The 60,948-nt window shown below is 39.0% G+C and overlaps 2 protein-coding genes across 2 annotated transcripts; both read left to right on the top strand.

Moving 5' to 3' along the window:
* Positions 1–360: 360 nt before the first annotated feature.
* On the top strand, positions 361–10,835 carry ndp (norrin cystine knot growth factor NDP). Its single transcript, XM_056754527.1, has 3 exons — positions 361–514; positions 4,755–5,125; positions 9,730–10,835. The coding sequence occupies exons 2-3, from the start codon at positions 4,934–4,936 to the stop codon at positions 9,952–9,954; spliced, it is 417 nt and encodes a 138-aa protein (XP_056610505.1). The 5' UTR covers positions 361–514; positions 4,755–4,933; the 3' UTR covers positions 9,955–10,835.
* A 2,626-nt stretch (positions 10,836–13,461) lies between these two features.
* mao (monoamine oxidase) lies at positions 13,462–46,101 on the top strand. The gene is made up of 15 exons (XM_056754526.1): positions 13,462–13,617; positions 29,319–29,413; positions 30,320–30,457; positions 39,876–39,980; positions 40,197–40,288; positions 40,366–40,507; positions 42,327–42,476; positions 43,701–43,860; positions 43,936–44,032; positions 44,121–44,174; positions 44,268–44,325; positions 44,493–44,590; positions 44,693–44,804; positions 45,483–45,545; positions 45,663–46,101. The coding sequence occupies exons 1-15, from the start codon at positions 13,569–13,571 to the stop codon at positions 45,813–45,815; spliced, it is 1,566 nt and encodes a 521-aa protein (XP_056610504.1). The 5' UTR covers positions 13,462–13,568; the 3' UTR covers positions 45,816–46,101.
* Positions 46,102–60,948: the final 14,847 nt, after the last annotated feature.

The following is a 60,948-nucleotide window of genomic DNA, read 5'->3' as shown; positions in this document are numbered from 1 at the left end:
CAATTGTTTTTTTTTCTTCTTAAAACTAACTCCGCTAACAGTTTTATTACCTGAACCTCGTAAAAAAGAGAGCCAGACTTTTGGTCAGTCTCCTGATTTTGCTGGAATCCCCATTTGCTTGCGAGAGCGTGTCAGTGTGGCAGCTGGGGGTGAGTATGTGTGTGTCCTTAAGGTGATATATGACTGCTGTGTCACGTTCCACATCTGACATCCATCCGGGATGTACATCATCCATCCTTTCTCTTTTCCATGTGATTCCTCAGTAAAAAGGGGTGTGAATGTAAAACAGAGGGAGGAGGGGAGATGAGAGGGAGGGGGAAGAGTGAGCGCTCACACACGGTAGGCGATGCGTGAGAGAGAGTGCGTGAGTACAACAGAACCGGAGAGGAAGGAGAAAGCAAGTGAATGAGGGAGAAAGAGATCGAAAGGCAATTGTTGCTTAAGAAATCTCATTTATGTCCTGGAAGAGGCAGCTGGGATTGGATATTGCGGGTAAAACATCATCATACTAAAGGTAAGACCACCAGCGTTGTAAAGGTGACTCAGGTCATCGGAGTTACATGGCTGCGAGGTTAATTGCAGTACATTACTGTCTTAGTATTCACGGCATTGTCTCGTTCCAGCAGTGCATGCATGCATTAGAAATCATTTGCAGATTTTGTTACTAAATATAAAAGAGTGCTGTGAAATATTAATGATTAGTAAATGCGATAAATGGATTCATCTTTCTACTGATCCTTTTCCAATGCGATCTTTGCTTGCAAGAACTTACGAGCAATGATCTATGGCTCATGGCAAAACAAGTATTTTTCCTGATATTTTGAGAGAACAAACTTAATGATTTAGCACATTTTGTGCGAAAACCGTAACAGAAATGTTTTGAGCGCAAGAGCTAAAGATAGGTACGTTATATGTGTCACAGCTGACAATAGACGTGACGTGAAGTCAGTTGCTAAGGTGAGACATCATCTCCTTGTCTTGCATAGGCTACTCCATGCTCCATAGATGAGAAATCATGCATATTTCAAGAAACGATTATGGAGCTTGTGGGACAGATTTGCAAGTCTTGTAACACGCTTCAGACCAGGTGTGAGATGAAGAAGCAGACTACCAAATCATTGTTACGTGCAATGATTTTTTTAAATCAATATCATTCTTTTCATGCCAGAAACGTCTTGCATAGCATAAAAACCTGTGAGCAGTATACGGAGAAGATGACGACAGCCATCAATTTACATGTCACATTAAATTGGAAGGTTAACAGGACAACACAACACAGCCTCTAATTAATTTAACTCCAAACCCCTCTACAGGCTTTGCTATGCACGGACCCTTTCATCCGGTGGCATTCCGATGAGACCAGCGCTTTTCTAAGAAGTTAAATGTAAAGCTAACATTAGTTTAGCTTGGGCTCACATGATGCCCTGCTATTGGCGACAAGCTCCGGTTAAACCCACTGTGTTGTTCTCATCTTTATCACAGAGGGATATTTTTAGTGTGGGGTTTAGCACTGGCGTGAAGGAGACGCGGGTAACTGGTGTCTGCGGGGGGTGGCAGTGCCCCTGCTCGGCCCTGGTATGCCGCTTGGGTTGCAGATGGGCAGCGGAGGAGGGCTGCGGGGTGATCCCTGCAGGAATCTGCCCTTTGGTTTATTAAAAGCTGGTGAAACAATAGGGTGCTAAACAAGCAGAAAATAGTGACGTAACCCATTCACAGGAGGAGGGGGCTTGGGCATGTCAATGTTACTGCGAAGACAATTCAGCTTATTGGCACAGACAGTATAATGACAGATACTAGGCGACCATGGGTCCAAGGCACTCGACAACTGTGGACTAAGCTGCTGTCAGGCTCTGATCAAGAGCGCCCTTCTGTAGTTTTGATATCCTTGTTAGAGTACTCTGGCACTTTAGGAAATCCAAGCGATTTATGGAGAACGAAGCAGAAAACACCAGCGTGTGTTTTTATTCTAGTGTGTTACTGCCTGTTTGCACAGCACAGTGTTTATCATAAAAAAGGCTTGCAGATGTTAAACCGCCGTGGCTTCTTTGAAACCAAGACCTAGTTAAAAAGACGCTAAAACACAACATATGCTGGTCACCAGTTCTGACGGTCTTTTCAGCAGGGAACATGAACTGATTGGCCACACATAGAACTGTATGTAAATTGTTTCTCCAACAAGATTCGTTTTAAACACAGTTTGGTTTGAAGGCATTAGGCAAATTTAACGTGGATTACCTAAAAAATGTAGCTCTATATTTAAGTAAGCCTGTTTCTCTATACAACAATGTAGAGGAATAATAACTATAAAAAAATTGACTCGACTCACATAATCCAACCCATTCGATTGCCTAAGGTGCATTTCAGTCCAATATCCTCTTTTAAATGACTTCGCTTAAAGAGACAGAAGAATGATTGTTTTCATCATTTACTCATCCTCATGTCATTCCGAACCTGTATGACTTTCATATTTTGAAGAATGTTGGTAACCAAACAACATTGGCCCCCATTGACTTCCATTGCATGACACAAACTCATCAGATATTTCATAAAATATCTTCTTTTGTGTTCCACAGATGAAAGTCATACAGGTTTTTAGAGTGAATAAACGATGACAGGTGTAAGGAATAACCAATGGTGTTATATCACAGAGGCCCCGGTGAGGTAAGAAGCAGTGCTGATCTCAATAGTGTGCAATACTTCCTGCCATACGGCCCCTAACCTGTGACTGCCTTTGTATGTCAGGAATTTCACAGTCCTAATAACGCAGACGCTGAGGCCCCTCTCCCGCCCTGCCACAGGCAGAGAGGATCAGCCATGATCAAAAGATCCGCGCTCTATTTCCACAACCACCAGGGCCGTGCCTAGGGACAGTTAGTTCCAGGGGTCCGCTCCCAGAGCGGCATTAGCCTCGGACAGGACTCCCGGTTGAAGAACAGGCCTTGGGCGATAGTCTGGAAATGGGAGTTCTGTGCAACAGAGTTCTGGAATGTCTCACCCTGGCTCCTGCCCTCCTCTTAAATTTGTTTATTGTTTTATTTCTTCCCGTGGGATAAAATTTGGCGGTTCGTAAAAATGAAAAATACCTTTGTTTTGCATTTGTAATGTCCTTGGAAATAAAAAGACAATCATGTTGTTGTTCCACCTGATTGTAAGATGAAGAGACGCTTCGAACGCCTCCACAAAAGGCTAATTCCGAGAAAACATAATTATTCAGGGAGTTTTTGGCCCTGTCTCTTGTGCTATGAAGGCTAATTAAAGGAAGCTTTGCGTTCAGCATTGCATTAGATAAGCTCAGTCAGACTCCAAACCCCAAAAAACAATGCAAAACAAAGCAAATTTCCCCAGTCTACATACTAAAAATTTAAGTTTTTAACCAGCAAAAGGGTGTCCAACGCCACGGGACGGAAACAATTCTGCTGGTCAGGTCGAAGGGCAGAGGTGAACACATGAATCTAGATGGAGGGAAAGTAGACATGCAGGGCTTTAAAAATCTCTAGGGTGAAGCAGGTGTGGATGCCACGGTTTTAAACCTTACCTTACAGCCTTTCCACAGATACGTTCTAGGGAGCAGTACGCCCTCAATTTTTCTAACCGCAGCCTTGGAAGCCCTTGACAGATGAAGCTGCCGCGCATGGTTGCGCCATGAGGTCACACTCTCATTGTTTATGAACTAAATTGGATCTGTAGTTACCTATTGAGTGGCTGATTGTTAAGCCTCATTAGGAGGTCTACAAATCAGTGCAAGAGACGTTCTCTACCAGGTCTGAATGCCAGGGCACGACGGTGATAACAAGGGCATCTGGTATGCTTGAAATGTTGTCGTTAAATAAAGGATGAATCGAAGGCGCCCTGTATTCGAAGCATCAAGGTAAGAACAGACTGTGATGTCTACTTGTGTAAACCCCGCGACACATGCTCTCTAGATTAGTTAAACATTTCAGAGGGTATTTATTTAAACAGGCAAATTGATACTTAAATTTCTTACGCGAGGAATGCAAAAGTTCAATGATTTCCTTTGGTAAGAAAACACAAGGAGAAGGTTTTAGATTAGCATGATGTGTTTGAGAATTTGAAGCAATTAGAGTTAAAAGTAATATGCGGACAGAACTAGAGAAAAATAATGCAGAGCAGAGTTTTAGTCTATGATAATTTCCTCTCGGAGTCTGTTTGGGCTCTTTTTTTCCCCCTCATTACACCAAACCTTATAGCAGTTGTGGCTCATTGAATTTAACTACCATAGCACTGGTGTATATATATCCATATATTATATACGCCTTTGTTTGCAGTTGTCTCCCTGTCATGAGGGAACTTGCCCTGAGACCAATTTCTTATGAAAAATTCATTTCTGGGGAAATTTGCTCTGGGCTGTTCATTAATATATTAGGTTTCTCTGCAGTGTAATAAAAACACAGTGTTTTCGATGTGGGGATTGTTAGTATAACAGTACAGCAGCCTGCCAGAACTCCTCATACATCACAGCCCACTTGTTCCTGGCTGGAGACGGAGCAGCAATCACCTTAACCAACTGGCAAACACACAGCAGACGCCTGTCTCGGGGTCATCCGTCATCGAGAGGTTCTCACGCAGACAAACTCCAACTCTACCCTTCTTTGCACCTTGACTCACCTGACCACTTGCACTGTTAACATCTTAAACAGCCTTGGTCTTTTTTCCACTAACTGGGTTCTCGGGTGGCTGTCTATGGAAGAGCATTTCTTTGATATACTAACCTTTGCTCAATTCTCTACCCACAGATAGATCCGGAAAGACTGCTCACAAGGGGATGGCTGATTTTAAAGAGAAAGCTTACTGCACTTTTCGGTTCACGTATGCGGTATCAAAAGCGCAGTGGCGGCCTCTTCGTTGTCTTCAGTAGGAGACGTTTCGCCTTTCTTTTTTTCCTGTGGAAGTTTGTCCGTTAACACCAGCGGGTATGAGACACCCAGCCCAAATGAGCCAGCCTGGGATTCTCCTTCTTCTGGTCACATGTCCTCTACTCAGCATCCTGCACGGTGTCACTTGTAAGGCAGAGAGTGGACACTTGGGGGACAATGACCCTGACAGGTGTATGAGACACCATTTTGTGGAGACCATCACGCATCCCATCTACAAGTGCAATGCAAAGGTGAGAACTTTCAGATTGCTTTACATTCCCTATACCGCCTAATTTGTGACATTTTTGTTTTGTTGCTCATGTCAGTTTTTCAGGAGGTCTTGTGGTTGCTTTTCCAACACAGGCACACTGTGCACCAAAAACAAAGGGAAAATTGAGCTCCCACGTAGCTTATTAAATTACAGAAATGGTCTGGCAGGTCAGACGATGCATTCTCTCCACCCAGAGCTTTCTTGCTAACAAGAACGATAAAAAACCAGTCTCCTGATACATAGAAAGGTTTTAAATTTAAATACCGACCCCAGGGGTGTCCCTCATAATTAGACCCCATGTCTGAGACCAAACCTTGTTTTCATTTATTGAATCGGATAGCATGCCTGGCTTGTCTAGTGACCTCTACCTTCAGCTACTTTGACACCTTGGCAAAGCGCACAGCAAACAACCTGTCTGTGAGGCCTAGAGTCCTGCCAGAAATAAGCACTCATGGGGTACATAAAATGTCTGGGAGGTGGCGCGGTTCCAAGGTTCCACACAGTGCTGTGGCTGAGTCATTTTTGGTTATCGAAACAATAATGTGTCTCAGATTTATCTATTCAAATATAGCCATTGATCATAAACACTGTGGGACGCGTTCCAGGCTCTGATTCAGCTTTAACCTTGAAAGAACAGCTTCTCTGTATCTGTATATCAGATGTGAATTGAGTTTCCAGTTGGGTGATGTAAGCGATTATTTAAAATTGAAGATGAGTTAGGTGTCCATATATCTTTCTTGTATGTTACACAGATATGCAGCTTGTTCTATTTAAAGGGATGGTTCACCCAAAAATGAATGTCATCATTTACTCAACCCCCGATTGTTTTAAACCTTTATAAATGTATTTGTTCTGCTAAACACAAAGGAACATATTTGGAAGAATGTCAGTTCAAAACCGATCTCATCCTCTACTGACCCATAGTATTTATTTAACCTACTTTGGCAGTAAATGGGGAATGAGATCCGTTTGGTCACTGACATTCTTCCAGATATCTTCCTTTGTTTTGAAACAACCTGAGGGTGATTAAATGATGACAACATTTTCATTTTTGGGTGAACATTAACTGAAGGCAGTTTGTAAAAGATGGAAAACATCAAAGGGATAGTTCACAAAAAAAAGGAAAATCTTTCATGATTTACCTTCCCTCACATCATTCCAAGTCTGTATGACTTCCTTTCATCTGCAGAACACAGAAATTATATTTTGAAGAACGTTGGTATGTAACCAAACAAAATTGGTTCCATTGACTTTCATTGTAAGCCCCCGCAACATTTCTCAGATAATCTTCTTTTGTGCTCCCCAGAAGAGTCGCATACATTTTTTGAATGACATAAGGGTGATTAAATTATGAAAGCAGTTTTATTTTGGGGGGTGAATTCCCCTTTAAAGGTGATTTTATGAAGTCAGGTATCCAAATAAAACACCTCATGTATGGCCATGCTGAAAGTCCCAGCTGAAAGTAACAGTTTGTAACAGTTAGAAATATATTTAAGTACTGTACCCCTCATTTGGCAGATACATGATCAACTAGATGGCAGTTAACTGCCGCCAATGTCAGCCAAAATAGTGTCACGCATCTAACCCAAGAGTTAAGCATTATCTGTACCAAAAACAGTTCATGATGGACAGGTCTCTGCATACATAGATTCATTGTCTAAAAGCGGAGTGGACCATGGATTAAGCCTGACTTATTCAACCCTGTGAAGAAGCTTATTACACATTGCATTAGTTATGGGGATGTCATGTCCATGTAAGCACCACACAATAGGATCCACCTGCGCAATCACTCCGAGATAAATATAGATGGGAAGAGACGCTTACATCTGCTGCCTAGCTTTTGTCACCTTGCCATTGTTCTTTGGACTTTCTGCTGTGGGCCACCTCCACTGAACCTCCCTCTGTAATCCCCCACATCTATCTTTTGATTGGTATACGGATGTAGAAGCTTTAGTTTCAGGTGACATTAAATAATGACATCATCGCGAAAAAGCAAGCGAATGACATTATTAGTCATTGACGTCGGACCGATTCCCGTCATGCGTATCGGATGTTTTTTGGCCTCAGACAAGGCTATTGTCCCTTATAGTGCGGGTGACACTCCAGTAACACTAGGCAGCTGACAGACAACATGACATAGGAGTCCATTTACGGAGTGTGCAGGAATGTGACGGCCTGTGGTTTGGCCGGCACCTCATATTCCGAATCAGTAGACCATTGAACTGGGTCACGCTTGCGTCGATCATTAAAAACTAGCCTGCGCTCTGAACGCAGAATCACATCACTCATTAGCTTTTAATAAGATGGGAAACCGGTGGAGTTTTTGATGAGCGAATTTCTCTTTATCTGCCGGTGAACCTCGGAGTCCAATGATGTAGCCAGGTGGATCGCTGACTTCCATAAATTGGGCCAGCAAAGTGCAAAGCCTTTCATCTGTCACACGAACGATCCTCACAAAGCAGATGAGGCAAATTTGTGGGATTGAGGTATTTGGAGGAGTCAAGTAGCAGGAGCATCTAGGTCTGGGAGAGATCAACCACACTCCCATCTCAACGCAGGTGCAAGGTCAAAGTGGGAGAGTACAGAAGCTTTCTTTGTTCGGGACTCCAGGCCTTCTCAGGAAGCTTATCTTAGTCATGTCCTGACAGAGGGTTCAAATTAGGGATGGCACGAGACTTTAGTTAAAGATTTCTGTGCAGGCATTGAAGATGCACAATGGAATAAGTGAGAGGCGCTAGACGGGATGCCCACCGGCAAACGAACTTAAAGTTCGAAAAGCATGTCACACACATTCCACATGTTTGCCTACAGGACTATCACTGGATCTGCACCGGCATACTTTCACACCCTCAGTCATACACTCCTACGCCCCATCAAGAACCATGCATTCAGCAAAAGAGCGGCGTCTTGTATTGCCTTCTCAAAAGGGCAGTAAATCGCTTTCCCGCTCATTCTCCTTCACAACTCCTTCCTGGTGGAAAATTCTTACTAACTCAGACAGGTCAACCACATTTCTCAAAACATTCAAAAAACTACTTAAAACCCATATCTTCCGTCAATACTTGACAAATAAAAAAAAAATGAAAAAGGACCCTCTTTCTCTCAACAGGTATTGTTCTGGCTTTTGTGGAAACAACTAACTTTGGTTGTTTGGTTACTTGGTATTACCACCTATTGTATTAGTTCTCCTGTATGACATATCCCTGTATTGCTCCCTGAACTCTCTGTAAGTCACTTTGGATAAAGGCTAAATTACTAAATGTAAATATAAATATACATTTTGTATATTTTAAAAATATGCAACATTAAAGAAAGTTTAGTTTGTATGGGAACAAAGAAAATTTGGTCAAAAAGTTGTTAGGCTTAAATTATTTACATGTATTGGTGTATGTTGACAGTAGTGTATCTTGTAGGATCTTGCTTAAATCTATTTTATAATTATGTATCTGCTATTTTAATTTTTCCATTACTTCTTTCCACTGCTGACAGGTCTCAGTCAAACAAAATTCTGCTTGTTTTGCTCCATACTATTACTGAGTTTTGAACAGTCTTTAAAAAGCTGCCAGTGAAATCCTTCTGAGAAAAAACTGATATAGGCTATTTCACGACAAGAACAATGAAGATAACTATAATGTCTATCATTATTATGAGTGCCGCACCAACAGAAGATAACTTTGTTGAGGTTTATTCTTAGCTCGTACGCTGCAGAGTTTAAATGTGCGAGCCCTTTAAAATGGAATGTATTTTCATACCCTGGAAAAAAACATGATCCCTGATATAGTTCTTCTGTATTGTTTATGTTATTTTTTAAACTTTATCATCTTTTGGTGTGAACAAGAGTTTAGAATTGGTTTCTGTGACAGGTGGTTGGAGGAATGGGGTTTAAAAATAAATGTCTGGGCTCAGTTGGAAGAAACCTCTTACTGTACGTTAAGAAAACTTTAAATTATCAGTGTTGTCCCTATAAGGATATTTTAAGAGGTTTTTCACAACTGGCTGAAAGTCACAAAAAGCAAAGTCATCACAGAAGCTGCGACAAGTTAAAATAATGACGATTTTATCACTGGAATAATGTACAATGATAAACGATCCATTATTAAAACAGAATCAGATTCCATTTTGATTTCTTCCTTCTCAAAAATAGTAAAAATGTTGTCATCTTTTTTGATAGATTTATTAACATTTGTGTAACCTTAGTTGTACTAGTATTGTATATACCATGTTTAAACTATGGTCACTGTAGCAAACCCATGGTTAATTTGTGTTTAACTATCATACCTATGTTTTTGTTGTAGGAAAATCTTGCCATCACATAACAAGGCTGCCCATATATTCATATTCAGGATTCTTCCCTAGCTTTCACAAAATTAAATTTGTTTTGCAATGTGTAGCCTAGTTTTATGTTATATTAAATAGTATTTTTTGGCTTGAAAACAAATTTGGGTGTAACCCTGATAATAACATTTAGTCCTGGGTTACTCAACAACAAGATTTTGCTCTGTGTCCACTCATTTGTGTGTAAAGAGAGATGGACAATATTTTGGTCGAGTATGGACCTGATTTTGTTTTTTGTTTTCTCCACAGATGGTTCTCCTGGCTCGGTGTGAGGGTCACTGCAGCCACACGTCCCGCTCGGATCCCCTTATATCTTTTAGCTCCGTCCTGAAGCAGCCTTTCAAAAGCACGTGTTCCTGCTGCCGTCCACACACCTCCAAACTAAAGGCGGTACGCTTGCGGTGCTTGGGCGGGATGCGAATAACCGCCACTTATCGTTACATCCTCGCGTGCAACTGCGAGGAGTGCAGCTGAACGCATTTGTCACGGAGGAAGACCCTCTGGGTAAAAGATATAAAAAAAAGGTACACTTTATTGCTGATGATTCAGAACATCCATTTTACGATTCATTAGCGCCGCCTAAGCGTTGCCAGCAAAGCATCAAGACTTTAAGAACAATTGTCACGTGTGGGTTCCAGATGGTCGCCCTACAGTTGCGCATGCGCTCAGCCAGTCAAAGGACTTTTAATGCATTCCATTGTTTTGATCACTGCATGTGTAAAATAGCGGATGCCGACAACAACATCATAAATCGTGAGAGAAACGAATTAAGCTTTTTTACAATGTCTGACTAGACCTGATACCCAAGGCCACACGGATTTTATGCATCACCTTCAGGCAACAAGGATGCCAGTGCGGTCTAGCCTATTGATAATTATGGATGTGTAGTATATAATTCATGACCCTGGAATTACCCTCCTGTTCCAGTTGGCCTATACATTTTGTTTGCTCCATTTGATTAAAGTAATATTTTAAAAGCGGAAAGCATTCTTGTAAAAATAACATTGGGGATCATTAAAAACTGTGTGAGCAAGCGTATTCCACTGCTTTAACTGTGGGGTTAACACGGATCTATCATGCCGGATTGTATGTGGGAAATGTCAGTGTGAAAACTGTTTATTTCATCATCAAAGTATTTTAATGGCTCATGAAATATAATAGCAACAAGCTGTCAAGCTAATCATGTACAGTTATGAAACTCTTATGAAATGTTTTTATCGTGGGATTGTGCAGTATAGTCTTTCATATACATACATGTGTACATGTGTGTGTATATAAGTATATATTATATGAAAGAAAGAACATGTGCATTGTACCCCAAGTATACGGTAATAAATTCAGACTCCACGAATTCCTTTCTTCTTTCCTGAAACAGTACCGCTGTGAAATGACAATTTGCTCGCTGGACAGGTTTGTACACCACTGCCAAACTGACAGCTTTTTGGGTTCCACACATGAATCTAATAAACAGTGCCCTTTTGTTTTTAAAGACTGACTGCCTGCCTTGTGCTAGCTGTCTTGTTACACATACTTCGGCTCCCCAAAACAATGTGACTTTCAGAGGGGCTATAATTAACCTAATGGCTAATTTGACAGCATGACAGACAGTCCACATAATAGCTGTCAGTTGTGTTCCCTGTGATTTTTATGGCTGCCCCTAAGACATCTCCCCGCTAATATAGATGAGACTGGATTAATGAGGCACCTGGTTAAATGTCACATCACATTGTTCTCAGACCTGCCATTAATTCTTATAAAACAGTCCAGGTGTTGTACACGTGCATCTTTATCCCCTTTCAAACAAGTGATGATTCAAGCAAAACTGACTGGGGATTTAAACAAAAGCAGTGGAAGTAAACCACGTGAACTTATTTATTAATCGCAGTCTTAGTTTTGGCCCAAGAATGAGAATTTTTCTTCTGCTGTATTTCACTTAATGAAAGAAGATGACATTTAACATTACGGACGTGTGAAGACAAAGAAGCAATGACAGAGACTCACAGTCTATATAGGGTTAACAGCCACAATCCACATGCTATAGGGATCATTAGGCTACGTGCACACATGACTGCAATATCCTTTAAATCTCTCCTGTAAGATAATAAATGGAGCTATACATCAATATCAAGCATGGAGGTATTCTGCCCTCACAATTTATTAGACTGCAGACAAGATCAGCTGCAATTTTTCATTACTGATATTGAATTGGTTATTTACTGCAATGTGTCTTTACGAATCGCTTTTTTTTACACAACTTCAATACGATGTCTTAACTGCCAGGAATCCTTTATGAAGAAAAATTTGTTGTTTCAAAAAGGGGAGAAAAATAATGATCTTGAAAACAAAGCATTTGTATCTCAAACACTGTAAAGAATGTAAATAATTCTTATTTCCTTGTGTTTGCCTTTGTGCGATACATTACTATTCTTTAAATCACTCATATAGTGACGTTATAAACTGTCAATAGAATTGAAACATTTTTAACATTCTAATATGTTCACTCGGGTTTTCATTTTAATTTATGTAGCAACAACGCCCTCTTGTGGGATTAGCATAAAAGTAACTCAGCATCTGACTCGAGACAAGAGCACAACTTCTATCAACATTTCATGATGCCTGACATGTCTTTCTAAACACAGAAGGATATATTTTAAAAGCATTGAGTGACCAACGCCTTTCACGATCAAATTATGACAAAAAAGAAATAATTTGATGCCATACGATATCTAAAGTATAGATCTAAAAGATGTGCTCTGCTGTTATGTTCACTTTAGCTCTTGGGAAAGTCAGCAAATGTCATTGGTTCTCGCTTCTCAGTTCTGATTACAATTCACCAAGCCATCAAAAGTACTTAGGGTATGTAGTGTTATGATGCTTCTTATATGTTGTGGAGCTTGACATACAGTGTATCCAGTTTCAATGGCACATCATTTCTGTGCATGTAATGTAAATGAATCTGACAGCAGAGGTGACATGTAGGATCGGTTAGGGTCTTCCTTGTATGGATTGTCCCCCTACCCTAAAGAGGCTACAGAGATGTGCTTGCTTTCAGTCTTGGTAACTTACTTATCTTAATGAGATCAACAGTGGATTTAGATTAGTGGTATGCTCATATACAATATAAATTGTTTTGATGGAACAAAGTTAAAAGCGTAAGTGATATACTTTTTGTGGTTGTTTTGCTTGTCGGAAATCTTGCAAATAAGAATGACTGCATTTTATTCCTTTTGAAACCAGTACCAGTATCATTGACCCTTTGTGTTATCATCTGAATGGGAGTATGTGCTTGTTGAACAAGTTATTTATACACAAATTTCAAGGGGGCTTCGAGATAGAGAATGAAATCCAGCTATTCTCCGAACCAGTTTTTTTCTCTACAGGGTCGTTGGACGAGTGAAATATGCCATTTGTCAAAGTGTAACATACATAAAGCGCTCACCAATCCTGTCCACTAGATGGCAGCAAATTCAGATACAGTGGCCACTAAAATATAAACCACTTGATGTGTGAGCATTAGGTAACAATACAATTAAAGCCATTTATTTTATATTAGAAAAAGCACATGACTTTACGATTAAACTACTTTTTATTGAAAAATTGGATTTAAGAAATTGCTGAAAAAAATGAAATAAAATCATTATCAAGCGTTTTCCGGAGACAGAATGTTGCATTTATCATTTATAAATATAACAGAATATATAAGTAAAATAATATAAAAGTAGGCCTAGTACACATACCTATCCCTGACACAACTATTTTATTGCCTGTAATATACTGCACAACAGCCTTCCCTTATTTACACTTCATATTATATTATTATTTTTAGCATGAATATGTGTATATACGAAATACATATTACAACAATTTCATACGTTGCATATACTCTCCCATCTTATTTGGACAATGTTGTAACAGGAGCCTGTAGAGAGAAGCTTCGGTGTATTTACCCCGGTGCTCTTCAGATGTGTCATTCCCAATGACAGGAGTCGGGGGGCGGGGCTGAACGCGCAGGGGCTGTTAACACAGATGCGGAGCGGCTCTTCTGTTCCGAGCGCCACACGGAGAAAGAGAGGGAGAGCAACAGCACCATGACCGCGAGCACACACGACGTGATTGTGATTGGCGGAGGAATCTCAGGTTAGTGTCATCAAAATAATGCATAAAACCTTCACATAATCTCCGCACATTTCATTTCTAAACTTTCTATTCTCTTACGCGGTTAATAGCCTGCTAATTTCATAGTTATTATAATCGCCATTGAGTAATATTAGACGCACAATTGACACGACGTCGATTTCTAAAGAAGCTATATTGCGTCTTATTTTATAGGTGTGTGTTTAATACGATGGTCTGTGGTTAGTTTGGTCAGAGTTTAAATTAATTTGCGTTGTTACCTGAGCGCTTTCTTCCACTTCCGTGAATTGATTGTATCATATTCATAACGACGGATGTGGAGACCGTTAGGCTAAGTGTGTTTCTGTAGTAACTTATATGATGCACGGCTAGTGCACGGACGCATCTTGTGCGTCCCTGTTATTTCTATTTGAGTATCTGGAAATAGGCGTGTTTTTTGTATAATTGGTTTTGTTTATTTGTGTTAATTGAGTTTGTTTCGTAGTTGAAATTAAATTTGGCTTTTGCAATCATGTGTAGGCTGAACAGTTGAACTGTATCGTGTTTATAAAGAGCAACAGTTACTGTTAAAAAGACTTGCTCGTATTATGCAACAGGTCAAGACTTACTAGACTGCTACACAAGACTACTAAACGTAAGACTACATAAACGTATAGTTGGATTTGAAGTGGTCTGTACATTGGACTGTACTACAGCCTGGGTTAGGATTTCATACTGTACTATATCCTTGGCATCGCAGTGCTCTTATAACCCAAGGTTAAAGCTTTCTAAGAGATGTACAAAGCATATTTATTATCCTAGAGTTAAGCAGAGTTCAGACACTGAGTATGAGTATCTCAACCATCCCAGTAAGATGAACAGCATGCATAAGCCCCGCTGGAGAACCACGTTATAGCCCCTGTTTGCCTGTAATGGTGATTCTTCTTAGAGAGATTTGTACTACAACGATACAAACACAGAATGTGTTTTTAAAGCGTGCATTGTGTGGCCTAGTTCCACTATAGAAAACATACTGTTATATAATGTCTCTATGGTTTTGACTTGACAGGAAATTCCATTCTGGCCCTGTCATGTAAACAGACTTGTTCGCACAGTGTATATGCATCATGATATACAGATTTGGAGTATTTATTCACGGCTGAGAGGGAGTAAAACGGTGCATGAAATATTACCTGTGTAAGAGCAGCATTCCTGGAAAAACAACATCCAGAGTCAAGATGTTATTTTATGTTAATTTATGTTTAGGTCTTTATCTTGCCGAGCTTTAAATGTGGAAAAACAGGTTAGCAGATTACTAGTCCATGTCTTTAACTCAATGCCCATGTAGACATTACAACTGATTATTCAAACCTGTTATAATAAACCACATAATCGATACGCTGTTATGATACTGCATTTTCTTAAATCCAAAAAACAAATGGATCTAATCAGTCACGGTTATATAACAAGAGCACACATGATTGCCCAATGACCCAGTGTCACACAATTCACAGCAATAAAACCATTTATCAACACAAGGGCTTTGATTTCCTGCCAAGGTTCTAGAGTCCTTGCTGAACAGATTTCACTATTGCAATGCATGCGGTAATTATGTATTTCATGCGTAATAGCATGAGGCAAGCCTTACATTTTATGTATTTATTATCTCCTAGAGACTGTGGACATTCTGTTATCTCTCACTTTAACACCTGCTACTTTCCTTACAAGCATCATTGATCAGAGAGGTCAAAACAAGCAATGCAATTCCTGCAATGACAAACAGTTGTGCTTCACAAAAATACATACAGTGTATATAGAAAATAATCATATTTTGTTGCTTTGCGGCTTGAAATAAGGATGGAAACAGTTTTTGTTTTATCCAGCTGTATTTACTCTGTGCAACTTATAACATCAAAGAGAACACCAACGTGTCAGAAAAAAATATCAAATCAATAAAAAACAAAATTCACTGAGTTGGAAAAAGGATCACCCCCCTTGTGTCAGTATTTTGTTGATCCATCTTTTGTTTTAATCACAGCCTTTAGTCTGATGGGATATATCTTTACTAACTTTGCACATCTAGACTTTTCAATATTTGCCCACTCTTGCAGAACCGCTCAAGTTAGGTTAAATGTGATGACCTTTTGTGGACTGCGTTCTTCAAATCATTCCACAGATTTTCCACAGGGTTCAAGTCTGGGCTTTGACTAGTCCATGCAAGGACATTCACCTGTGTCTCCTTTAACCACTTTGTGGTCAGTTTTGCTGTGTTCTTTGAGTCGTTGTCATGTTAGAAGATAAACCTTCTTCCATAGACAATTATCTGGCAGAGGGCAGAAGATGTTCCCCAAGAATTTGACGGTATTTTGCACCATCCATTTGACCTTCTATCCTGACCAGTGGTCCAGTCCCTGATGCAGATAATCACCCCCATAACAGGGTCTTATTATCACATCCATGCGTTACGGTAGGAATGGTGTTTTTTTGGATGGTGAGCTGTATTGTATTGGTAAGACAACCGTGCCGAATATCCCAAGCCAAGACCAGTTTGTAATCGTGCCGTGTCGAACCAGGCTCACGTGGAAACATAACTGTAACCGTTTCAGACTGTGCTTAGAACAGTTTGGCGCAATGTTCGAAAAGCGCTCATGGTTTAGTGTTGAGGCCAAATAATTCAAATTTAGTTTCATCTGACCATAACACCTTTTTCCATGTGGCCTAAGAATCTTCAAGGTGCATTTTGGCAAAGCTCAGTCATCACTGCATGTGGCCTTTCTTGCCTTTCTTATCAAAATAACAACAGCTGATCACAGTTGAATCAACTGTATAAGATATGCAGCATTGAACCGGCACAGACTTTAGGTATATTTTAACCAGTTTTGTGTCACGTTACACTTGTTGAATATGTGGATGTTTTTCACCAGTTAAACTTGGAAGAAAATAAGTTCTATTCGTTCCAATCGAAGCATATAATGCTTGGTAAAGAATAAAGGCAATGTGGTTTCTTGGCTCTTTTTAATAAGGAAGCTTAACAGTAAATTCGGAGTAAATTCAATTTCTGTTTGTAAGGTGCTCTGGGAGACGGCACTTTGACAGAGGTGGTAAACAAGAGTGACAACTCATTTTTATGTGCTCGGGATTCACGAACACAAGACAGCAAAGTGTATTCGTGTCTGCTGTCAGGATGCTTCAGGGGCTGTGCTTGACATATAGAAGAGACAACTCTTCTAATGTCATTCACCTAACCAGCAGAAAAAACATCTATCTCTTTGGACTTATTGCTGCACTGTATGTCAGTAGCAAACAAAAATACACAAATAGTAAATATGTCATTTCATTTCTGCGCTGCTTGTAACATCAAACATGTTTTCAGACATCCTCTTTACTTCTGTCGGCCATTGGTTTGATAAACAGTCCTGATCAACACTTGGTTGGTTGATCGAGTGTTTTTTACTTTTCATGGAAAAAAAACATACTTAACAGCAGTCTCTGGCTATTAAACCCAGAAAAGAATTTAACATTGTAAAATGATCATCTCTAAATGAAGAGTTTGTTTCAGAAATGAGACTACTCTGTTTTGATTTAAAGCGGCCGTGCAACGGTGTTTCATGCATTATGACTTCTTTACAATGTTAAACGTGCAGTCTTCTCATGCTGAACATGGTCAACTTGTCAAAAAACAATTTAGGCGTATTACTTAGTATTTTTGTGCTCGGTACACTCCCTAAGCGAACGTACAGGTTTCGGAAAGCTTCTTCTAAGATATAAAACTGTTTTGTAACAACTTTTCTTAGTCCCTTATTGGACAATTGTCCCGGAAAAGCGCACAGCCACATGCAGCATGGAGTGCAGGAGAAGGAGCATGCGCAGACGTCACTTTCACTTGTGTGCAGGAGAGAGAGAGAGAGAGAGAGAGAGCATATGTTCGCAGAGTTCAGGTGTTTGTTTGTTCACTGCATTTGGGTGATGAATGTTATATCAACTGTGGATATAACGCTGGATTTGGAGATCGTTTGAAACTGATATATGGAGCCATCCCAGCGCTAAAAGATGCCAGACATGCGGTGAGTGAAACTGATGTCTGTGTTTTGTTGACAATGGGTGTGCACATGCTTTGGTTCAGCCTACCCATCCCCCCTCACACGTCGTATATTTTCGGAAACAATCATAAAGCTGTATCTATCTTTTTTTAAATGTGATCCAACTAAATACTCTTCGAAGATACGAAGTATGCAAGACTACACTATAGGTACTCAAGATTAATATGAGATTGGCAGAAACCCTGTGTGTTACGCCCGCTTTAAGCCATTATGACTCTAAAAATACAGCAAACTAACACAATAAAAACATGACAACATAATAAAAACAAGATTTTTGAAAACGGACTTATCTCATTTTGTAACCAAACTCTTCAAATATATATTTAGGTATATTTTTAGAGGTGGCATTCAAATCAGAAACAGACTGACAATGGAACAGAATCAATAATACTGTATTACTACGTTACAAAAACATCAGGCAGAGTTGTTTTAGAGCTCTAGCAGATCTTAGCTTGACAATAGCACTCATGGGGTGCAGAAGTGAAAGGCAGGAATAACACATCTAATTGTGGAGGCTTGCTGTTGACACTGTCCTGCTCTTGCTAAAGGACTTTGGCATTCCAGGTTTGGAAAGCAGCCAGGAAAGGCATGTTGACGCAGACGTAGATTTGTGGTGTTAGAAAGGGTAACTTTTTTCAGAATGTTGGGGAAATTCGTTTATCAACATGTTTTTTGTGGGTTTATGATGGATTTGCAAAGACAAGTCAAAGTCAATTTTCTTTTTTATGCTTTATGTATTCTTGGCCTGTTTGAGAAAGTTTTTAATGTTTTGAAGAAAATGTAAGTGGTGCTTGCTTGTGCAAAACTTGCCATGACAAAGCTTATCAAGTCAGAAGGGCTCACCTTCATGTCTTCATGACTATACTCATTATACTTCAGCCACCTCCAGTGTTAGTCTGTGGAATTTTTTGATCCGCATTCATTGCCTGCCAAGTCTGATTGCTTAGAGAAGTAATAGCACATATGGACAAACTTTTATTTAGAAAATTGACCCCTGGACACTTTGTCAATTGCAGATCACTGTATGTGTGAGCCCGATTCAACTAAAGGAAACGATGTCAATTCATCACATAAGGAAGACAGCTGTGAATTCTTGACAATTAATCCCTACCACAATTGCAAACATTGCTTTTAGCATCAGCATAATGGTCTTTGCGCATACAGTCTGAATGTTTCGTATGCGTTTTTTTCGTATTTGGCTTTTGTTTGTACGGTGTCTGTGAATTGTTATAAAAGGCCACTCAAAATGCTTGACAGATGCGAAAAAATCGAAACCCGGTCCAAATCTTTTTTTATGACAAACAACAATATCGGAGGCATTGTGTAAATGTGATTGACACAACGTGAGGTCGTATTTATTTTTTAACGTATGAAAATTTCGGACGCAGATTTCGGACTCAACGTGCAATGGGCTTTAGTCAAATTAAAAGCACACAAAAATCTTGGGAAACACTGGATAATACATCTCCATGATGCTTTGATATAAAGCCAGAATAAATACTCTGGGTCTGAACTCGGTATTGCTGTGTCCTCTAAACAAAATTAATTGGCCTGTTTTCCTCCGTTGAGCTGTGGCAGAGTCTCCAGCTTGACTGGCTTTGTGCAACTTGAGATAATGCTGCTCTGTTCCTCTCTTAGGGAAACAACTATCATTGGGGTTTTCCAGGAGAACATGCCGTTTCAATGATCTGTACGTTTTTACTTTATTAAGATGAACAAATAACTGCATAATAGTGCATATTAAACTCAAAATAGACAATTGCGAGCATTGATGTTAACTTAATATGCAAAAAACAAATACTTTGCTATTATCTTCTTAGAGGCTAGTGGGCCGTTATAAATACTTTAAATTATGACAAAGGGTGGGTTGTTGAAAGATTTAAGGATTTAATCGATTCATTCTTAGTGATTGTCTGATAAGGGCCGTTCACATTGTAACTATAACTATAATGATAACTTTAACTTTATTTGTGTCTGACAGTTATTTTATCGTTCATTAGCTATATATTGTTATAATGAGATTGTCTAATGTTACAGCAACCAAAAAGCAAAGGTACACTAAAACCTTATTTCAAATTATTAATTTGTAGATATACACTCACCTAAAGGATTATTAGGAACACCATACTAATACTGTGTTTGACCCCCTTTCACCTTCAGAACTTCCTTAATTCTACGTGGCATTGATTCAACAAGCTGCTGAAAGCATTCTTTAGAAATGTTGGCCCATATTGATAGGATAGCATCGTGGAGTTGATGGAGATTTGTGGGATGCACGAAGCTCCCGTTCCACCACATCCCAAAGATGCTCTATTGGGTTGAGATCTGGTGACTGTGGGGTCATTTTAGTACAGTGAACTCATTGTCATATTCAAGAAACCAATTTGCAATGATTCAAGCTTTGTGACATGGTGCATTATCCTGCTGGAAGTAGCCATCAGAGGATGGGTACATGGTGGTCATAAAGGTATGGACATGGTCAGAAACAATGCTCAGGTAGGCCGTGGCATTTAAACAATGCCCAATTGGCACTAAGGGGCCTAAAGTGTGCCAAGAAAACATCACCCACACCATTACACCAACACCATAATTACATTAATGAGAAATTGAACAGGTGTTCCTAATAATCCTTTAGGTGAGTGTATATTACAAGTGTTGTTGTTGCTGCATGATATTGCTCTTATGTAAGCTTTGTAAACACCGCTGAACCTCCGTTGTCTTATTTTTCTTCCTCGTTTTTCACCTAGCGGACATTAAAATAAATAATCGAACAGCCGCGTTTTCTCCATCATGTTTGTTTTGTAATGACTCAATTCCGATCCTGCTTCTCTCCTGTCTGACTAAACTATCTTCTTCAGCTTGAGTAGGCGGGTTTGTGTGACGAGTCAGTGGTCTGGAGAGGTGTGTTTAAGGCATCGTTTTAGAGCAGAGCTGCTGTGCTACTGGCTTGATTTTGGCCTCACAGCTAGAAGCCCGAGACTACTGGCTTGGCCCGGCTCGATGAAAGATCTGGCTCGCAATACACAATACGAAGAAAAATGTTCCTGTAATGCTTTGAATGCGTTACTCTTGCTGGGTCAACCACCAAGTAACATTCATTTAATGCATCTGTGTCTTTAATGACTATGTAAAACCCTCTAGTGTCAGTTTTGTCGTGTAGGATAAATAATAAATGAGTTGCTTGCCAAAGCTGACAGATTAACATTTTAATTAGGAAATTCCCTGAGGGACGAAAGGAAGACTTAAAGGTGGCCCGTGCTCGGTGGCTGGTAATGTGGCATGATAATGTGATTTGCAATTACGATCAGAGCAGACAGACGTCCCCTTGTAAATGTGATTCTTTTTGCCCTGTAGTGTTTTATCAGGATTGTTAAGTGTGTAAGCAAAGGAGTTAGGTTTAGATATTAATTGATAAACGGGCAGATTTGTCATCCAAATTTATTTTGATACCAGAAAGAACGGAATCTGAGTCTATTTTTAAAAGACATCTAATGAATACGTTTATCTCAGGTTCAGTATAAAAAAAATCGATTTCAACACATATTGAATACTTTAAAAAAAACGTTCTTAATGTGTTGGTCTCAAAATCACAGCTCTTTACTTCTGCACAATTAAAACATGCTGCAAAAGAGGAGTGTCTTCTTAAGAATCTTACAAAACAAACAGACGTGTCATGTCAATTACAGCAAGAGTGCACGGCAGATATTGTTTCCAGAGGTAATTGCTATAGATTTACCTTTGCCAAGCGACTGTATTTTTACATGGGTTGTTACCATGGAAACTCCATCCTCTGACTCCCGTTTCCCAGTAAATGGCCTCTTGCACTGGCACCAACAATTTGGGAGTGAATGCTGAATATGTTGTATAACGATTATCAGCCATGTTCTACAAAAGCTGATGATGATCATACTGAGGGAACTTTTTAACACTAAAGCTTATTACAAAAAGAAGGCAAAATTGTAGTAACTAACAGCCACAGTCACCATTATTTGGTCCACTGTTACATCTTTACAGGGGTGCTGCAACGATGTGTCATGCTTTCTGACTTCTTTACAATGTTAAATGTGCTGTCTTCTCATACTTAACATGGTCAACTTGTTAAAAAACGAGTTTGGCGTATTACGTAGTATTTCTGTGCTCAATACACTCCCCCAGGGATCGTACAGGTTTCGGAAAAGTTTTTTTCGAACATATAAAACTGTTTTGTAACCATTTTCGTTAGTCGCATTTTGGACAATTCTCCCTGAAAAGCATGCGGCACGTCCACGCGTCAGCATGGAGAGCAAGAGATGAAGCATGCGCAGATGTCACTTTCACTTGTGTGCAGGATAGAGAGAGAGCATTTGTTCGCAAAGTTTAGTTTTTTGTTTGTTCACTACATTTGGGTGATGAATGTTATATAAACGGTGGATATAACGCTGGATTTGGAGATCGTTTGAAACTGATATATGGTGCCGTCCCAGCGCTAAAAGATGCCGGAAATGAACCGCATGCGGTGAGGGAAACTGATGTCTGTGTTTAGTTGACAATGTGCTTTAGTTCAGCCTACCCCTCCCCCCCGTATGATTTCGGAAGTAATCAATCTTTTATAAATGTGATCAAGCTAAATACTGTTCGAAAATACAACGTATGCAATACTGCTCTATATGGACTCAAGATTAATATTAAATTGGCAGACACCCTGTGTGTTAGGGCCGCTTTTAAGACATAGAATCATTCAAGTTTGGAACAAGTGAGTAAATTATGACTATCCTTGAAATGCAAACTGGTAAAACATTGAATTGCAGTTACATACACTACCTATAGAGTTCGAAGAGATTTGGAGAAAATTGAGAAAAGGCAAGGAGCGAAAATAGAAAAATCAGAGGCAAAAAAGGCATTCCCATGTTGTGACAAACTCTTTGATCTATCCAAATTTTCTTCAAAGAGAGTTTGACCTTTTCTTTAGTTGCATTTCATTGGGTTTCATCATGTTGCTCAACACTGTGGTGGATTTTATTCTGCTGAAAACTGAAAAATATTTAAGCAGTTTTAAAACATAGAATTAGCTCTGCTAAAACCATAACCTCGCAATTCAGTTTTTATATATTGACGTTTATCTTTAAACAACGAGTGGATACTATGTAACCTCAGTGTTATTGTTGTCATTGATAGACTGTAGTCTCGCCAACTAATGCCAAGAAAGAGCAAATTCCAGCAGTTGTTGGTTTTTACTGGATCAGTGTGTTACCCTACTGTGTAGATTGGGACAGTGCGGAATAACAGTTATGTTTCCAGCATTCAAAATCCATTTTTAGAAAGTTTAAAATGCTGCCAAAAATAGTTGTTAGGACAGTGTAAACCAGCCTTTACCAGACTGTTTAAACATTCCATGTGCCGACAAACACTTGAACATTTTCTACTGATCCAACAAACTGGCAATTGTTGGGGCAGAATAAAGCTAGTTTTATAACTTTGAATATTTGCTATATGATTTTACATAGGGTACAGACAGCTTAATGAGCTTGACTATTTCTGAGCCTGTGTGTTTGGGTAGCAATATCGCGATTCAAAGGATGATCTTTTAAGCTTATTTGGCTTAGAGAATTTTAACAAGATTGCCGCTCTGAGTTAATTGTCAAGTTGCTAGCTGCTGTGTCAATGTGTTTCCATGTATTTTTGATAAAAAATATTTTTGCTTTTACCTTAGTGTTTAGGAATGAGTAATTCCAACTTTGATTCTTTTGAAAAGAAAGGCAAGGGTGGAGGACTACAGTAATGACCAAAAAAGAATCTGATAGTTTTTTTATAAAAAAATCTTTAAAAAAATCGTTTTTTCTGTTTAAAAGATAGGCATCCTCAATGTAAAAAATGCCTCAATTTAATAATTATAAATATAATTAATCATCCGAATATGTATTTGGTTAAATCAGTGAATCATTGATTCACCTAGAAGTTGTTGTATAGTCTTTCTCTGTGTGTGTGCTGTATTTGTTGTGCACAGTGAGCTTCATGTTTGTATTCCTCACCATCTGTGTTTATGTGTATTTACTTGGCAGTTGAACAGTTGAGTTAGTGTGGTCCCAGAATGAGCGACAAAGAACCGACTACATTTTGTTTCTGCCAAGTTGCTGAAAACTTTAGCTTTTTTAATGTCACGGGGAAGAAAATCGAAGCTTGCAAATCTGCTTTCTCAAACATGTCTGAACTTTGAGATCTCAGTGTATTTATCCTTTATATAGCATCAGATATGGCAGTATGCAGACACTGAAATATGAGATTGTATTAAATTGGTCCAGGGAACAATTTCATCCTCCATCTCTTTGGGATAACACTTGAATGCCACCTACTCATGCCACCTGGTTAAATAATCAGGTTTCACAGCACTACATATGGCTGTGAGCTCATTTGGGCTGTTCTGATAGCTTTATATTCAGTATCCTTCTGGCTTTATGTAGTAAAACAATTATTTCAAACCAGATATGAGAACTCACAGCTGTGGGCACTGGGCAGGTTTTGTAACCACAAAACCTTTAATCATTTATTTTAGGTTGTATCTGTGATTCTTTTGTTTACGTGATATGGTAAATGTTATGTTATTGTTTTTTTAGATGCAGAAACCTATATTTTGCTGGGTGAGCTGTTTTTCTGGATATCTAAAACTTTCTTGGTTAACAAAGTGCAGTTTGTGATGTCATAAAAACTTCCACGGGTCATGTTTTGGCCTAGATGTCCTAAATCTGTGTCTGTAAGCGCAGATAATTTTTAGAAACACCCCATACATTGAAAACATATTACACAAAGCATGACGGTGACTGATATTTAAAACAGTGAGATGCTACTCTTGCAACTAAGCTATCTTAAGTTTGAGTCTCCCAAAAGCTGTAAACGCTGCTGTGTCTTTGTGACACAATAAAAACATTACTCTGTTTGGTCATGTCTCCTGACCAGACTGAGATCAACTGTTGACATGAATTTGGGGCAGGGCTGTCTGTTCAGTGAACGGAATAAGTGTAAATCCTAAAATATATGTTTATAATTTTAAATATAAATACATAATCATAAAATCATCTCCATATTGTGTTACTTTTTTGTATGGAAGCTGTGTGTGCAGTCTGCAACTGTTCCCATTAGACAAGTTCTAGTTTTGGTTTGGAATGTGGTAAAAACTCATGACATCATTAGAAATTCATAAGTTTCACACGGTAAGGAGAGGAAATGTATATGTGTGTGTGTGTGTGTGTGTGTTGAGAAACCCATGTAAATTGCTTTTTGACTTCTTACTTGTGACTTAAGTGTAAAGTTGTCATGATTTTTACAGAAGAACCCAGACGCAGGCAGAAGTGCAGACGAGAATAACAAAACTTTATTTAAACCCAAAACAAAGACCCACGATGGGGTAAAACTAAACAAACAAGATAAACTGGAGAAGACTAAACTGACACTAAACTGAACTAAGCATCACGTTACATAAACTGAACTAAAACACTTACTAGGATAAGACAGGAACTGGAAAAACAGGAACAATGAGGGCAGGCAATAACTTAAAGGTACTAGACAAGAGATTCAGGCAAACATCAAAGGTACATGAAATCCAAGGACTACGAAGTACATACATGAAACTCACGGTAGTACATTCAACGAACCGGCACAAGACAATGAAACATGAGAGGTATATATAGGGGAAACAGACAAAGGATAATCACAAGAAACAGGTGCTGGGGATTAAGCACTCGGGGAAAGCTGACGAGGAACGAGAGGGGCGGGGCCAAAGACGAGACACGAAAAAGAACTTTGTCCTTTCCCACATAAAACCATCAGGCTATGCCATGGCTCCACTCGAGACAAGAATAAAGAACATAACATGGTAGTGGAACCATGACATAAGCCCCCCCTTAAATGAACACCTCCAGGTGTTCATCAAGGGGCAACTAACAAGACAAGACTAACTTGGACAAGGACAAAAACCAGACAGACAAGGTGAACGTAAGAGGCATACAAGACATGATTATGAATGGGTTGGGATGAGATAACAAAAATAACAAACAAGGGAGGGGGGGTGGGGGCAGACAAGAAAACATGGGAGGAAGTCCAAAAGGGGTAGGGCTGGGTGGGGAAGTTCCAGCCCTTGGGGACACGCCAGAGCGCGGAGCCCCAGGGGGCTGGACAGGGCTTGACGCCGGACTGGATTCCGGCTGGACAGGGCTTGACGCCGGACTGGATTCCGGCTGGACAGGGCTTGACGCCGGACTGGATTCCGGCTGGACAGGGCTTGACGCCGGACTGGATTCCGGCTGGACAGGGCTTGACGCCGGACTGGATTCCGGCTGGACAGGGCTTGACGCCGGACTGGATTCCGGCTGGACAGGGCTTGACGCCGGACTGGATTCCGGCTGGACAGGGCTTGACGCCGGACTGGATTCCGGCTGGACAGGGCTTGACGCCGGACTGGGCGGCGGCTGGGCAGCGCTCTCTGGCGGCGGCTGGGCAGCGCTCTCTGGCGGCGGCTGGGCAGCGCTCTCTGGCGGCGGCTGGGCAGCGCTCTCTGGCGGCGGCTGGGCAGCGCTCTCTGGCGGCGGCTGGGCAGCGCTCTCTGGCGGCGGCTGGGCAGCGCTCTCTGGCGGCGGCTGGGCAGCGCTCTCTGGCGGCGGCTGGGCAGCGCTCTCTGGCGGCGGCTGGGCAGCGCTCTCTGGCGGCGGCTGGGCAGCGCTCTCTGGCGGCGGCTGGGCAGCGCTCTCTGGCGGCGGCTGGGCAGCGCTCTCTGGCGGCGGCTGGGCAGCGCTCTCTGGCGGCGGCTGGGCAGCGCTCTCTGGCGGCGGCTGGGCAGCGCTCTCTGGCGGCGGCTGGGCAGCGCTCTCTGGCGGCGGCTGGGCAGCGCTCTCTGGCGGCGGCTGGGCAGCGCTCTCTGGCGGCGGCTGGGCAGCGCTCTCTGGCGGCGGCTGGGCAGCGCTCTCTGGCGGCGGCTGGGCTTGGTTCCGGCTGCTGGGCAGCCGGGCTGCCGGGCTTGGTTCCGGCTCCTGGGAGGAATCCACGGCCGGAGCAGCCGCTCGGACAGTCACCTCCCCACGGCGCCCCCCCAAAAAATATTTGGGGCTGGATAGCTCCGGCCTCGGGGGCTCCGGACTGGATGGCACCGGACTGGATGGCACCGGACTGGATGGCACCGGACTGGATGGCTCCGGACCGGGCGGCTCCGGACCGGGCAGCTCCGGACCGGGCAGCTCCGGACTGGATGGGACCTCAGGACTCGGGACCCCAGGACCCTCCTGGGTTCGAGCCACCCTCCGGAGTTTCTTTCTCCCCCGCCTGCCGATGGAACCGGCAGACGATAGAGTGACTGCAGGGGGTGCTGCGGATGAGGATGCAGAGCTCCCCAGGGTAAGGGCGGCCAGGACGTGGTCCTCCGGGATAATCTTGAGCTCCGCCTCATCGAACACAGTCTTCCCAGCTGCAGCCACGAATTCCCGGGCGAATTCCCTGATTCCCCGATCCCCCTGTTTTAAACCCAACAGAAGTCGGGTCTGGTGGGACCGCAAGGAACCGTCCGCGGTTGCCTGCTGGGTTCTGTTCTGGCCGGTTCGTTCTGTCATGATTTTCACAGAAGAACCCAGACGCAGGCAGAAGTGCAGACGAGAATAACAAAACTTTATTTAAACCCAAAACAAAGACCCACGATGGGGTAAAACTAAAACAAGATAAACTGGAGAGGACTAAACTGACACTAAACTGAACTAAACATCACGTTACATAAACTGAACTAAAACACTTACTAGGAAAAGACAGGAACTGGAAAAACAGGAACAATGAAGGCAGGCAATAACTTAAAGGTACTAGACAAGAGATTCAGGCAAACATCAAAGGTACATGAAATCCAAGGACTACGAAGTACATACATGAAACTCACGGTAGTACATTCAACGAACCGGAACAAGACAATGAAACATGAGAGGTATATATAGGGGAAACAGACAAAGGATAATCACAAGAAACAGGTGCTGGGGATTAAGCACTCGGGGAAAGCTGACGAGGAACGAGAGGGGCGGGGCCAAAGACGAGACACGAGAAAGAACTATGTCCTTTCCCACATAAAACCATCAGGCTATGCCATGGCTCCACTCGAGACAGGAATAAAGAACATAACATGGTAGTGGAACCATGACAAAAGTAGAGCAGTGGAAGAAATTTTTGTTTTTTTCCTCTGACACCATTACCACTGTATTGCCTCAAGGGTTAAAATTTCAGTGATTGCAGCAATGATTTTTTGGTAATAACTTGGTGTTCATTGGTTTGATGGTTTACCCTGAGAGAAATTGATGATACCGTAAAGAATCTCTCGCTTGATCATTTACCACAGAATTGTATGGACACAAATGTTTGCCAATGTGTGTTTGTTAATGGTCACATGTTTGCCTGAGTATTGTACACATAAGAAGTTGAAATACATAGAAGGTGTATTTATAGAAGGAATTTTAAAATATCACCCAATAGAAAGTGAATAAGAAGGACTGTCAATGTAGCTACAGTCAGATAGGAACATCTATGATATCAAGACAGGAACAGCCCCTAATGTTATCAGGGCAGGAACACAGTTTGAAAATTGAGATTTCAATGGCTGGAGATAAAAAAAAAGATGATAATGTTTACATACCAATAGATTTGGAAGGGGTGGGCGGAATGACCAAAAATCTATTTCACAGAATGAGTAATTATATTTCAGGGTAACAATATATTTCACGGTAACAATCTCCCATTATAACGCTATACCATACATACCTAATTTTCTTAGACTTAATTAATTTATTTATTACAGTTCATTTGAATGCTCACCATAGATATACTGTAGGCAAGTTTTGAAAATGTACTAAAGATATCAAATTAAGTTCTGATAATGAGATTTATTTATCTTCTATGCAATAGGAAGATAGACAATAAGTATAACAATGAAGGATGAATACATGGACAAACAATGAGAGTACAGTATATGACTGGTGTTATAAACTGGGGTTCATGGGGTCTGTACTGTAGGTCTTCGTCGCTCTTTACTTTCTGTTATATGCTAATTTCTTGTGTGTATTCTCTGTCTTTAGGTTTGTTTATTCTCGCGCTTGTCTGCACTGCGAGTCTCTGGTCACTCCACACGCGTCTCCCAAAACGGGGGTTTGCGGCGCGTCACGTCAAAGCTCTTACAATGTGAGCATCATCGTGCATTTCAACGCAAGTTTCGCCTCGGCTCGCCTACAGTTGAACTTTATTAAAACTATTAACTGCTTTAAAAAACAATCTGACTTCTGAAATACGTGAGAATGAGCTTTTTTTATATGCACGTGCAGAAACCTGCACCCCTGCACGAACAAACTACAGACTGAAAGAAGTTCAAAATAGTATTTGATTTGTTACTTTGTTATGGTTGCATTAATTCACATGTTTTTTCATCATAACTCGCGGAAGACACGGACAGAATAGAAAAATCTCTTACGGTTGACATTTTATTTTGCAGGGTCAGCAGAATTTGGCAGAATGACGGTCTATCCCGTCATTCTGCCCAGCCCTTAGATTTAGCATATATTGCTTCGGTAATCTGTCTAGCAAAATCATAACCCATAACTCTGATGCCAGTTTCATTCTTTCTGCTTTTCCACCTGACAGGTTTGAGTGCCGCCAAGCTGTTAGTGGAAAGCGGATTAAACCCTGTGGTCCTGGAAGCCAGAAACCGTGTTGGTGGTAGAACCTTCACTGTTCAGGTAAAACATTCATCAGAAGCCCCGTTAACACCTGCTAAAAAATCCACAAGTCACATCAGGTGACATTTCAAGTTTTGCTAATGCTGGTTTCCATGTTTAATTCACTTGCCCATGTGATCTGTGTTTTCACATATTAAACAAACAGGAGAAAGTCTACAAAGTCTTGTGCGTGTGAACATACTGTATATACATTTAAAATTTTTCAGTGTTTAATTTGATTTAAAGTATTTTATAAATGACCACTAATGTGAATGTTGGAACATGGTTTGAGTGATCCAATCACAAAACATTTTGAACGTACACCTGAGTCTGAAAGTGTCATCCTGCAGTCATTAGATGACTAAAACTAATATTAAATAATAAACTTAATATATTAAATTTACTTCATACACCACACAGTTGTACATTTGGGACAAATACATGGGTCTACTGACTGTTGTCTCGATTTAAGGATGCTAAAATGGAAAGGAATCTCCTCTCTTAAAAGGACAGTTCACCCAAAAATAAAAATGTAGTCGTCATTTACTTACCCAGAAGTTGTTCCAAACCTATATACATTTTTCTTGTTGTGCTGAACATAAAGAAAGATATTTGGATGAACGTTTGTAACCAAACAGTTCTGGTGCACTATTGACAACCGTAGAAGAAAGAAAAATGACTATGTTAGTCAAAGGTGCCCCAGATTGGTTTCCCACATTCTTCAAAATATCTTATTTTGTGTTCAACCGAACCTAGAAATTAGTTTTGGAACAAATTCTGACGTAATGAATTTTTTTTTGTGAACTGTCCCTTTTACACAAATATGCTTCAATAATCTAATTTGAGGTCCTTTTTTGCTTTTATTGTTAAAAGTTTATCAAAGATCAAATGCTTAAAATGATATCTTACAAAATTGAATGTTTTTAGAACAAGGAGACCAAATGGGTGGATCTGGGAGGAGCATACATCGGTCCCACTCAAAACCGAATCCTGAGGCTAGCCAAACAGTATGGAGTAAAGACGTACAAAGTTAATGAAGAAGAGTCTCTGATTCACTATGTGAAGGTAAACCATAGTGAAAGTCTACACACACACCAACACTGACATACTGACGGAACCAAAAAATTTTTGAGCAAGATCCCTCCCGCTTCCACAAAACGCATCCCTGCTCAGAGCTCTAGGGCAAAGCCTCCGCTGATAATTCAGTCTTTTGTTCATGCACACTCATGTCTTAATGCACAGGAAGTCGGGCCTTGCGCGCGCAACCGAAGAGGCTTGAATACTGAGTCCCTCTTTCGCATTAGTGTGCTGAGCTTGAGCCTGTAGATGCTAATCGCTGCCTGAAGGAAGCCTGTAATATGGTTTCAGCTGCTCAGAGTGGGTAAGAAGGGCAGAACTCAAGACATCAGCCACCCTCCTCCCATGTTCAATTTGAGTGGATGCATCACTGCCCTTAGCACATGCACGCTGCATGACCTTATTAGATTTGCCTGTAATGTGTCTTCCGCTTCCATTAGAAGCATAAATCACAGGCTTCTTAGTATTGCGCTTTCTTATTGCACAGAAAACACTTACATGATACTCCTTTCTGTGGTCATAGACCTAAAGGGAAATGCATGAGAAGTTATTGAGCTGAGATCAATGAGCGGACAGGCATACAGTAGATGGTGTGGAAAGAGATAAAGGTCAGTATAAGGATGCAGGGCGGTTTTCAGTGTAAATTATGTCAGGATGGACTCTGACTTCAGTTGCCATGGAAAGGGCCCTGTGCCATGTTTTCCATAATCCCTCACCAGAATAAATACCCGTCCAATGTAACCATGTTAGTGTCTATGATAATTACAGAAAAATACTTGTTTTTGAGTTATTTTCAATCTTATTATCTTAAAGTGACAGCTCACCCAAAAGGAAAACTTGGTTCCGTTGAGCAAAAAAGACGACAGTTTTGGCACACTATTGACAACCATAGTAGTTTTTTCTGTACTGTGGATGTCAGCAGGACACCAGAATTGTTTGTTTACAAACATTCTTCCAAATATTCTTTCTGGTGTTTAGCAAACCAACAAAATGTACACAGGATTGGAACAACTTGAGGGTGAACTGTCCCTTTAAATATCTTTGACATTAAATGTTGATAATGTTAGAAGGTTCATGTAAATGAACAGCACTATCAAGCCCTACGATAGCTTGGTGTAAAAAACATACAGTAAGCATGAAAAAGCAGTATGTTGTTTAAATTCGATTCCTGTAAAAGCAGAGAGAATTAATGCTGTACATTTCAAAAACGATCGGCTGGTTCCTTCGTTCAGGCAGTTTAATGGAGCAATAACTGTAAGTCTATGTCAAGCCCATTATTCCCTAACAGGCTTCGTCAGAATACACCCAGAAGCATGAATGCAGAGAGATAGCAGACAAGACTGTGCACATAACATGTGTCCGATATGATCTTCAAGGCTTCATTGCTGAATAATTCCAGATGTCTGTAGATGACATTTAGAGGCATGTTGATAGTATGTCAAATAAGGTTTACTTAAAGGGATAGTTCACCCCCCACCAAAAAATGGTTATCATTTATTCGCCCTCATTGCATATAAAACCTGTATATGACTTTATGTTTCTGTGGAACACAAAAAAAGTAAAATGTCTCAGTGGTTTTGGGGACCAATGTTGTTTGGCTACTGGTGTTCTTACAAAATATCTTCTTTTGTGTTCTGCAGAAGAAAGTCAGTCAAACAGAATTGAAATGACATGAGGGTGAGTAAATGATGACAGAATTTTATTTTTTGGTTGGACTTTTCCTTTAATAGACACATTTTATATACATCTATCTTGTGTCTTTCGTACTTTGACTTGCAAGCGATTGTCAGCAGGAAATTTAGTTTTGTCTTTTTGTATTCCTAGTGTAATAGGCTAGTTAGCCTACCAATGGCGTCCTTTCATTGGATCAAACTTCCTGTATGTTAAACAATGAGTGTTTACTGATTGGTGCCATGTCGCACTGCCACGTTTCGGTTGTTTTGTGTTTTTGTATGTGTTTTTTTTTTAGTGTGTCTTTTTAATGATAAAGGATATGTGTGTATTTATGCATGTGTGTGTGTGTGTTACTCAATGGTCTATCTGCTCTGAAGGAGCTGCCCTCTTTCTCTTCGTGCCATTATCTCCTGATCATAGCATCCCTTTGGGTTACCATGGCAGCACTCCTCATCAAACGACAATCAGTATTGCATTGAGGGGACAGTCTCTCTTTCTCTCTGTCTGTCTCCCAAGTTTTCTCACGTTTTCTAGATCTGTCTTTGGGAACTGGGGCGTTTCCTTCTCTCCTCAGAACCAGGCAGCTTTTCAGGTTGAGCTAAGAGAATGTTGAGTCAGAGGGCTTCACGTTTATTGCCCTTCTTCCTACAAGCCAGCATGTTCCAGTAAATAAACCAGTGAAAAACCGTATATATTACAATATGATGAAACCAGAGATGGGGGACTCGAGTCATATGACTTGACTTCATTTTAATTTTAGGACTGGAGACTTGCTTGACAAATATTAATAAAAGACTTGACTTGACTTTGACTTGCTATTCATGACTTGAGACTTGACACGGACTGAAGTTGAATGTCCCAAAATAATTTCTGTTCAATGATCTGTTTTTGAACACACCGCAACAGCGCAACCCAACCACGTGATGCAGAAGGCAAGTAGAGAGAACGTTTATGTTGGCCTTATTTTAGTTACATTTACATTCTAGGCTATGTAGTTTTAATTTTTAGATTATTTTTAGATTTGTATTGTATTAACAACTTTTTTTCAACAAGTTACATTTTTTTTGTTGCAAATAAAAATCCCATAGTCCCTACTGTAACTACTGTAGTTTTAACTTATTTTAATATATAAATATAGTTAAATCAGCAAACATTAGTATGACTTGCTTGACCCAAGCTACGACTTGGCTTGAATTGCTTGACATAAAGCAGTGACTTGACTTGCTTGTGAAATTCATTTATTGGCACTTACATTTAAAACAGATGGCCCCCTTAAAGTTTTCCGCTATATTGAAATGTATTTACTTTTGAAATTTCATCATGGGATAGATAAGTATGCATTCAATCCACACTCACAAATCTTGGCGGAAATTCTAGCCTACTGTTTTTTGCATACTGAGATTTTGGACATATTATTCATGACTCATACTCATTTTGCCTACTATATAGTATGGATGTAGGCGATTTCGGATGCAGCCTTAGACTTGCTTGAGACTGGAAGGTTAAAGTCCCTGTGAACCGGAAGTTGCAATCGTTTTTACCTCTGTATTTTGACGGATTTCCTGAGTGAAATGGATTTTTTAATGAGACAAATAGTGGGCATATCTTTTGTCTTTCTCTGTGATTTTGATGGATGTATAAAAACAGCTGTTGCATTTTAAAATGGAACTGGCAGCAGACTGACAGTTGAAGGGGAGGAGTTGACTGATGCCCCGCCCAAGCCGTCTAGCACACGTCATTTAAGATAGATAGACATTACAGGAAGGAAGTGCCTTTTTCAGATTTAAACTAAAGATTATAAGGGCACATGAATTTTAAAAGAGAATGACCCTTATTGATAAACTATTTACAATAAGCGCTGCAATATTTCATGATTTTTTTAAATTTCACCGAGATTTTAAGACTTGAGACTTACTTGTGACTTACTCCCACCTCAGTCTGCATTTCAATATGAGTAAAAATTCTGTCAAATAAACCGTGAGTTAAAGGAGTCATGAATTAAAATCACAATTTTAACCCGAGCTTTTTACCCATGACAATTCTGAAGTAACACAAGTGGCGCGGTACCAGATAGATCGAGCAAGCAATATCTTTAACATGCCGTTAAAGATAGCTAAATATTGTGCCATCCCTGCTTGTGGAAGAATACAGTCCCTGCATAACCTTCCTTCGGATTGGGATAATATTATTTTTAAAGAAGTTCCAGCTCATTTGGGAAAAACATGGAGAGTTTGTTCAATAAATTTCCCTGAGGATTCCTTGTTAACAAGCACAGGTCCACACTGGATTTGGCGTTTACTTATAAAGTCTTCAATGCGGCACGCCCATTAAAACCGAGCGCTTGCAGAACTGCCCTTAAAACCCGAGTAGAAAATACAACTTCATATAAGTAAAACAGTATACAAGCCCAGTTCATTACAGCCTTTGTTTTTGGTGTTTTTGGATTCTTACATTGCACAATAATTATTTGTTGGCACATCTTGAAATAAATTTATAGATAAGATATTGTTTGATGCACTTTATCTAGTCCATTATCATTGTTGCATCAAAGATCTGGGCCCGTATTCATGAAAAATGATCTGGGCCCGTATTCTTTACCGCAAAGAGGTGCTGCTAGTGACAAAGGTCTAAGAAAATTCTTAGAAATGCGGGCGTTTCCCCTTAGAGTTACAGAAAAGATCGTAGTAAAGAAAAAAGTATTTCATAAAGCATCTAAACCCTTAAAAGAGCTCTTAAGGTCCAAAATTTTAGGGGATACGAGGAGGACTTTTAAAATGCTTAAGAGTTTCTTTAGCAGCAGAGAAAATGGCTGAAACACGAGAAGTGAGAAGAAATGTGTTGCAATGCATGACCATTTTCATTTAACTTTTAAAGTTTATCAGATTTTTGGTTTCTTGTATAGCTGCTTTGATGCAATGCAAATTGTAAAAGCACTACAAATTAAAATGACATTGAATTGAATGACAGCTATAAGACACAAGAGTTAATAAGACAACACATTAGATTGTGCAAGGTTCATGTTTGTAAATGATCCATTAGAGACACTCTAACATCTCCAAGACCATAGCACCGGAAATAGAAGAAATCACTACATTGACATATTTAGCAACTGAAAAATGCAGCAATGCAGCAGAGATGATTTGGTTCTGTCACAACCTTCTTCAGTATAGTGATCACACAAACAATAACAGCACTTACATAAACTTATTGTGTAACTGTCCATTTTATATCAAATACTTTGACATTAACTGTGGTAAATAGAAAAATAAATAAAGAATATGTATGTATATATATATATATATATATATATATATATATATATAGTGCATGTGTGTGTGCGTGTGTGCGTGAGTACAGTAAAACAGGAAATTTGTGTGCACATGTGCAATTTCAAACTAATGACCTTATACTTAAAAGCGCTCTTTTTTCCTTCTTGATCAACCAACCAATCACAGTCTGTGTCATACGTAGCAACGGGGTCAGCCCCGCCTCCTCACTAAAATAAAAGTTTTTGTCTTTTCCTTGCTCAGAGTTTCTCTCAGATTGATCCTGAATCGTTTTTAAGATTTTAAGTTTTTAAGCTAAATTAAGAGCTTTCTTAGAGGATTTATAGAAGCTTTAAGAATACGGGCCCTGAACATTAGGGTATACTACTAAGATGTAGTTTTAGTGTGTAGCATTAGAATATAGTTGTATCTTTTGTCAAAGTGTTATTGTATGGATTATTTCATGATTCATTCATTTATCATTTATAGATTAAAACAATTAACTACCATTATTACTCAAATATCACAACACGGACGTGTTAAGGCATGCGGAGTACTTGAGGGCTTCAAAGGAAAACATTTATTGTTGGTAACTTTTCTTTTAGTTGACATCATACTGAAAATCTGCAAACCTGACTACGTGAAAATGCTGTGTTTTAAATAACCTTTGGATTTATCATTGATCTTATCAGAAGATTTTACGCTGTGTGTGTAATATTATGAAAGGCACTGATGATTATTTTATCTTCCACTCACGTAGCCAGTGGCATCTGTGTCCACGCACCATTGGCTGATGGTTGGTTATATGACTGCATTTACAGTATCACCTGTTACCCAGCAATCGTGTATTGGCCTGGGCCCAGTATTAGCCAATAAAGGGCCTTACAATGAGCAGGCCATTTTATAATTAAGGTAAGCATGCAGACAAGGCGCCGGTGTAATCAGCTTTTCTATAGCTGTAATCCTAAAGGCCAGACCCAGTTTCCTCTGCCTGGATCTGTAACATATATACAACTGATCCTTCAGGCAGCTTTATCATATAGCATTATGATTGTGTTCAAAATGTGAAGCAAATAGAATGGCAGAAATGATTTACAAGTTACCCGCCCCTAAAGTCATATCATTGGATGAGAGGTTGACATGACAGACAACTCATCAAAAGATTGTCCTTCATTGGTCAGTTTATGAATGGCTTTGATAATATATACATATATATATATACACTCACCTAAAGGATTATTAGGAACACCATACTAATACTGTGTTTGACCCCCTTTTGCCTTCAGAACTGACTTAATTCTACGTGGCATTGATTCAACAAGGTGCTGAAAGCATTCTTTAGAAATTTTGGCCCATATTGATAGGATAGCATCTTGCAGTTGTTGGAGATTTGTGGGATGCACGAAGTTCCCGTTCCACCACATCCCAAAGATGCTCTATTGGGTTGAGATCTGGTGACTGTGGGGGCCATTTTAGTACAGTGAACTCATTGTCATGTTCAAGAAACCAATTTGAAATGATTCGAGCTTTGTGACATGGTGCATTATCCTGCTGGAAGTAGCCATCAGAGGATGGGTACATGGTGGTCATAAAGGGATGGACATGGTCAGAAACAATGCTCAGGTAGGCCGTGGCATTTAAACGATGCCCAATTGGCACTAAGGGGCCTAAAGAGTGCCAAGAAGACATCACCCACACCATTACGCCACCACCATAATTGCATTAATGAGAAATTGAACAGGTGTTCCTAATAATCCTTTAGGTGAGTGTATATATATATATATATATATATATATAATATTCTGTATAGTCATGTGTGCAGATTCAGCTTTGTTATCAGAATATATTTGAGAAAAGATGACCCATCCACTGATGAGAAATCATCACATGTTATGATTTCTGTAAAATGTATACTGTAACCATATAGGTTGCTTGAAAACATAACTTATTTTTATTGTCCAGAATGTGTTCTTTGTTCATTGAGACGTGATGAACACCAGTGTGGATATAGAGCATTGTGAGGTTAGTAGTGGTGTCGCGGGTTATGTTTCTCTGTCTAAAAAGGATATCATACGAGATGCACTCCATCTCTCCACCTCACTTCTGTAACCATGGGAACAGACCTGTTGCTGGATGGTGAGCGATCTAATGTCCTCTGTTGCATCGGTCTGGCTGTCTCACAGATGATATGGAAATGTCATCATGGATCTTTATCCTTCGTGTTTTGTTGAGGTTGTCTCATAGTTTTTACATTTGGGGTCCCAGAGATCCCAGTGATGTGTGTGTGAAAAGAATCTTATTTTCCCATCTAAATCTTTTAATATGTTATTGGTTTAAAAATGTCTCCTTGGCTTTTAATAAACAAGTAAATATCAATTTAGCTTTACTCTTCTTTTTATTACAGTGTAGATATAGAGTATTCAGAAATGTCAGGCATCTGTTGGAGTTGCATTAGTCAATTTGATACCCACAAAAAACATATGCAACAATAGAAGATTGTAATATAAAATCAGAATAAGTAGCAGCAGTATTATACAGTTTATCTGTGATCTGTACATGACACACAGAATTTTATTATGTTAAAATGAATCAGATCTCTTTCAGACACTCTCTATCGCCATCTCTGTTTGTATCATAAAATAGCAGGTTACTTGACATACTTTATGTGTGTGGAAAAACAATTGACATTTCCTGCCAAGTCTGACCGCACCAACTTAAATTATGTATCAAGCTTATGTTGTTACCTGTTAGGTAAGATTAAAGTTTTGTTGAAATATTGTATATAATCATTTATCACAAGATTAGGAAAAGTTGATCTGATTCTTTAGTTATAGTATTATGAATAAGAATATTAGTTATATTATATTTGATTATATTTCATATTATCATAATGTATTTGTGTTTTCTTAGGTACACCGTGGTTATGTACTGTAGCTAAACATGTCCAGCAGCGCCTTGTTTTCTCTAGACTTACTCAGGAATCTCTGTGAGAAATACAGATGGCAAAGTCACGTTGAAAGCTCATAAATATGACAACATTTCACATCAGGGATTTTTCACAGAGTTCAACCGTTTGGCACAGAGGCATTATAGTAAGACAGATGACTTCCACTGAGAACTGCTGACAGTTTAGTTAAAGTGTTTTCAGCAATTTTACTGTCCAACAAATAGCGTCTGGTTCTGTAGGAAAACATCTCGTTCCACTAAATAAAATTACAGGGTTTTTCAAAATGGTGTATTGAAAATGTTGTGACACGACAAATAGCCTTGTCTCTGGCAGAAAGCTCATATATGACTAGATATATTAAGCATATATATATATATTTATTACATACAGTATGTGGGTATATATGTATATGATTCTACTTCCATTATTTGTTCAAGTATGATATAGTGAAAGTGCAAACATGAAACGGAAAATACAACCTAATATATAGCATATAGGCTAAATATATAGGATAAATATTCAAATGTATTTTTTGATAAACCCCTTGAGATACACCATGCCGTATGTGAGCTAAGATTTCAATCTTAAAGATTAAAAGCATGAGTCGTTTAAAGAAAAATCTCTTATACTCGTCACCTATATAAAAAGTTTGTAATATTCTTAAATATATGATTGCCCATATATACAAGTATTTGAATATTTGTGAACCTCTACATGAACCTACTGTATATATTGTAAATGTGTTCGTATGTAGTCAAACGTTTCCATGTGCGTGTAACTCTGCACATCCTTTAAAGGTGACAGGTGTTTGACCGAGTCGGCAGTTCTGACCAGGTTGCTTCATTCAGTTACCTTTACTACACTCATACTGTCACTCTGGACTTTTCTTTATCTGAGACTTTTATCTGTAGTCAAACATTAATCAATCCGTGTTCATTTAAGAGCCCCACAGCAACAGAGCAATCCAGGTATGAAGTCATGTCTGCGTACATTTACCCCATTGGCCTGCCACACCAAGTATTATCATACTGACTAACCATTTCCACTTAAGCTTGTGTCATATAGCTGTTGTTTGCCAAAGACTAATATTGTCATTATATGGTATTATGAATTTTCTGCTTTAATGAATTTGTATTTTAATAGATATTTCATCATTCTTCCATATTACACCCAAAATGAGCTCACGTCTCTTGTCTGAATGAAGAAGACATTTTATGAGAATATAATAAAATCCAAGTTAGATTTGATAAGGTCGACTTGTTTCTGATCTCTCGGTTGTATTAGCCCGACTGTGAACAGAAGCCTTTGCATTAACTGATTTGAGGCCAAGCCAAGCAAAATGTAGTTACGTATATTTTAGGCAGCGAAAAGTGTTTTCCATTCCAAATGAATTGCGTGTATAATGATGATGAGGTCATGATGGCTATGATGAAGACATTATGTCATCGCAATAACAAAAATGAGAATTGCACTTTTCATTTATTACGCTTATTCATTATTTCATTATCATGTTTCCAAGGGGAAATCGTATCCATTCAAAGGGTCTTTCCCTCCAGTGTGGAACCCACTGGCCTACCTAGACTACAACAATCTATGGAGGACAATGGACAAGATGGGAATGGAGGTACAGGACCGTGTCATATTCATAATGAAACTTCAGTAATGCATTATATAATAGATGAATAGCTGTTCGAATTGATCAGATCTGGTCTACCAATCTAGTCTGTGTGCTTCTGGCTCTTCGTAAAATAGAAGACCAGCTAGACTAGCATAAATCAGATTAGACCGGCAAACCATCTGTTTACAAAACTGTCCTGATTTCTGCTAATGTGCCTTTTAGATTCCAAAGGAAGCTCCATGGAGAGCCCCTCATGCTGAAGAATGGGACAAGATGACCATCCAGCAGCTCTTCGACAAGATCTGCTGGACCAAGTATGGAGACAGAACCCACTTGATGTAAATATATCTGCATGGTGAATTGGCTATTGATGGTGTATATCCATTAACAGGGCAGCTCGCCGCTTCGCTACTTTGTTTGTTAACGTGAACGTGACCTCCGAGCCCCATGAGGTGTCTGCTCTCTGGTTCCTGTGGTACGTCAAGCAGTGTGGTGGGACTATGAGAATCTTCTCCACCACCAATGGAGGCCAGGTAAAAAATCTATTTACATCTGCACATGCACATTTCTGTGTCTGTCGAAATAACAGTATGTTTAGATGTGCAGTGTCAGGCATGTTATTTCATCTGGTTATTTCTCAGAGTTAATTATATAGGAAGTAAAAGCAGCTGACATATGATAATGACATTCACGTTTGCACAGTAGTGTGCTTGTGTGTCTCCTTGGCTTTTTCACCACACCAGCGGGTGTGTTAACAGTATAATCAACATTTGTGGGAGAGAGCCAGTGAGTGAGAGATGTGGGCTTTAACCTCCACACACCATCATGTCTCAATGAAAATAGGAAGCCGGAAAAGCAGGAAGATGAAACAGGAAAGCAGGTGTTTGTTACAGGGATAGAGAGCAGGCTGTAACTAGTTGATTCAAATGTTCCTGCCAACTGCAAAAATATTGTCAGCAGCAGATCTTTAGCCTTCATTTAGTTAACCACAGCTGTCCTAATGGACCATTTAAAAAAAGAAAGAATAGATTATCTGTAAAAAAAGAGAGATGGTTTCATGTCATGGAAATAGGGTAGATTGGGTTAAAGTAATAGTTCACTAAAAACAGGATTTATTTTAGAAATCTATTCATTCATGTTATTACAAATCAGGTTTAATGTTCTCTGTATCGAGATAAAAATACAATATCAAACATAAAATACCATATCTTTGTATACTGCCATACAGACATTTAAGCATTCACTAAAAATCCTTTCCAACGTAGCTCTTAAATCTCATTAATGCTTCACCGTGTTCAAATGTGGCTTGTCACGTCAGGTTTAACGTCAAAGATCGATTGTTGCTCATTGATTTCGAACGTCCATTACAAAACCCCTCATGGTCATTTCAAATAAACATTTAGTGCAAACATATTTGTGAATCTTGATAAAGATTTGTTATGTATTATATATTCTTCTAGTGTAAGAAATGACTCAGGTTGACTTGTACAGTCTCTGTTCATTTCTCTGACCTCAAACTGATTATATAACATACAGAAATAGTTGTCACATAGCGGGCCACATTTATAGTTGGTCCGGATAATGGCCCCCACAGTGCTCACAGGAACATTCAGCATTCTGGAAGTGCACCTATTACCATTTCCATCAAAATGCTTTTCAACGATAACATTACGAAGATCTACAGAGAGTTCTTCGCTTTTACCCATCATGAAGTCTTTGCTGTGTGCCTCCTAGGTAATGAGAAGCCTTTATAGGCCATCAATTAGGACTAAAGCAGCTGATATCAATTAGTACTGATAGGGGGCAGGGTTTTTCTCTCAATACTGACAGATTTCAGGTGGTCTCCTGGCTTTTTATGCCATGTTGCACCTTGTTATCTTCATGTGGTCAATACTTATTCCCTGTGTCATTTCACTTTATTTATTATGACCGAACTTGTATACTTAAATGTTCTGATTTCTTTGTATGAATTCAATATTTGGCTTGATGGCTACATCTGGGGGAAATTTTGTGTCAATAGCCCACTTAGAAATCCCCTTACTGATAAAAATGCAGATGTGTCAAATACTTATTTTCCCGCTGTATCTGTCCTAACTTAAAATGTGCTTTGTGGAAAGTATTTTCACCCGAATGTATCAAGATTCTGTGAGATACAGAGACACCTGGTGGTGAATGATTGAATTGCGTTTGTTTAAGTTATGCTAACACTTAGATAATGTGCTCCCCATAATAAATGGAACAGAATAATGAATTGAGGCTGCTGAAATAAAATGCCATGACCAATAAATTGATCCTTCTGTACGATGAAGGTGTAACATTTGTTGAGTCTAGAGTTTGTGTCCTGTATGACAGGAACGCAAGTTTGCCGGCGGATCCAGTCAGATCAGTGAGGCTATGGCCAGAGAGCTGGGTGACAATGTGAAGCTGGAGAGAGCCGTCTACAGCATTGACCAGACTGGAGACCTGCTGGTGGTCAAAACAGTGAATGAGGAGATATATAAGGTGAGAAGATGCACAAAACAACATACATGTACGTATAGAGAAGTGACCATGGAAATGAGCTGAGCCAATAAAATATCATAAAATCCTATTAGAGAATTTTGTTGAGTTGCAATATTTAATAGCTCATCAAGGCTTACCATGAAGTTCAAGACGAACATGCACTTTGGTTCAATCCTATCAATTATTTATGAAATACTAGATTATTAAGTATTAAACTGGTCGATGAAGTCATAACTTACTAGCGGTGTTTTAGCGGTTGGTACCAGGAATAACAGACCTCACAGATTTTGTGTCATTATATGAAATATAGACAATTATCAAAATGTATGCAATTAAACATCGTAAAACAGGACCACCAACCAGAAGTATTGATGTTCCAGCATTGTATAACAGAATTTGATTTTGGTGTCATGAAAATTCAATTATTTTGGGGGCCGCAAAGCGATGCACTCTACACAAATTGGGCATTACAATGAAAAAGTTTGAAACCACTGTTCCAGAGATCTTTGTAATAGTGTAAATAATAAACAGTATGCGACCTTCAGTCTAATAACCTTACATGCTTTTCAGCAAATTTTGTTTTTAAATGAGGTTATATTTAAATTGCGTGAAACTTTGCACATGGTCATAACTCGAAAATAGAATGTCAAGTCGAGAGCATTGCATTCTGGGATGTGGAATCTGCACACAACAGTAGGTCATCTGTAAATTGCAATCATGTTCAGAAAATTTGCATAAAGCCGAGATAGTAAAAGTTGTTTCTTAGTTCTGCTGGTTTTATGGAAATTTCATGCTCAAGCAACTCATTTGAAGGATAAAATTAGAACATATCACAGCGCATGTGTGTAAGCTTGATGGATTGTTATCAGTAAGCGGGTCTTCATCCCGCTACCCTGCCCGCATCCTCTTTCCTGTGCTGAAAGCTTATTAAAGACTTCAGTAGAGCCGCTTAACCTGCTGGCGTGAAGACACTAGAACAACACTGTTCAACAATCCATTTCTACATCTCAAACTGAGTACACCCACCATTTATATTACAATGTACATTGAAGCACAATCCAATATTTGTTCAAATGGTCACATAACAAGTGCTGCCATATTGCTCCAATGATAACATAAAGACAGAATATAAATACTGCTTAACTGACACTTGTTTTATGTGTTTTGAGCTTAAAATAACCTTGGTTTGTAGTTTTAATAATCTGCTCTATTCGGTCCTTGTAGGCCAAATATGTCATACTTGCCATACCACCAGGACTGAACCTGAAGATCCATTTTAACCCTGAACTGCCCCCACTGAGGAATCAGCTCATTCATAGAGTTCCCATGGGATCCGTTATCAAATGTATGGTGTACTACAAAGAGAACTTCTGGAGGAAAAAGGGTTTGTGCCTGTTTACTTTGTTATATTGTAAATGGTTCACAGAATTGTTTAAAGTTAGGCTGTTTTATTGTGTAGGATACTGCGGCACCATGGTGATCGAGGAGGAGGACGCACCTATCGGTCTCACGCTTGATGACACTAAGCCTGACGGCTCTGTGCCTGCTATAATGGGGTGAATAAAACTTAGATTGTTGGACTGTAAGCAATTTAATAAGCCTGCTTAACTACTTGAGGATGAGAGAATGTTTTTTTGTTTTCAGTTTTATTCTAGCACGAAAATCCAGGAAGCTGGCAGGTCTGACAAAGGAGGAGAGGTACGGAAGATGTTTCCTCCTCTTCATTTTGGTCAAATATGTGTAGTTTGAGATGCAAATGTTGGAATGAATGTGTCTGGTCGACGATTTCAGAAAGAGAAGAATCTGTGAGATTTATTCTCGTGTGCTCGGCTCAGAGGAGGCGCTTCATGTGAGTCTCCATCAATGAAAATTAATGTTTAATACTTGATGATTCTATCAATGCTTTAATAATGTTTTATGTATTCTGATAAAATTGCATTGTATTCACTCTCCTAACTGTCTATTCCAGTTTAAAAAAGGTAAAGATTATTTGTTTAATGGGGTTCTCTTCTTCAGCCTGTGCACTACGAGGAGAAGAACTGGTGTGAGGAGGAGTATTCTGGGGGCTGCTACACCGCTTACTTTCCTCCTGGTATCATGACCCAGTTTGGCAGGTTAGTTGATCCTGGATATAGCATTAATGGTCAGATTTGTTTATCTTATTTCAAATAAATAAGAGCATTTTGGAAATGGTAGTGTTTGGTTTTTTATTCTAGGGTCTTGCGGGAGCCGGTAGGCAAAGTTTACTTCGCTGGAACTGAGACAGCCACCGAGTGGAGCGGTTATATGGAGGGAGCTGTACAGGCAGGAGAGAGAGCGTCTAGAGAGGTGTGTGCTAGAATTTATTTAAGTTTTTCAGTTGCTTTGTTGCATTGGTGCATCATTAAAATATGCAAAACTATTTGTTAGAACAGCACAACATGAAGGTTTGTAGAAGTTTTATTTTTTGGTGCTTTGCAAATACTGACTTTCCTTCTGGAAATACAAATTTTATCTACAGTCTACTTGATTTTGTACAGGCGTGGAAAATGTTAAGAGACCCGTTTTTCGGATTTACAATTAAATATTGATAAGTTTTTATTTAGGTAAAATTATCATTTTTGTTTTATTCTGTGATCTACTAACAATATTTCTACCAAATTTAAAAAATATATATTGTTCATGTTTGTATTTATTTGCAGAAAATGAAAACTGGAGGAACAGATTAAAGTAACAGAAAAGACACTATGTTTTTTTTCAGACCTCAAATTCTAAACAAGGTCATTTTAACATTTAAGCTAAACAACAGTGACAACCTCGATTTTTATCACAGTTTTCATGCGTCTTGTCACTCCTGAGGTTTGATTTTGTTGAAATTCAACAAACACTGGACTGCAATGGCCACAATACATTTTCGCAATGCTGATTTGAAATGATTTTTTTTTTTCCTACCCATTCATTTAACTCATTTGATTATATCACCATCTAAGGAAACTTTTTAAAATACTTTTTGCTTCCTTCTCCCAGATTTTGTGTGCAATGGGAAAACTCCACGCAAGTCAGATTTGGCAGTCAGATCCTGAATCAGTGGTATGAACTTTGTATACTTTTGAGGCCCTAAAAAAAGTTTTCATGAAAGTATTTGAAAACACATATCAAGAATGTTTGGAGTCTTGATTAATTTGTGCTCTGAAACCCCGCCCATAGGATGTCCCAGCCCTGCCGTTTGTCACCACTTTCTGGGAAAGAAACTTGCCATCCGTTGGGGGACTCTTCAAGTTCATGAGCATGTCCTCTTTCCTGGCTCTCGCCACAGCAGCGGGAGTCGTAGCCTATAAGAAGGGGCTACTCCCACGCTAGCCTATCCACTAATAGCCTATTGTATGTGACCTGGCCTTTCGTGATTGTGATGTTTGACCAATCACCAATCAGAGCCATGACACTGCCAGGGTATGTGGTCGAGTAATTCAGATGAGAATTGCCACATAAGAAGTTTGTTTCTGTCAGTAATTGTTAGAAGTTTACCAAATTAAGTGATCATTTTGGGAAAATAAATGGCTACTAATTGTTCACGTTGGGTCGACGTTGTCCAGGAGTAAACAAACTGCCCACATGAAAAGAAATAAAGAATGACGGCAACATTCCACAGCTGTTCACTGTGTGTGTTTGTGTGGTTGTGTATTTCACCGCTCTTATGGATTACTATGCTGATTTCAGGTGCTGTTCTCAGGAACCCCATGTCTTATAACAAACATATTAATATAACAGTTCAGAACTTTGCAGTGCATTTCATTTTGCTCTCTAACAGAGATTTTACAACATACCACATACAACATTTCATTCATATAAGAGAAGGTGAATCTATTAATATGTAAGTTTTAACTTTTTAACAATGTTAACTCCAGTGTTACTATAATTGAATTACTTTTCTTCTGGAAAAAATGTTCTGGGATCATTCTTATTTTTTCTGTTTCCAGTCCAGTCTGACGTAATTGAGCTAAATACTTTATATTATATACAATAGTGGAAATGACATCAAAATTCTAAGTCTAACTTTAAAATATATTATTTAATGTATCCTACTCACATCTGTAATACTTGGTCCGTTAAAAAATACTTTTGTAGTTTTGATTCCTGATCAAGGTCGATTTAGGTTATAGAAAGTATTTAGTAATATGTTATCAAATACTTTTTGGACAGAGTACTTTGTACAGTAATCTAATGACCCTATTGAATATGTTATTAGTAACTAGTGATTAATTACTTTTTGAGATTAATTTACTATGTCTGGCAGTATAATGAAATTTACTTGTCGTAAAGACGTTTGTCTGATCCAAACGATATCCCAAGTTTTGTTTGTCCTTTCTACAAGCTGCTGTCCATAATTGTGTCTGATTAAAACATAGTAAAGCATTTGAATGTACATTTACATATGACATGTTGTGTTTGATTTGTTTTTGTAACAGACCAGTCCGTACTTGAAATATGTTGATAGGTAGATAGGTAGATTATTATAATAAATAAGATATATTTGGGTTTCATGAAATTCTATCATGGTGTTTTAAACATGTGAAAAGGTGATGCATTCCAAAAAGACAAGAGCGATTTGAAATTAATGTACGGTATGTGTAACCAGAAGTGCGTAGATGTTGTCCCAAAGATACGTTGTAATTGTTGTCTGTGGTGCCTTAATCTGGTATTACTCCTCTTTTCTCAAGTGCCTCTGACCTTCTCCAGTCCTGTACAATGTCCCTGTGTCATTCACTGGCTGCTGTGCATGGGTTTTAAGACGAGCTACTTTTACAAATATTTCCAGGATTTTTGGAAATGTGTTTGTTAGATTCACCAACTTGCTGTGGGCATTCATGATGAAACTGCTGCCTCTTACCTTATGTGATGATATTGCTCCTTACTGAAGTATCCACTGACAAACCGGTGGTGTTTAAATCAGAGGCGAGGCCACTCCTAACTGTCGACTTACACTATTTAATATTACTTAATATAATCGTAGTCAAACGCTGTTGTTTCACACAACCTGTTGTAGTCTGTTCGACTTTGAAATTAGTAACACAGGTGTGAATTTGTTGTCCTGACATGTTGTTGCCGCCGTACCTCATCTGCTTTGTGTACTGGTAAACTCTGCCTATCTGTGTCCTCCGCTAATGCTTTATCTGACTCTGGCCATGTGTACCAGACCTAAAGTACAGTTCTATTCTCTTCTGATCTAGCCGCTCCACTACGATCAGGCTGATTTTGTACATGTGTATGCAATCTCAAAGGTCTAGTCCTGTAATTGCGTTATTGCATCTCTTTGTATGAATTCAATGATTAAGATGATAATAAAAATGTGTGATTTACGATTAGGCCCTGCTTATGCTCTTCTTTTGTTATTTGGGTGTCTGATTCGAGCCGTTTCCCTTTAAAATCACAAGAATGTTAAGTAGCGTGAACTCTTTCTTTCCTCCCGGTGTCCCCCAGCATGGGAAAGTACATTTTAGCCGCAGCAGGGCATGGCTTGCCTCATCTACTGATGTAGATTCTCTTAGGTCACGTAAATATACATCATGATCATTGGTCCTTGTTCTTACAATTTAGAAGAGGTATCGATTTTTTTTTACTTTCCTTTTTAAATGATATACCTGATAAAAATACACATATCGGGTTATTTATTTCGAAATATTTCATGGTGTAACTAACAATTGCTCATAAAAGTATAAAATATGCTTCTTTTATTGGTGCCACCAAAATACTATTGAGTTGTTACCTACAGGGCTGTATGAGGAATATACTTAACACTTTTTAGATTATAGCATATATACTATATTAGTAACTGAAGCTATAAAGATTGTCCACAAATCTAAGGTGAGACTTTTCTCCTTGAAATGACCACAAGGGGGAGGCAAGGTACCACAGATGAGGGTCTCACAAGAAGGTGGTCACTTCATCCCAGTTACAAATATATGTGAATCATTTAACCACTGCAAACAGTCAACAGCTTATTTTTTTATTGTTACGTGTGTATAAACAAAAAAATATGTTAAATATAATACTATAATAAATGTTCGCAATTGCAATACCTTACGATTAGTAAAGTAAGTATGTAAGTGGATCTTATTCAAGGAAATACAAGACCTGTTCAATGCAATTATAACATGTTGTTTGCTCCAGAAGGTCTATGTACTGTATGGGTCTATGAAAAAACAACAAATAACCATTTTGTCTGGCTAGATAGCTGTAGCTGTAGTGAGCTTCCTGTGTAGGCTTGAACTGGACTAGTAGTTGTTTGTTAACAAAGGACTGTTGAACTTCCTGCACTGTTTTTAAGGTCACTGTTGTTTGTTAAGTAGCTCTTGTTAGCACCTAGCCATCTAGCTTGAGTTACTTTTCACCTAGCACTTTTAGTCACTTTGCAGCCTTGAGCTGTTAATTGAATAAGTGGGCTCAGCTGTGAAGCAATCACTGACCAATTAAGCAATCAGGGAGCCTGTATTATAGAGTGTATGGAACAAGTGAGCACGGCTTAGCGGTCCCTTCTGGTTGCTAAATCTCGAAGCACAATTCCACACAACCTTTCAGTGTCCAGGAACACCTCATTCCTATGTAAGTTGTAGAGACGTCATAAGGATCACCGTCGAGTCAAGCTGCTTGTAATTTCAGCAAATAAAAGCAAATAATAAAAACTGTATCTAACCCGCGTCAACTTTTCTCAACCTTCTCTTCTCTGTACCACTCAACCTCCCGACAATAGCTTGCTGACTGCTGATGACTTTGCCAACTTGAGCAGGCAATTCTCTGCTCAACACATCCCTAGTGGGTCTAGTGGGTTAAACCACTGAACTGGTAAATCAAAGGTTGCTGGTTCGATCCCAGCATCCACCACCAGTGTGTCCTTGAGCAAGACACTTTACTCCATGTTGCTCCAGGGGGATTGTCCCTGTAATAAGTGCACTGTAAGTCGCTTTGGATAAAAGCGTCTGCCAAATGACTAAATGTAAATGTAAAATGTAAATCCCTGATCTCTCTCTTACCCCTTGCTATCCTCAACAATCGTTTTTCTCACCCCTCTCTGAGACAGATGCTTCCAAAATTCTCCTTTTCATCCGGCCTACTACATGTTCCCTCGACCCGATCCCTTCCCACCTCCTACAGGCTATCTCCTTCTATACTGCCTTAACTGGCACACATTATAAACTCTTCCATCACCACTGGCACTGTCCCCACCTCATTTAAACAGGCCCTGGTAACACCTTTAATCAAGAAAACAACCCCTTAGTGGTCAACAACCAAAGACCAGTCTCACTCCTGCCTTTCCTTTCCAATGCCCTTGAAAGAGTAGTATTTAACCAACTCTCTGCCTATTTATCATTGCATGACCTTCTGGACAGTCAGCAATCCGGCTTCAAGAAAGGACATTCTACAGAGACTGCTCTCCTGTCTGTCATCGAAAACCTATGGCAGGCAAGTGCTAAATCCTTGTCATCTGTCCTTATTCTGCTTGATCTCTCTGCTGCTTTTGACACTGTGAACCACCAAATCCTCCAAACTGGGCATCTCTGGAACTGCACTCAACTGGTTTGACTCTAATCTCACTGGCAGATCTTTAAGGTATCCTGGAGAGGGGAGACATCCAGATCTCATCAGGTGACAACAGTAGTTCCTAGTTAAGTTCTTGCTCCTCTCCTCTTTTCTGTATATAACAGCTCCCTGTGTCCAATAATTAAGGTTCTAATACCATTTTTATGCAGATGACACGCAGCTTTATTTCTCTTTTCAACAGGATGAGCCCACCATCTCTGTCCGTGCTTTATGGACATTACTTCTTGGATGAAAGAGCATCACCTACAAGTTCCTGGTTATACCAGCCTTCCCCTTTAATTGAACACCACCTTACCATTCAGCTCGGTTCCTCAACTATAACACCCACCAAGTCTGTGAGGAACCTGGGGGTGATGCTCGACAACCAGCTGAAATTCACCTCCCACATCGCAGCAACCACTCAAACTTCCAGGTATGTGCACTACAACATCAGGAAAATCATGCGTCGTTCCAGTCTAAGCATGCCTCTCAGCTGCTAGTCCAAGATCTGGTCATATCAAGACTGGACTACTGCAATTCTCTACTGGTCGGCCATCCAAACAATGCAGTCAAGCCCTTGCAAATGATCCAGAATGCAGCTACACGTATAGTGTTCAATCAGCCTAAAAGAACCCATTTAACACCCCTCTCGATTTCACTGGCTGCTAGTTGCCGCCCGCATCATGTTTAAATCTCTGACACTTGCCTTCAGAACAATAACGTCAAATTTGCCCATTTACCTTAACTCACTGCATCAGGTCTACATTCCCTTCCATCATCTTCGGTCTGAAAATGAGAGACACCTGGTTGTTCCATCACAGCGAGTCACCAAATCGCTTGAAAAAACCTTTACTCATTCGGTTCTCCTGTGGTGGAATGAACTGCCAGTCTCCACACAAACTGCAGCATCCTTCATAACTTTAAAAAACAGCTCATAACATACCTGTTTCGGATTTATTTGACTAACCAATAATCTGTTTGTCTGTGTCTGTATAAAAAAATTAGGTTGTTCATTCTCTTCTGTGCCTACTCCATCTTTAACCCTCCTAATAGCATGCATGGGCTTGTAAACTAACGGTACTGTTCAGTGTGTTGACAAAATGTTTATGTGCTCTCCTACTCGTAAATTGCTTTGGATATAAGCGTCTGCCAAAAATTAATACATTTAAATGCGAACAAAATAAATATTTACCTATTTGTACCCACTCAATCTTATCACGTTCTGCTACAGGTCTCAGCATCCAGCTGTATACTATATACCCACGAGGAGCGCTGTTTATCTGTCAAACGTTATCACTCCCCACAATGTTTCTTGCCATCGCTGCTGAGAGTTCTTAAAAAGCATCAGTGCTGTGTAGAGATAAGGGACTCCTGGATATCAAATCACCAAAATAATACTTTGAAGTTTGCACGTTGAGTTAAGTATGCAAAGAAAAACTAATAAATTTGTGCGATAAGCACTGACTGGATAAGAGCGAAGGAGAGGGACAAGCACCATCAAACGGGAGAAGCAAATCCTACATGAAAGGAGCAGAAGCGTGTCCCTGATAACACAATTTAGAGATGACCAAGGTGTTCATGGTTACTGTGCAGTAGGTACGAGAGTGTTGACTTCTAAAAGTAATTATAATAATAATAGATTAACAGTAAAGTAGCCAAACAAGCTGCCATATGGTGTTAAAAAGAAAGAAAGAATTGGGTTAATGATTAAAATCTATTTCTACGAACTGGTGGACCACTTAACTCCGATGAATCGATCATTCGGACACGGGATGTATCGATTTTCAGGATGTGGGCCTAAATAAAACTTTGGTTGGCAGCCTACGTATATACATGAAGTTCATGAAGCCAAGCGATCCTTTCAATAATAAATAATAAACCTGGATTGACTGGCATTAGGAACGAATCATTCGAACAGCCTCTTTTAAAGTGAATAAAAATAAGACTGAATCATTTGCGCTTCAGGTAACATTATTGACCAACAAATAGCAATAGTATTGTTGTCTCCACCTCCCAGAATGGAGAAAAAGCAGAAATTGACTTCTCCCACCTGTCTCACCCACAAGTTACGCCTATGTGCTAAACAAACCTTTTAACCCTTTTTTTAGGGTTTATCAGTAGCCACATGCTGATTTTGTTTACATCTCCATGTACTTGAGGAAATGGAAAGTAATCTCTGGCAGCACTGTAAAAGGTGATTTTTGTCTCAACAACCATATTGTATCCTTTTAAGTAGCTTCTACTTAAAAATAAACACATTTATAACATTTCTAGCTTAACTTAAAATCCTTTGTTCATGCAACACAAAAACATAAATTACAAGAAAAGCTCAAAAGTATGCATAAAGTGTATGGAAAATTTGAATTGCGCAAACTAGTTAAAATAAAGTAAACCTAACAATAAATTTCCAGTGCAATGAGATAAATATTATCAGTACAAATGCTGTGAGGAATACCCATAAGCCCTTGCGCCTGAAAGTTTGATTATTCATGTTTTTTTTTAATAAAAATTTATATAGATGTTAGTAAGATGTATAGCGAAATTTTAGATGTATTTAGTTTTATTGATGTCGTTTTGTAGTGAATAATCATATTCTGTGTTTGCTTTGGTAAGTATAGACCCTGTTCAACCCATCATATTTCTTGCCACAATTAGGAAGATACACATCAGAAATGCAGTATGTTGTGTGCTTCTGTGGAAAATCATTCAATGACTGACATCAAATCAGTCATCAATTGTTTCAAAATTATCACTATGCTATATTAACGTTAAGCTAAATGAATGTAATATTTAAGTACAGCCCACATGAGCACTAAGTTGATTGAACTTGTGCCACATCATTTTTTAAGTAAAGAAGGTCAAGCGAACTGATATATTTGTGTAAACGCAACAAATATTATCTTGTTATTTTTACTCAAAATCTCCTTAAGTTGCATTTACTTAAAAACCATGATGCAAAAATGGCGCACATATAATTTAAGTAAAGTCAACACATCATTTTTTACAGTGAGCTTTGCACTTTTGCGTTTGTTGAACTCTTAATAAAATGTTTTATTCAGACATAAATTAGGACTGCTTCATAAATCTAGGTTGGTTGATTATGTTTTTATAGGACAGTCACACAGTGTTTGATAAATATAATACATTTAAAAAAAGGTCGTCAGTGGTTCTTAAATTGGTTGTGGGGAGATCAAGTGGTAGAATTCCGGTCTGAAATTATGTTCCTCTCTGCCCTGGCATAACAGCACCATAAAATAATAAAACACACTAGTCATGGTATATACTATATTTAAATGTAGCATTTTGAAACATCTTCAAAATAATATTTAATAAATAATTTCATAGATAAATGTATATTATTTCATTTTTATAAATTCAACAAGAAAAGAGCATTAAAGAACTCTTAACATTCGTCTGCATCTTCAGATGCCACTTTTTATTCTTAAAAAAATATCCTCCAATTTCATTGTACAGTCTCCAATGAGTCAAAGTGTCTTTTATAAATGGTTGTTACTGCCACAGGCAATAAACTTCATGCCTTCATGCACGCTACAGCTGAAGGCAACTGCTTACCATGATAAAAATCTCAAAATCACACATATTCGCTCACATTGCATCTCTTGACATACAGTAGGCCTATTGCTTTTATAAATGACATGCTAAGATTGTAAGAGACAAATTAACCTATTTGTTAAAAATAATTCTTAATGTGAATGGAACGCTGTTTTTTTTAGCAAATTGCTGTAGGCTGTAGTAAACATTTGGACATTTTAAATCAAAATAGAAGTCATATTTTATTTACTTACTGAATCAATGGGCCGATGTTGTAGGCTTTTCAACTTCAAATTGCATATTTAGCAGATTTAGGAACATAGAAATTATCTTTTAAAATCTTATGATAAGCAACCCAGTGTTCATTTATTTTAGTCATTTACCTTTTTTTTTACATAAATCACAATGTAAAGAACATTCATGTGATAACCTTGATACCTTTGAAACGGACTGAGTAAAGACATTGAAATCATATTGAAATAAATGCTCGAAATCAAACTTTGATGCTTGTTCAGAACTAGATTTTGAGACATTAGCCTGGATTTCACAGACCGGGTCATATATTCAGGTTAGAGAGGAGTAAATGATTTTGTTTATTTGTTTGTTTGTGTCAATGCGTGTTTAAGGTCATCATTATAATTCATGCAAAGTGCACATGCAGAGTCTTGATAATGTAGATCGTCTTTGACAATTACCATCTGCAGTTAGATCAAAATGTCTGCTGGTTGTTGAGATAAATGGAGGATATTAAATCTAGCTATAAAGCAATAATGTGCTTCAATCTGTTATTTTAATGGCTTCTAAATTATCCATATATACCCTGTCACATAAATGACACCATCTGTGAAATTTGTATGAATTATTTTCATTGCTTATAGAATTAAAGTAATCTACATTGTGAACACACCAGTCTGCGGCTCCCTGCTTACCTCACATTTCATTCAATCGAATGATAAAATGACACATATACCACAATTCCACGTCCAAAACATTTAAAAATGATGCATTTGTGAGACTTTACGCGTTCATTTGTCTTATATTATTTAGGTGTGCTTGTACAATTCAGTTCTGAAGAGTAACAAGAGTCTTTGTAGGGCTTGTGGCTGATCGCTCTTGTATTTTGTGTCACTGCTCAATTGTTACCCAGCTTTTTCAGAGACAGCCATCTGTCTCTTCATACAGTCGATTCAGCTGTGAGCTGTGGTTATTTCCTTGATGATGGCTTTTCTCTCGTCAGTGAGTTGTCTGAGTGCTGCTGTCAGTTTGTTTGCTGTGTGACTGTGTTTCGGTAGGAAAAGGGGAATATTCAGATGCATATGCAACATGATCATTTTAATTTCTATCAATAATTTAAATTACATTAATTTTGCAGACGCCTTTTCCCAAAGCGACTTCCAGTAAATTCAAATTACACACGTCATTGTTTCATTTTTTATTTTGCACTCTGCTGATACAATTCTGCTCCTCCAATTCTCCGTTTTTCAAAAGTGGTATTAGATGGGGTTAGTAGCTTTTTAATATATACTGTATGAATGGACAATTAAAGGTCCAGTGTATGAACTTTAGTGGCATCTACCGGTGAGGTTGCGAATTGCAACCAATGGCTTACTCAGCCCCGCCCTTTCAAAGTACTACGGTGGCTGACACAGGACTAAGAGATCGTCATGCTTAGCTTAATGAAAAAATATGGACGAAATGCGTGTATGTAGTTAGAAATATCTCATTCCAAGGTATAAACATAACGCTTCATAATGCAAGGTCTTTATACACCTCTGAAGGCATAGTTATGTATTTTATATTGCATTTCTGTCAATAGATCATCCTTAATATCACATATTGCACATTGCAATTCTTAAACATGGAATCAGATTTTTCCAGTTTCCATAAAGTCAAACATGTGGATCGATCGAATTGTAACAGAGGTCTGCAAGTGCATGTGCAAAAGTCAATCACGATCACGATTTTTCCCCTTCTTTGGTGAGGTAAATGACACCGGACCAACTGGTGTTAGACCGGTTATATTATCACTAATAACAGAAGTGGACCTAAATCGGACAATAAAACAAGCAGACCGACCAGGAGACATTTGCCAGCAAGGCTTTAAAGGACGATTCAAAGTGTTTTAGAGGTATGCGCACACACATACAATATAAGTTGTCTTAGAATGTGTGTTGCTGAATTCTTATTACCAGTTGTGGAACTTTGATCAAAGTGAAAATAATTAAGCGCGCAGCTCAGTCAAATGTTTACTATCTCTAATAACCAAACATTAATCCAGCGGCTCTTCCTCTTCTCTAAATAATTGGCCTTGCCCCTTTTTACTTTGGATATTACTTTGGGCAGAGGTTATCCAAAAACTAGGAAACAGTTCCCGGGAAGTAACTTTGAGCTTTATCATTTTGCAGCTATTATTTATGCTTTAACAGCAACATTACACACTAACTTAAGTTTGAAAATTGGCATCACAGGGAATGGTACCGTCTATGCTAAGGAAAAAATAAAAAGGGATGTGAAATAGCATGGATGCATGGATAAGCAATGATGGCCACATTCGGTTGAGTTCAGTCCACTTGAGATATGATGCAGGCATGCTCTAAGACACGTTATTGTTGAGCTAATGAAGTCTATTCAAATCTTTTGTCCCGAGAGTCATTTGGAATGAAAGAGGCAAACAAAGGAGGTCAAATGTGACCTGCTTATACTTTGGCCAGTAATGAGAATGTGTGGTTTATAATAGGGAAAACAGAAGCACTGGCCCTGGTGAGGAGCTGTTGGGGATAGGGTCAGCAATGACACCGGCAAACAGAGCAGCTGAACAGCTTCATCAGAATAAGGAATGTCATGAGCAGCCAGCAGCAGAAAGCGGTATGAGTGATTCCGGCTCATTCATCTTTTAACGTTTCTTATAAAACAGTAAGCTCATTCAAGTTATTCTTGGAACAAGCATAGCATGTTTTTTAACACCTTGTCATTGAACGTACAATAAGAAGTATTTCTTTATTTCAACTTCTAATGTTGTTGACTCCTTTATTTTCACTTTGGATAAAAGCATATGCATTGCGAGCCACCACTCTTGTGCCTTTGCTTTGTAGATATGTTAAGGAGTACCTAGCATATGGTTCTTTAGGCCCTCCTTTGGTTTATGGAGTGTCCAACAACAAGTTTATGTACATACAATGTGTTAAACACTATAATGTCGTAATAATAGGCAGTTATTCGTACTTCCCTCTTGACTGACTCTCAAATGATTCGTTCCGCGATTCATTTGTCTAGGCCCCGCCTACCCGCTAACCTTGTGTCATGTGATTGGTCAGATGGTGTAGTCTGTTGTTATTAGTCAAACGCGTTCATCATTTGGCGCAAATGGAACCCCACTACCATCATTACAGGATTACGGTTTACATGTGGTTGGATGTCATGTATATTATATGTGTAGCTAGAGATGGCGACGATTTTACCGTACCAGTTTGAGCCCGAGTCTGACGAGGAAGCATCAGAAGACGCTAATCCACAACAAACTCCACCACGAGTGGAGCAAGATGTTTGGCAGTGACAATTGACAACTCTTGTCATAAAAACTCCCAGTGTGACAACATTCATGTTGTGCTTTTGCTCATCAATGGAATAGAATATTATATTTTTCTTAAAATTCTGTTAATATGTTAGTAATACTATTATTTCGTCTTAACTGTGCGTTTTCATGGTACATAGAGCATTTCAGAAAGTCGACGTTATGAAAAATCATTGTAGTATCACCCAAATATATCTATATAGCTGCACGTGCGACAAATGTGTCAAAATGCGAAGTTAATAGCCAGATAAACAAACTGTAACACCCCAGAAATAACGGTACATGCTAATGTTAACGTGATATGCATAAGCTAAACACAGACGTAAGGTACACAAATATTTCTTGAAGTTAAGACAAAAATGAAAAGTCACACTTACTTTTTTATGTTTTAAATTTAAAGGCAGCATAGTTGATCCTGTCCAGACTATTTTTGTCATGCTGGTTGGAAATCTCTTTACATCCTGAAAGCAATCAAAAATTACACTCGTCAAATAGTATTTTTATAATTATATTTTGTCTGTGAAAGGCGTAGGAACAAAAAACGTTCACCCAATCAACATCTTTCTTGCCAGATGCTTCGACAGGTTATGTGTACAAATTCAGCCGAATTATTTTGCGTTGTTGCAAAATTTGTGGTAAACGCAGTCTACAAGGAAGATGCAGTTGAAAAAGAAGAGACCAAAAGTAAATACAAGAGCGCATGATCTAAATTCATCATCTGAATATGCTGACACTCTCACACTGTGTCTACACCGGACATGCGACAAAAAAATAATTGTCCACACTGTAGGCACAGCAGCGCGATGCAACAATCCCATGTGATTTCAGGTAATGTAGGGTGAGTTTGAGTAGTATTTGGGCAGCAGTCAGTCACGTAGGGTCAGATTTAAGTCCAGGTTATATTCAGACTCCGAGTGAGGATTAACACACTGCAAAGGCAGCATGACTATAAGCCACAGAAATTATTTCATATTATTAAATAAACATGATGAAATTGTCCAACACCAATGAAAGTTGACTTTTCTAAAGCTCAGCTCAGCTCAAGTTAATTTAAACAGATTCCTAAAAAGATGGACATGGTTATTTTTCTCAGTGTTGCTTTTCTAAAAAAATTTTTACTATAGGATGTAAAATAACACGTGCTGTATCTGTCTACATAGGGGATGAAGCAATGTATAAGGGCAATATTTTGTTTAATACAGTGGGCAATGCAATGCTAATCACAGCTTTGTTTCAGGACTGAATAACCTTAGAATACTAAACCTGACCATGTTATTCTATTTTATTTTCTGTACGAGTGGAATTTCTTCCCCTTTGGGATCCAAGTTGTATGCTTTCTAAGCTTTCCTGTAGGTCTGTGGAAGAGCATGCCGTTATCAATGCTAAGGTTGTGGGGATCGATCCCAGGGATTGCACAAACTTAGAAACAAATGTAAAGGAATATGCAATGTAAGTTGCTTTAGATAAAAACCATCTGCCAAATGCATAAATATAAATGTAAAAGTTTGTAAACTATGAAATAAGCTTTGTAGGATCCCAACAGATGTATCGACTTGCGTATCGCGATTGGTATTAACAAAATCAATTTAACTAGAAAATAGCAAGTAACATAGATATTCGTATGCTAACTGCATTCAGCCTGTGTATTCTGCACAATGACTATAATGTTTTAAAAAAGATGGAAAAGCCTTTGCCCTCAAAATATGCACAAAACTTATGTTTTTATTATCTTAGAATGAGTTCATTCTATCTACATACAGTAAATCGCGGGTCCGTTTCCATGGAATTCACCTATTGTTTCGACAGTGGCCCTGGACAAACTGCTTCACAGAGCGCATTTAATAAATATGTTATCTCCTTCGGCAAAGAAGCAAAAACGTGACGACATGTTTGTCTTGTGTCAGCAACTGTAGTGCTTTGATAGGGAGGTGTGGGCATGGAGTGAGTCAATAGCTGCAATTTACAACCTCGCAACTAGGTGTCGCTAAAATCTCCACATTGCTCCTTTAAAAAGTACTGAAGACAAATTTTCTAAATATCAGTGCAAAATTATTGTGTGTTAAAAGACCACTTTAAGGACATTTAAGTGTATTTTAGTGCACTATAGTTCACTCACCTGGTTACAGAAAAAAGCAAGGCTTTGTTAATGACGTCATAAACACAACCAAAGTATACAGCTCTGTTTTTCACACAGTAGAACAGCTGGTGTCTTCATGCTGGGTTCTGAATGTTGAGTTCAGTCATAGCTCAGTGACTAGAGGAAATCTCTGCAGATTCACCAACTGTTCTCTGACTTTACAGACAGAAACTGAGTGTTCTGACGTTTAGAGTTAGCAGTTGAGCAAATAAATTCAACATTTGAATGAAATTTTCAGTTGTGACGTAGACAGACACGACCCAAATGATTTCATATGGCACTTTGTGATGAGGTTCTGTATAATCCAGATATCATGCACTTTAAGGGATGTGTTTGAATGTTTAATTGAAATTGGCATATATCAACCGGATACATCGTGCAGGATCATTTTGTTTATTGTGTACTTTGAGTATTTTATCATCTCTTCTGCTCAGAAAATGGTCATCTTTGCCCTCTGTGCTAGATAAGAAGTTTTTCTGAATGACCTTCTCAGTCTGCTCTGTGCTGTCTTCACACACACTTGGATTTTTTTAGACAGGGTCGTTCTTAACCCTGAATTAAAGAAATCCTAGATTATCTTGCTCCATTTGTTACACTGACTGAAATTTCATATCTTAAACATAAAAATAAAATATTAATTTACGGAAAACCGCTCAATCCACTCCATATACTATGTTGTTTCTCATGCAAGTTTTGACATCATTGACGTTTCTTAGATTTTCGGTTCATGTGTGCCGGACCTGTGTCTCGCTATATTTGAATATGCTGAAATATTAAATTAGTTGTTTTTTATAGAAAGAAAATGATTGTGTTGTGTTTATGATGTGTATAAGTGATGTCATATTTTAGTTGCCTTATGTACTGTATAAAACTGTAAAGAGTACACAGTTCATCCCAGCTGTTAGTTTCCCCAAAACATAGTATCTGTGATTAATTGAGACTTTGAGCAGCAATTAAATTTGAGTTTAACTTTCGGTTGGCCGTCTGCCAGCGCCGTTCTTCTACACAACTTGCTCTCAGAGTTGCTATGGAAACTGCTCTCCTCCTTTCTTTCCCTCTTGCTCTTTTCTTCCATTATAGTGTCTCCCATCTCTTATCTTAAAAAGAAGGGAGGTGTAAATAAAACCGGCTGGGATTGGTGGCACAGACGGGAAAGGTGAGAACGGGACGAGTGGAATAAATAAATCTGCCTGACTGCCCATTCTAAAGAGCACATCATTGGCCTGACTGCCGAGCTGATCTTGTCTCTGTTCTCCAGAAGCCCTTGTTGCCACTGACAAGGTGAAAACCACTTGGGAAGCGTTGACATTTCTGCATACAATCACCAGACTAGTGCTGGAAATGTCCCCTGAAACATACACAATGGAAAGCACTTGACATTTTGCGTTGATGTTCTGCATAATCAGAAGTTGGTTCTACCAGACCCGGTAGTCCTCTCAGGCAGCGAACATTGCAATGACAATACAAGAAGGTTTTTGTTACATTGCATTGTGTGTACTGTTATCCAATGATGCCTTTGTTCACCTAAATAAGTTTAATCTCTTATTTTGGTATTAGAAATTAATGTTGATGAAACGTTTATAAAATATAAGGTAGCTTCAGGTCAACTATATTTTTATAACTTAATCACGGTGTAATGTTAAATACCACCAAAGTGT

Source organism: Triplophysa dalaica, chromosome 8 (assembly GCF_015846415.1).
Source record: "Triplophysa dalaica isolate WHDGS20190420 chromosome 8, ASM1584641v1, whole genome shotgun sequence".
Classification (NCBI taxonomy): domain Eukaryota; kingdom Metazoa; phylum Chordata; class Actinopteri; order Cypriniformes; family Nemacheilidae; genus Triplophysa; species Triplophysa dalaica.
The sequence above is the reverse complement of the archived record's forward strand: the minus strand, read 5'-3'. Positions and strand labels throughout refer to the sequence as shown.

Coding starts and splice junctions, on each gene's coding strand:
- ndp (XM_056754527.1), top strand. CDS start 4,934: ATGAGACACCCAGCCCAAATGAGCCAGCCTGGGATTCTCCTTCTTCTG. Junction 5,126..9,729: donor TCTACAAGTGCAATGCAAAG/GTGAGAACTTTC, acceptor TTTTCTCCACAG/ATGGTTCTCCTGGCTCGGTG.
- mao (XM_056754526.1), top strand. CDS start 13,569: ATGACCGCGAGCACACACGACGTGATTGTGATTGGCGGAGGAATCTCA. Junction 30,458..39,875: donor CTCTGATTCACTATGTGAAG/GTAAACCATAGT, acceptor CATGTTTCCAAG/GGGAAATCGTATCCATTCAA. Junction 44,033..44,120: donor TCTGTGCCTGCTATAATGGG/GTGAATAAAACT, acceptor TTTTGTTTTCAG/TTTTATTCTAGCACGAAAAT.